Genomic DNA, 72,089 nt, shown 5'->3' on the forward strand with positions numbered 1-72,089 from the left:
AAATTTCAATTTGGGAAACTTTTTGATTCTGACATGTCAATTTTTTGAAACTTAGCCATGTTATACATGGACTAAAATTTTAGTGTTGTTTCCCGGCTCCTGAATTATTTGCGTGTGTTGATTTTCGGCTTTTCCCTCCAATTATGCAAAGCTTCTAATGTGAGTAGCTTCTCAGTGTTAATTGTTTGGTCTATAATCTCATTTTTTGTTAACTAGACATTTGTTGTAGTGCATTAGTTATATTTGTCACTCAACGCGTCTTTCAAGCTGGAACTCAAAACAAATGCAATAACTGATTTCGAGATCCACTTTTGTAGTGCAATAGTTTGCCTGGGACTCAGTGCATTGTTAAACCTGGAACTTATAACAGATGAAATTACTGATTATCAAGTCCCATTTGAAAAAGCAGTAATGAAGCTGGGACTAAAAATCAATGCTTTTTTGACATCTAGATATTTTTTGTAGTATGTTCTTTATATCTGGGACTCACGGCATTGTTAAATCTGGAACTCAAATTAAATGCAATTTATGATTCCGAGATCCACTTTTGCAGTGCAAAAAATATATCTGAGACTCAGTGCAATTTTAAAGCCGGAACCTATATCAAATGAGTTTACTGATTATTAAGACCAGCTCTAAAGTGCAGTCGTTAAAGCTGGGATTCCATGCATTGTTAAAGTTGGGACTCACAATCATTGTTTTTTCATAATTAGATTATTTTTTCAGTGCATTAGTTATATCTGTAGTTATAAGGTAGTACGCAAAAAAAATGAAAGTACTGATTTCGAGATTAAAATTTTTATTGATGTAATTATCTCTCTGACTCAATGCATTGTTGAAGCTGGGACTCAAATCAATGCATTTTTCGATTACTTTTTTTGGCAAAGTGAATCTGTGACTCAAATCTTTTTTAAAGCTGGAATTCAAAACAATTGCATTTACTAATTTTGAGATCCTTTTTGGTTGTGCAATAGTTTAATCTAGATTTCTATGCATTGTTAAAGTGGGAACTCAAAGTGAAGCATTTTTTAAAAATTAGACGCTTTTTGTATTACGTTACCTTCATCTGAGACGCAATGATTTGTGAAAGCAGGGACCCCTAATAATTGAAATTACCGATTACCAGATCCAGTTTTAAAGTTCAGTAGTTTAAGCGCTGATTGCTTACTTTGGTAAACTGGGATTTAAAATCAATAAATTTTTTGATAACTGGATAATTTGTCTAGTACATTACTTATATCTGTGACTTAATGCATTGTCCAAAATGGAGTTCAAATTAAAAGCAATTACTGATTTCCAGTTCCATTTTTGTAGTGCAATAGTTATTTCTGGAACGCAATGCATTGTTAAAGCTGGAACTCAAAATTAATGCAATTTTGAATTGTTAGATACCTTTTGTAGTGCATTAGTACTTTATGAAACCCAGTGGATTATTGAAGCTGGAACTCATTATAATTGAATTTAACGATTGTTAAATCGTGTTTTGAGGTGCAAAAATTAAGGCTAGGGCTCTTAAACCTGGCATTAATAAACCTGGGACTCAGTTTTGTGCACTAGTTAAACTTGTGAATCAAATTTTGTTACAAATAGATTTCAAACTAAATGATACAACGGATTTCATGGTGCCGTTTTCAATTCAATTTCATGGTGAGTACTTATCTCTGGGATTGAATGCTTTTTTAAGGCTGGAACTCAAAATCAATTCTTGTGCACTAGCTAAACTCGTGAATCAAATTTTGTTACAAATAGATTTCAAACTAAATGATAAAATGGATTTTATGGTGCAGTTTTTAATTCAATTTCATGGTGAGTACTTATCTCTGGGATTGAATGCTTTGTTAATGCTGGGACTCATCATAAATTCCTTTACTGATTTCGAGATCCATTTTCATAGTGCATTAGTTATTTCTGGGAGTCAGTAATTTGTTCAAGCTGGAATTCATAAGAAATTAAAATACTGATTACTAGATCCTTTTTTGAAATCTAGTAGTTTTAGCTGGAAACCGAAGCACTGATGAAGCTGGTACGCGAATCAAATAAAACTTTTCCTAACTCGATTCTTTTTGCAGTGCAACAGTTATATCTTTGACTCAAAGTTTTGTTAGAACTGAATCTGATTTCGAGTTTGAGCACTGACTGCTTACTTTGGTAACCTGGGACTTAAAATCAATGCATTTTTTGTAACAAGATACTTTTTCTAGTTCATTACTTATATCTGTGACTTAATGCAATGTCCAAGCTGGAGTTCAAATTAAAGGAAATACTGAATTCAAGTTCCACTTTTGTAGTGCAATAGTTATTTCTGGAACTCAATGCCTTTTTAAAGCTGGAACTCAAATTGAATGCATTTTTGAATAGTTAGATACCTTTTGTAGTGCATTAGTACTATTTGAGACCCAGGGATTAATTAAAGCTGGAACTCACAATAAATGAAATTACTGATTGTTTAATCGTGTTTTGAGGTGCAAAAATTAAAGCTGGGGCTCCACGCATTATTAAATTTTGGACTTAAACTCAATGCATTTTTTGACAATTAGATTTTTTGTCGTGCACTAGTTAAATCAATGAATCAAATGTGGTTACAAAGAGAACTGAAACTAAATGATACAACAAATTTTTCAGTGCAGTATTTATGGTGCATAATAGAATTCATTTTTATGGTGCAGTACTTATCTCTGGGATTGAAGGCTTTAATAAAGCTGGAACTCAAAATCAATTCTTTTTTGATAACTAGATACTTTTTAGTGCTTTATGTATATCTGTGATACAAAGTTTTTTAAAGCTGGAACTCAAAAACTGCGTTTGCTGACTTCAAGTTCCATTTTTAACTGCATAAATCAAAGTTATGATTCGTTGCATTTCTTAAGCTGGTTTCTAATATCAATCTCTTTTTTCTTAACAAAAACATTTATGTAGTGGATTACTGATATCTGTGAATCCAAGCCTTGGTGAGGCTTGAACTAAAATTAAACGCATTTACCGATTTTGAGATCCAATTTTGCAGTGAAACAATTATGTCTGGGATTCCATGCATTGTTAAAACTAGAGTTCAAAATGAATCCATTTTTTGATTTCTAGTTATCCTTTGTGGTGCATTACTTATAGCTCTGTCTCAAAGTGTTGATAATGCTGGGAGTCATCATAATTTCATTTACTGATTTCGAGATCCATTTTTTTAGTGCATTAGTTATTTTTGGGAGTCTGTAATTTGTTCAAGCTGGAACTCATAAGAAATTAATTTACTGATTACTAGATCCACATTTGAAGTCTAGTAGTTATAGCTGGAAACCGAAGCACTGATGAAGCTGGTACTCGAATCAAATAAAACTTTTCCTAACTCGATTCTTTTTGAAGTGCAATAGTTATATCTTTTACTCAAAGTTTTGTTAGAACTGAATCTGATTTCGAATTTGAGCACTGACTGCTTACTTTGGTAACCTGGGACTTAAAATCAATGCATTTTTTGATAACAAGATACTTTTCTAGTACATTACTTATATCTGTGACTTAATGCAATGTCCAAGCTGGAGTTCAAATTAAAGGAATTACTGAATTCGAGTTCCACTTTTGTAGTGCAATAGTTATTTCTGGAACTCAATGCCTTTTTAAAGCTGGAACTCAAATTGAATGCATTTTTGAATAGTTAGATACCTTTTGTAGGGCATTAGTACTATTTGAGACCCAGGGGTTAATTAAAGCTGGAACGCACAATAAATGAATTTTCTGATTGTTTAATCGTATTTTGAGGTTCAAAAGTTAAAGCTGGGGCTTCATGCATTATTAAATTTTGGACTCAAACTCAATGCATTTTTTGATAAATAAATTTTTTGTTGTGCACTAGTTAAATCAGTGAATCAAATTTTGTTACAAAGAGAACTGAAACTAAATGATACAACATATTTTATAGTGCAGTATATATGGTGCATTATACAATTCATTTTTATGGTGCAATACTTATCTCTGGGATTGAATGCTTTAATAAAGCTGGATCTCAAAATCAATTCTTTTTTGATAACTAGATATTTTAGTGCTTTATGTATATCTGTGATTCAAAGTTTTTTAAAGCTGGAACTCAAAAACTGCGTTTGCTGACACTAAGGTCCATTTTTAACTGCATAAATCAAAGTTATGATTCTTTGCATTTCTTAAGCTGGGTTCTAATATCAATCTCTTTTTTCTTAAATTTTTTTTTTATGTAGTGAAACAATTATGTCTGGGATTCCATGCATTGTTAAAACTAGAGTTCGAAATGAATCCATTTTTTGATTTCTAGTTATCCTTTGTGGTGCATTACTTATAGCTCTGTCTCAAAATTTTGGTAATGCTGGGACTCATCAGAATTTCATTTACTGATTTTGAGATCCATTTTCTCAGTGAATTACTTATTTCTGGGAGTCAGTAATTTGTTCAAGCTGGAACTCATACGAAATTAACTTACTGATTACTAGACCCACTTTTGAAGTCGAGTAGTTATAGCTGGAAACCGAAGCACTGATGAAGCTGGTACTCGAATCCAACAAACTTTTTTCTGACTCGAATCTTTTTGCAGTGCAATAAAAATTTCTTTGACCCAAAGTTTTGTTAGAACTGAATCTGATTTCACTCTCAGTCAGTGTTTCACGTATTGTGTCTTGAAATCGTGAAGCAAGAAAAATTTCTCGCTTCTTACTGTTGCGTATCGAGATGTTTGTCGTGGTTACACATAAAAAGTTTCATTCGTTTCTAATGTAAAACAATAACTATAATTGATAAAATTTTTTTATCATTTGTGAAGATTGAGTTGGCTGTTTGTGAGTTTCGAGGTCAAATTTGCTTAGTATAATCTGTAAAACAATTTCAGAAACCATCTTTTATATCATCTGTTTAAATTCGGCTTGGTGTTGATTTGATTTCATGATTGTGGTGGTTAGAATTTCAATAGTAAATATGCCGTAGTATAAAGTGATATTACTGTTGCCTGGTAGTAGTGATCATGTATTTGTCTTTTGATTTTTACTTGAGGACATTCTTGTTTACATTGGCTATTTCCTTTTTAAAATAAGTTTACAATTAGATTGTGGCGATTTGTATTTGTCCTTTAGCAGTATCTACTTGAAGATTTATGACAAAGAGAAGGATAGAGTCATCGTCAAAATTATTGTCGTATTGAATCACTTTTTTGTCCGTGGTTACAGTTAATGTGTATTTTTCAATATGTGCAATTGATTGATTCCAATTGTGGAAACTTAGTGGTTTGCGTGTATATGGGTTTTTTATTCTAAGTGTAACTTTTATAGATGATGTTAGTGTGGATTTTGTTTCTGAAGCTTTTTTTGATTGGCTACTGGTTTTAGTTTGCCGTGGAATAAATCTCGAAGATTTTGAAAATCTTGTTTTGTTGTTGATTCAGATTCCGAAACTGCGTTTCGTGTTCTGCAAAATTGCGACTCAATTATTTGTTTCTGTTTTGTGACTATTGCCTTCCTTTTTTTGCAATCTGATTTGTCGTATTTTTTGATTATGCGGTGTTATTACAATATTTTATCTTTCTTCTTCAGATAAACAATTATGAAGTATTTTTGTTTGTTTGTTTCCTAAACTATCGCTTGGCATAAGTGTTAGAGTGATGGGTGCAAAATCCAAAATTTAGAGTAATTATTTCCTAAGCGTTTAGTACCTACAACTTTCGCCAGGTTATCCTAATCAATGGGGATAGTTTGTCGTGTACAGACGGGCTGGAGAGAGTAAATCGATTCGCTAGAATGATTTTATTCTTTCTCGAGTGGTTAAGTTCTATGAGAAAACCTTATCTCTTTTATGGTCTCGATTTGTGATCAAGGGTTGGGGAAAAGTAAAACAAATCCACAAGATTCAGGTATAATTAGAACGCAAATAGATTGTTAGATATTATTTTAAGTCTTATTAATTTTAAGATATGTTTTAGCCTGGGTCGAGTAAGAGGAGGGGCTCAAGTGAAGGATTAGGAAAAATTTCGGTTAGTCCTGGGTAGTTTGTGAGGGCTGGAGAGTGAATCGACATTTGAGGTAGTTACACCCTAGTAATACGAATTTGGAGGAACAAAGTTGTTCTTATTGATCCAAGGAAAACCACAATGATCAAGTACTCAAAATGATTTCAAAATAGAATAAATTAAAATTTTATATATCCAAGTATAGCCTTAAAGATTGGGTTTGAAGAAGTAATTAGGTTGAACTAAAACAATATTAGGCCTTGACAACGTTTAATATTATAAGTTCAAGATTTAAGAAGAGGTTAGAATTTAAATTTCAAATGATATTAGTTTTTTGATTGGTTGTGTGCCATGCTTTAGATGGAAAAAAACAAAAGAAACAAGATTAAAGATGACTGAGAAGCAACAAACTTTTTATGGTTTTGATTTTTGAAAGAAATTACTAAATAGTTTTTGCATTTCTTACTCAACTAGTCTGAAAATGAAAAAAACTTTAAATTTACTGCAGATTTTTGAAAAAAAAAGATTGATCCTAAAACGGTTTGGAAATATAAAATTACAACTTATACATCACTGAGGGATATACATCTTGGAAATGAACCTTACTGCTCCAAGTTTTTTATTTCATTTTAAGGATTGAAAATGTACTGAATTGATAGCTTTTTAGAAAAATAATCGCTGCAGTCTGCTTTATCGTTTCACAACGTAGAAGCTCGGCCCGCTATTTGGGTTTTGGCCTGATGTTAGCTGGAATACTCTTTAGTTTTAAGTAGACTTATTGTCACGCTATCTGATTTTTGGCCGTTTACATTCGTGCAACTTCTTAGTCTAATACCAATCTTAATCTTACTCTTATATCTCTTAGTCTCAGTAGATCTAGTGTAAACCGGTATTTGCGAAGGACGATATCAGGAACTGTTCTGGAGAAAAGCAACTGTTTGCTAAGTTAAATATAAATTATTGTAAGTGTTAGTTATGGATCATGATTGATTAGTTCTATGTTTTTTAGAGAGATAGTTATCAAGAAAATGATAGGTTAAAAAAATACTTTTTTTGAACTGGTTCCAACCATCCGGGGTCTAGAGAGTTTTTAAATTTTAAGTTTGTTCTTGTGAAGGATGGATGAAAAAGTTTTTTTTTATTCTTTAGAATAGATTTTTTTGAAGCAGTGGTTGAATGAAGGAAGAGGGAGAAACAATTGCTCGGCTTGTAGAGTAGTTGTCTTCATAGAGAGAGAGAGAGAGAGAGAGAGAGAGAAAGAGTACAGTTGCTCGTATTAAAAAATTGGGTTTTGTGTATCAAGGTTGATTTGAAAGGTTGTGTCAAGACTGCAGAATTATAGAATGACGTGTCGATTTCGCTAAGTCAAGCGAGACTACGTGCATTATAGAGTTCAACGTCGAGTTGGCTATTGTTCTTGTTCGATGGGTACCTTTGCTGCGATGTTAGTTCCATACTTTAAATGTGTGAGGGTTGTGATTATGGCAACAAACTAATAGATTTATCATTTCAGATTTGGAATTTCATCGAGTTTCATCACTCTTTGCTGCTCGTTCCTTTTGCTCTAAGAAATCTCCTTACATTAAATTTTATATCTGTATCTTGTTAGTGAGATCAGCTTCAGTTGTGATTGCTATTAATTGTTTTCGCAAAAACGTTTTCATTAGTTTCGGTGATTTTAAAGAGTCGCTCACACTAGAGCTACTCTTGTCAAAAGTATGGAGTGTTTCGTGGGGAAAAAGCTTGGTTTAGTGCGGAGGATGAGTCTGGCTATAGAGCATGCTCAGGACGTCCTTCACTGCTGGGTTAGGGCAGTTGTGTGAGTATAATTAATTTACCGTTTTTTTGAGCAGCGTCTGTTTTCGTGTCCAACCTTTTGTTTTTTTTCATTAGGTGTTTTTCCCTTTTGTTTTTTAGTTGACTTTATTTCCAAAAACAGATGTTGTGTTTTGTGTGGTTCTATTGGTGTTTTTGTGTTTCAAGTGGCTTATTAAAACTGTAAAGCGATTTTAGAAGGAAATATTTATCAAATTTTATTCCGCGTTTAATCTGGTTCGGGTACCATGAGACTTTCTCACAGATCCAGTTGGTTTTGTGGCATTAGTAGGCTGCGTTGGTAATTTTAGGCTTATTTTTATTTCCTTTCAACCGGGTTAAAGGAAAATTTGAAACATGTGAAAGCAAATTAATGTTTTTATCATTTAGTTTGGAGACCTATAAAAACTTTTATTGAACAATTTTACTGTGGCGAATTATTTGATTTGGGTGAAAATAGTGCGTGAAATTTGTGCGACTGAATTGAGAAAATCGAAGTTTATAAAGAGAAGCAAAAAAAAAGAAAAGTTAGTAACAAAAACTATTTTCCATTATTTACTACAGCGTATATTGAATTCACAGCAATTCTATTAGTTTAATGCTGTGCTATTGAATTTTCTTCAATGATAGAAATTTTGACACATACTTAGATTATAAGTTTGAAAGTTGAATTAGAGCTTGGTTTTCATTTTTTTGAAATTAGTTCAATAGATGAATGATTGGTGAAATCAAAAGAAAGGTAAAACACACTCGTGTAAAATTGGTGAGTTTTTTGTTTATTTATTTTAGTGATAGTATATGATATTTATACATGGAAGAAGCTAGTTTTGATAGTGTCGGAGGTTATAAAAAGCTTGGCAAGCAAGCGGATTACGCTTTCAGTGCAAAGGAGTGGCCAAGGAAGTTCAAGCGCGTGGATGATATCAACTTCTTCAGTACATATGTACATATGTAGACTTTTGTATGAAGTTGTACAGTTTGAGATTAAATTTAAAATATGAACGTTTTCTTAAAAGGCAATTTCGACGGGTTGAATGTACTCATGCGGGATAATGAAGGGGCAGGAGTATTCAAGTTGTTAGTCAGGAGCAAAAAATGTATATTTGTCTTACAGGGTGGTAATTACGGAGGATTTTCTGGAAGTTACTGGAATTTATACAATAAGTGAATTTTAGGAAGTAGGGAGATGTACACTTGAAATTAATAAACATGAAGCGATGATGGGGGTCGCGTGAAGGTGAACTGTGAAGATAGTGTCGTTGTATGAGATTATATTAAGGTTACAAATGTTAATTTAGTTTTTAGCATAAATTCATGTAAATTGCTGGTATCTAGCTCTTTTGGTGTTCAAAAACTAAAAGTAGGTGGAAAGGGATCAAATTTGCAGAAAAATGTTTGGTAAGCTCTTTCATAACTGCGTGGTCGATTTTCTTATTTGTATTATCGAGGTGAAAATGTGTTTTGATTTGATGAAAACCTTTTCGCTTGGTTGTACCTTTATGTTAAGGTCAGTGTTATATGCTGAGTTTTCCATATATCCGATGATAGTATGATCATAGTGATTAATAGAAAAACGGTAAGCTTTTTGTGCAAGAAATCGGTTGAGTGTTTGTAAACTGATTTAGGTGAGTTAGTCAATTGGTGAATGATTGAGACGCAAAGCTCATCGTCGTCTGTATTTTTTTATAGAGTTACTTCTAGTGGGTTAGTGAAAGGATAAAATGATATCCATGAAAGGGTTTGGAGCAGGTAATGTTCATCAACATATTGCGCTTGTTGGGCTGAGTTTTCCCATTGTAATAAAAGTATTGCGGGAAAAATAGAAGGTTTTGTAATAAAAATGCGGGTGTACTAGTGTGACGTGGGTGATGGTAAAGGAGGCCAGATGATGATGAGTGGTTAATAAGGAATTTGAATGTGTATTTGGGTGTTAACAATTCATAAAGAAAGTGTTTGTACGCGTATGGGGGCAATGTGGACAGATGAGGTAGATGAGTCAGATTTTGAAGCAGAGTGGGTTAGTTGATGAACAGTTAGTAACTTTTTGATTTTATGAGTTCGTTTGTTAATTGTGGGTAAAAAATTTTTCTAAATCTTGCTCCAGCTGGTCATCTGTGATGGGTCGTGGTACATCGGGTGCATTACTTAAAAGAGTGAAAAGATAGGGGTAGCCTCAGAGTACGAGGAGGTGAAGGTAAAGTTTTCAGCAGGGTTAGGGGGAGTTATGGCTTCAAAAAGTGATTGAGAAAAATAAGTTTGACAGGGCTCGGATTCTAGAAGTTCATCGTTTGTTTCGACTTCTGAGTTATTAAATTTAGAGAAGGTATTAAAAACTGTTTGGTGGTAACTCAATGCGTGGTGTGTTAGAAGAAAAACTTGGTAGGGGCTAGAAGTGAGGTGTGAAGTTGAGATGAGAGAAACTTGGCGTTGGAGATTAGAAGGATAGGAAAAAAAAGTTGAGAGATCCAAATTCGCGGCTCGACGTAGAATAAGATGAATGTTTTGAGAGCAAAAATTTAAAATGTGCGGTTGTTTGAAGAATTTCCTGATCTATCATTGGAATAATATCTTATCCGGGGGTTTGAATATGAGCAATTCCTGTTATAGTTTGATTTGTTACTTCTATTGGTATTTAATCTTAGAGTAATTGTTTCCGTACGGATTGTTCTGATTGTTTGATCTACTATATCGGTTTTGTGGATAGTTTTGTGATTTTCGTCTATCTGGTGATCTCCACAAAAATTTTAGAATAAGGGGGTTGTGACCTGCTATTACTATAGCTAGGTGGCAGTGGTTTTCTTGAGCTATTATTGCTTTGAATGTTTTTGATTTAATCTTAGTTAATCTTTTGATAGTAAACTCTGGTCTTTTTTCTTGTAATGTTTTTGGTGGTCTATTTGATTTAGTTGTTTTTGTCTGCATTCAGGAATGCTATGTCCGTATCTGCGGCTATAGTTAGATCATTTTTGAAGTAAGGTATTTTCTTTAAAACTTTGGTTCTTTTCAGAGATGTTCAGGATTTCAGTGATTTTTTCTGCTGAATCGTTGTCGGAGTCTTGAATGTTATTTGTATGTGAAGTTGTTTGAACAATATTTACGTATTGAACTTTTAAATTTTTTGTTTCCTCTAGTTTCATTATGATTTTAGCTTGTTATAGTTTGTCGGCTAGATTTTGGAAGTCTATATTGGGTTCTTGAAATGATGATGGATGTGATGCTCTCTTTTTTGGTGCTATTTTTCATAATTGTTGTGTTTAAGTCATCATTAGAGTTTCGGTCATTTTTGTATTTTTGTAGTCCTGTGTATTGAGAGAATAAGCTTTTGGTACTAGAGTTTTGATTTTTTTCTGCGAGTTGTTTTATAGTTTCAATCGAAAATCTACGAATTTTGTTGCAAAAAACTCTTTTGATGATGTTTGTTTCGTTCAGAGTCAAACACTTTTGAAAATTCTTGAGTAAATCTCGTTTCCAATTGGATTTAATTTCTATAGGCAAAACTGAAATCCAATTTAGGGCTGCTCCGTCGAATATAGACTGCATCAGTGATGTGCGCCTATGAATCCAATTTTGATTAAGTGGTGTGTTTATAGGTTCTGGGCTTATATTCAAGGTTAGGTTAGGTGTAACAGCCTTTAACTAGTCTTCAGGATTTTTTTCTGTGAATACTATGAGCGATTTATTGGATATTACAAAGGATTCACCCACAAGGTATGGAATCCTTTTCATTTGAAGTGATTCTGCTGTATAAGGTATTTGTGTAAAATTTGTAAGTTGATTTTTTGTTATTTCTTGTTGTTTAAAGTAGTAGGTTAACGGAATTTTGTTTCTCATGGTTTTGGGTTGGTAAATTTGAGTATTTGTTTACTATCGTGATTGCATAATATTACCAGGTTGTTCAAAATTTTGTCTTTGAGAAGGTTGTTGTTGTATTTGTCTTGGTTGTAAGGAGTTCATGTAATCTTCGAAAATATCTGATAGAAAAATATCATCAGGTTGATATTTATAATTCTAGTGGTCCTTTTGATGATTTTTACTATAATGTTGTTCTTTTTGATAGGAATAAATTTCATCTTCAGTATAGTGCCGTTGGATTCTTATGAACTGTCTGTTTTTTGAGTTGTTTTTGTTTTGTTGAAAAAACAGATAAATTTCAGTGCAATCTCTCTGAGATTTTCTTTATCATTAAAATTTACGGATTTAGATATTGGTTTTGGTACCTGTTGGGCAGAACTATGTTCTTGAGATTGATTTCAAGTTATATATAGTGGTCGTGTTATTGAATTACTAATGTTATTAGTAGTTCTTAAAAATCATAGTTATGGTTTGCAAAGTTATTTCCAATTGGTTTCTTTGTTTATAAGCTGGTCGTTTTTTAGTAATTGGTCTTTTTGTTTGATAACCCATATGTAAATATAATGGAACAACTGATGGTTTGATTGATGGTTGTAATGTTTTTGGTAGAAAAAGGGGTATTGTTTTTTTGTGTGGTGTGGTAATTGTTGGATATATAGGAAAAAAATTTGTTTTGTCGTTATAGGTTGTCTTTCTATCAACAACCAGGTTGTGCCAAATTTTGTCTTTGAGAAAGTTGTTGTTTTTTTTTGTCTCAGTCGTTACAAATTTTGATGCGGTTTGGATATTTTGTTTTGTGAAGTTTTTTGTTCTATCAAAGATTTCTTGTGTGTTTATAAATGTTGAATTTAAATTAATGTTGCTTGTCCATTCATTAAACATTGCGTTAAAATTTAAAGGTGTGGTATCAGTAATGAGTAGAGTTACTCTTCAGTAGTCTCTAGTTACTGCAATGGTTGCAATTGCTGCACTTGAGATATCATGTTCAAAAATAATTCATGAGAGCATTCAGGGTCCCATACGTAATCTGTTTCGTCCGCCAATAATATTTTGTCGTTAGTTTGTAGTCTACAAATTTTTTTTCTTGTGAATTTAGGTCTGAGTTGTGTTGAAAAAAATCTATAATGAACCATCCTGGAATTCTTTGTAGATCAATTTAATTTTTTGTGATATTTCACTTTTAGTAAGTGTTTCACGAAATGAGTCTAAGAAACCTCAAAAAAGGTTTCTTACGCGTCTTACTTTTGCGTGTCGCGATGTCTTTGGCGGAGATACACAAAAATGTTTCACTTGTTTCTAATATAGAATTTTAAGTATAAATGATGGAGAAAATATCATTTGTGAAGGTTGAGTTTGCTCTTTGTAAGTTTTGATGTTGGATGTTTTCAATATATTCTCTAAAAATTTTTGAGAAATCCAATTCTACATTATCTGTTTGTTTTCCGTGAGATGGTTGATTTGATGGTTATGGTGGTAGAATCTCAATAGTAAAAATGGCGTAAAATGAAGCGATAATGCTGATGCCTGGTAGATAGTGATCGAGTAATGGTATTTTTGTTTTGTTTTCAGGAAATTCTCGTTCACATGTTTTTTTTCCTTTCTGAAACAAATTTACGACTAGGTTATGGCAAAGTTGCGATTGCCCTGTAGCGGTATCGCTTTGTGGATAAATAACAGGGGGCAGGATAGAGTCATTGTCAAAGTTATTGTCGTATTGAATCATTTGTTGTGCGGGATAGCAGTAAATGTGTAATTTTCAATACGTCGTATTGTTTGATTCCAATTGCAGAGTTTTACTGGCTTGCGATTATACGAGTTTTCATTCTGGTGTTACTTTTTATGGGAGATGCTGATGTGGAATCTGATTCTGAAAAGTGTCTTCGATTGTATACTGGTTTACTTTTGTCGTGGATAAAAACTGGAAGCTTTTCAAGTTGTTGTATTGTAGCTGTGCCAGGTTCCAAAACTGCATTCCGTGTTCTGGAAATTTTTCATTCAAGTTTTTTTTATTTTTGTTTTGTGACGATTGTTTTCTTTTTTTCTTATCTGATGTATCCTCTTTTTGTTTATGTGGTGTAATTACAAGATAGTATCTTCCTTTTTTAATTCAACAGTTATGAAGTAATATTGTTTGCTTGTTTCCTAATTATCTCTTGACATAAGTGTTAAAGTGATGGGTGCAAAATCCAGGGGTTAGGTTTTTCTTTCCCAAACTGTTAGTGCTTACAATTTTTATGAAGTTATCTTAATCTCGGGTTAAAGATTGTCGTGTGTAGACGGGTTGGACAGAGAGTATATCGATTCGTTAGAATGATTGTCTACTCTCTCGAGTGATTAAGTTGTATAAAAAAAACTGAATCTTACTTAGGGTGTCGATTTGTGATTAAGGGTTGGGGAATAGCTAATCAATCCACAAGGTTCAGTTATAATTTTAACACAAATAGATACTACTTTAAGTCCTACTAGTTTTAAGATGTTTTAGCTGAGGCCAATTAATAGGAGAGGCAAGTGAAGTATGAGAAAAAATTTCAATTACTTCTGGGTCGTTTGTAATGGTTGGAGAGTGAATCGGCGTTTGAGGTCGTTGGACACTAGTATTAAGAGACGTGGGGATCAAAAATATTCTAAATGGTCCAAGGAAAGCCTTGATGATCAAGTGTTTAAAATGATTTGAAATAGATTAAGATAAAATTAAACATGACGATTCAAACACAATTTGCTGAGAATTTTAGCTGAAATTTTCTGGTGCAATTTGTTTTTGTGATTTTCGGGCCCAAGATTTTACCCTACAAAGCTTCTTTTTTTTGGGCTTTTTTAGCCAATTAGAAGCTACCCTCACCAATGCGAGCTTCTTAAGCAACACAGAAAAGTTTAATAGGGGTGTAATCATCTCCACAAAACTGTATAAGATAATTTTTTTTATTTGATAAACAACGCAAAAATGTCTTTTTACCATATTAAAAATCAATTTTGAAGCAAGTGTTGACAGTTTTACGTAATTTTTTAAAAATTCAAAACAAAAGGTTTTTATGCTCAGTTTGTTCAAAACAAAAGGTTTTTAGGCTCACTTTGATAAATTTTTGGTACTATTTGACTGAGTAGTTTTGGCGTAGTTTCTGAGTGAAAAAATTTTGCCTCTATCTTTTATTTTGCCTCTATTTATTTTGCCTCTATATTTTTTCTTCATCTTTTATAGTCTAAAATCAACCCAATTTGAGAAAAAGCTGGTTTAATTCAAGTATATTGCATTGTGTTTTTATAACTGTAATCAACACTGCAGCGCAAAATAAATTGCGCTTCAATTGTTCCAAATTAGCCATATTGGCAACCTTTGAACCGAAATTTACAAAAAATCACCATAGGTGAAACATATTTTTATATTTGAGCTCAGAAAAACCATACATTTTGATGATAAAACAACATATAGGCAAGTTAAAAGTTCGAAATTTGTTCGGAGAAAAAAAAACCCGAACACAACTTTTCCGTCAATTACTTCGAAAGTCGGAACAAGAATAATTTGGTCAATTAACAGTTTAAAGGAGGCAGTTCGTGTCAAAAGTTTTCACAATCATAATAAAATGCCTCATTGTTTGAAGTGGGTACGCTGTCCAGTTTTCAATTTATAAAAGAGGGAGTTTTTCGGTTGGTCTCTAATGAGAGAAAATTGTACGTCTGATTACTTTTAAGTTTACCAATCTTCTTAAGAAGTCATGAGCCTTTAAGCTGTTGGTAAAATTCCTGCACATTAGGAAGCAGTTTGGCGTAAAAGACTTCGGACAAACTTCACGGTTTTTCTACAATGTTTCAAGTTGGAGCTGCAGATCAATTTTTATCCACATAAACTTAACTCGCTCGGTTGTTTAACATTTGCATGATTAACGTGTCCCGCAGAGTTCTATGAGTTTTACGCAATGATAGTTAATTTAGTTAATAATTACTTAAGAAAAAGAAAAAAATTCGATGATCTTACGTAAAACTCATTACGAGGCTAAACTCTTCATTTTGTGCATTGTAAGCCGATTCCGCAACAGAACAAATGAGATTTGTTGTGGAATCCGCATCATTACTACTTTTATTTATCTTCTTTGCTGTTTTGGATTCCACAAACAAAACCAATAACATTGTATCGCTCGAAATCTCTCCAAAGTAGGCAAGTTTGAGGAATCCGCAACTCTATTCGCGGAATCTTGAACTGTTTACTAAATTCACAAACAAATAATAAGACATGTTTATTGTGAAATTGAGCTGTTGCAGAATCCTCAACTGTAAGCGGAATCCGAAAACTGTAAGTGGAACCCGCAAAATGTAAGTAGAATCCGAATTTTGTTTGCGGATTCCATCAAATATATGTTTATTTGAAGTAAACGTGTGTGAACTAATTGTGTATAATATAGGAAGTGATTTTTGAGAATTAACCCTACACGGTCAAAATTGGTTTAAAGTTCATAGCTAGAGGATAAACTTCATAGCCAACTAAAGAGTCATTAACTGTTTTGATAATTTTGAAAGACGGCAACTGAAGAAGTCACTAAGAATTTCTTGAGTTTTTTTGCTGACTAACTGATTTTCTTGTGTTACAATTCATCATTCGTGATTATCATACGCTCCTAAATTGGCTAAATATGTTAATTGGAGGGGATAATAATTTTAACTACCCAGTTTAACTACCTAGTTTTTACCTGGCGAGTAGATATAAATATCAGAGGGTGCGGCGATAACTTGAAAACATGAAATGATACGGCTCTTGTTCTGTTATATGGCCCAACATATTGCTCACTAAATTTATCTTGAATTTAATCGTGTGATATGAAGACAAGTTTAAAGAATCTTATTATAACTTTTGTTATAAATCTTGTTATTAGGCTTAATTTAGTGTTTTTACCAATTTTTAACTATCCCCACACACACACACACACACAAATTAGAAGCCGAGACTCTGTTATAAACTATCACCCCATCCCGCAAAATATGTTTCCTGCTCTGAAATACTGATAATTTGTTTGAGAATTTGAATCACAATTTATAAAAAACGTTTCAGCTTAAATCTCAAAAGCTGACTGCAATCTGAAATAGATTCGCACATTTAATGGCGCCGTTTTTTCTATCGCCTATCCCAAAGACTGAAATAAATCGTTGCATTTTTGCAAACTCCAAAATACTAACAATAGTTTGTTGCAGTTCAAATCACTCTCAAATACTTACCAGTTCGATGCTATAACAGTACAATTGTTAAATCAATGAGAAAATCTCAATATAGTGACTGCTAACTTAAAAAAAACTTAAAACAGACGAACCTAAAATTCAAGCACATATAGGGAAAATCCCAAATATTGACAAAAGTTCGATGTAGTTCTGAAATTTATTAAATACTGAAAACAGTTCGTTGCAGTTTGAATCAATCTCATTGGAACCTAGAAATTTAAATACACATGGGGATCAACCGTACAATCCCCTCCCCCCAAGTCGTGTTAGGGGAGACAGAAACGCGCATTTTCAGAAATACTTAAAATCAATTTTCAGATTAAAAAAAAAAATTAGAGTTTTTAAAGTATATATATCAATAGTTAGTAAAGCAAAAGGTCCAAAAGCGGGGCTCTATGGTGAATCATTTGCGGTGAGAGATTTTACGGCGGTTGATCTTACTTTTGTTCGAAATAATTTCAATTTAATTTTAAATTAGAATTGAGATCTATTTTATTTTATTTTCGATTTGACTTTTATAAGGCCAAACGATGCGATATGACTGGATTTGAGTTCAAAAGTATGCTAAAAATATCCTCAATTATTTTTCAAGTTTTCAATTTTTTCATACTGTTTTCGGAAGATTTTTGGGATGGGGGAATAAATTACCAGTTGGAAGTTTTTCTGATAGAGTAAATCTTCGCAGAGCTTTAGCGGACCCCTTTCAGTTGGGATTTAATTTCAATTTTTGTTATGTTTGTCTAAGTCTGTTATTGGGTCTGTTAGTGTAGGGGTAACAAATATGGCTAAAAAACCACGGTTCGGCGCATTAAATCCTTGCCAACCCAATCTACTTTTCACACACAACGAAGTAAATGTGTCATTCGAAATATTCCTGGCCTGAAAAACATTCTTTTTTAAAACGTAAATCAAAACAAAATTAAGGATCATTTCAAAATCACCTCACAAAAAAATCGAAGAAAACAGGATTTTATTCAATAATAAGCCGATGTCGAACTTAAATACTTTTAATAATTTTTGTAAGATTTTGTTTGTCAGCAAAAGTATCTCAATGTTTAGTTCTAAGTGTTAGCCGGTTGCTCGACGAACGTTTCTAAACGAACAAACGGATGATTTGAAGCTTGTACTTTCCAGCCGAGGTCGAATAGTGTTGATTTTGTTGTCAACATTTCCAGTTTTTGTCGCCTTAGTCTAATCGTACTTAAAATCTTCAGAGGAGCCGCGCTTCTTAAATAAATGAGTAATCATGAAAGGGATCCAAAATCGTATAGCTAAACGTTTTGCGACCACCTTTACCGCGTCTTATTCTCTTAGAAAATTTTTCAACCACGTTCATTATTCCTTTGAGGCTAAATCTATGGCATCGAGCATAAACAAGAACTTGGTTCCAATATCTTTTGGACAAGTACTCTCGCGAGAACTCACATGCTTTGGAAAATGAATATGATGGTGCCTTTACAAGGATACGGTTGCTGGTCTTCCTGATGGTTCTGAGGTTGCTGGAAGAGCTAGTGTTTGTGCGGTTGCTGAAGCGCTTGATGTCGGGGTTCCATATGATCCTATACATGACCTAAATATAAGTTCCCAACTGTTTTGAGGGTGCCGATCTGTTCTGATTGTTTATAACACTAAAAAGTGCTTATTCGATTAGCATTGTTTCTGAAAAAAAAATTGACCAGTCTCCTCCTTTTTTTTGTTCCTTGAAGCATCGTAGAATTAACATCTGTATACTTCCTGCTCATACTGCAATGGAATGACTGCGTTGCCGTAGTGTTGTTATTTTTGTACACAATCGCCAAAAAACAATGTAGTTCTATCGCCCATTTTTGAAACTAGTCTTCGAGCTGTTCAAAATTAGTTTGCCAAAGTTTTTCCTGCAATTTTGTCAAGAATTTCGGCGTCTACAAGTTTTCGATCGTTAACTGATGCTGTTTAAAACCCATTCCACAATTGTTGCGCCATATTTTTCTGTGTCATCGAAGAGTCGTATGGTGGTTTTTGTCGACTCATAAATCGGTTTGTATGTCGATTCGTATGTCGGTTTGGAAATTGTTTAGTATGTCGGTTTGTATGTCGATTGGTATGTCGGTTATGTCGATTCCTACGTTGGTTTTGGTCGATTCTTATGTCGATTAATTTGTCTGTCGATTTGTGCCGATTCGTATGTCGGTTTTTACGTCGAGTAGTATGTCGGTTCGTGTATCGGTTTATATTTCGGATTGAATTAACGGGAGTCGTATTTGATCAAGATAATTTTACAGTAATTAATTTTTGTAAAAAAAATTTTGTCAGCGGAAGTGTCAGTAAGATTTGTTCTAAATGTAAACAACAAAATTGAGGTACGGGTTTCACATCCTAAAGGGGTTTTTTTCACAAACTTGAAATGGCAAGGTTCCAAGATTTGATACTGGATTCCAATGACAGTTCTTAAGAATTTGATCTTAAATTCCGCGGAACGTTCAATTTATTTTCAGTTTGGGAATTGATTGATTTGCGGATTCCACAAACATTTATTCAAGCTTTTTTATATTCTGGACTGATTTGTTTTTCGTTTCAGATTGCGACCTACAGTTTTTGCAAGGATGCAACATGGTCAGCCATTTGGCAGAAAAGCGATGCGAGATGAGGTAGGCGAGACTGAAGAAACTGAAGAAAATGTTCTTTCGCATGGATGGCTTCATCGGCTTGTAGATAACTGCAGAGCATGTGATGCCGCCTGCATGCTTAGATAGGATAAGAGCGAATTGAAGATCTGGGCTCGAACGAAAGCTGCTCTCTCCCACTAGAAATTTTTTTGCTTCGAGCAGGTCACGTATAAGGGGTACCAGGCACCATTCAAATCGAAGGAGAGTGGGCGCTTTCCACCAGGCTCCACTCCGCCACTTTATCTGGTGGACACGGATGCGCTGACAGATCAACATCTTCCTCTGGTACGGATGCCAAAAACAGAAGCTCTCGGGAAAAACAGCAGGGTTTTGCCGGCTGTGGTTTCAGGTAGCTCCTGTAGCATGAGTGTGAGTGCCAGTCAATTCGACAAGTTTCCTCCAAGTGACAATGGCGAACTGAGAGAGAGAGAGAGTAGAGAGAGAGAGAGATTTTTGCCAGCCACTATGCATCTGATTCTAAAATTAGCTCAAAGTCGTTATGAGTGTTTTTCGATCATCTTTTTTTTGTATTTTGTTAGACTATGCCTGCTTTAAAACTAATACAGTGCTTCCGTCTGGTTGATCTTGTCAACTAGATCCAGTTCTAGAACCAATTGGAACTTGGAACTGAGCGCTAGTTGGTACAGCTTAAAGGAAAGGGTAATCAGTTTGTTGAGTGTTTGGAATCCATGTAGTCACCGAGTCCACTTCTCAAACGAGTTTAACCTCGACATTTTTGTTCAATTTTTAGGAACACATACAATCAGATGAGCCAGCTGATGGTCAGACCTTGTTACCAAAAATGCCGCCATTGTCCTAGATCATCATTGAAGCTGATGCTTCCTCGTTGGCCGCCACGAACTTCTCTGTCCCAAAAACAGCAATGATGTGTCGTTCAAAAAGAAATGGGAGAAAACAGAATTACCTACAAAAAGTCAAGCTAGCTTCTGCTATCGCAAGCTGGTTCAGTAACACCATTAGAACATGCTTTCTCAATCTGTGATGTACATTTTAGTGAATTGTAAAACAAACTTTTAATTCAATTTTCTTAACGAAATATGGAATATTATTTTACTGATTTTTTTCTTTCAAGCTGCAAGACATTTCATTTGATGACCTCGTCCATCAACAACAAGCAGATTTTCAAGGAGTATCTGATGCAGCATTCTTTGTGTTGAAAACCGACGTTTCCCGGGATGAGCTTCACTCTTATGCTGGAGGGTGTCAGAAAGTTGTTCTGACGGAGCGCCAGGCTCTCTTTATGCCAGCAGGCATGATTCACATGGTAGAAGCACACTCACAAACAGTGGCTCTGGGTGTCATTTTCATCCACCTTGAACACCTGCTGCTGACGGCTGCCAGAGTTTTCTGACACAAGCGAAAAGACAAATAGTCCTCCAGCAGCTGATACCCTGAATTTCCGCTGTTGGCTCTAAATGAGCTTATGATTCAACTGTGATTAGCATCAAGGTTAAATTCAGACAATTTTTTCAAAAAAAAGTAAGATAATTTATAGCACCAGAGACTTGATACCGCCTCAACAAATAAAAGAACTGGAGGAGGTCCTGAAAATGCTGAAGACGCCAGACAAAGCCTTAGAAAACCACCTTGCCAGGATGATTTGCGTAAGTACCTCATGATATTTGCGTAGGCCGAATATCATCCCGGATACTAAAATACTCACTTACGTAACCCGAAAACTGCACCCAGCTCAATCCCATGACTGAAAAACTCATTTTATTCCAAAAAACTAGTTTCTCCATCCCTTATACTGAAATACCGAAGTACTGAAAGACATGATCTAGAGTCATTTTACAGTCCTTTTACTTACCGGTAACTATTGCTTCTGGCCTTGTAAATGTTAAATCAACTAAGACTGGGGTCATATAAACAACCCCTCCTTTTGACCTTTCCAAAACGTTGAACCTTTCAAAAAAAAAACACAAAAGAACATCCAAAACTGTTCCTTCATATCAATCATGTTTAACCTTTGTTTAGAAGTTTCTCTGATAATGAAAACGTCGATAATTTATTTGAATTTTAGTCCCGGTGACATTCGATGGCGCTCTTGTACACGAAACGGGAGTGCAGAACTTCACACCGTACCATGGCTCGGATGGCAATGAGGAGCCGGCAGTGGCCGAGATGCGGTCGGAAGGAGACGTCATCGTTTTCATACCCGACATTGTTTCCTTTGCTGCAGAAAGTTGGGTGAGCGGGCACAGACGCGGGTGGGAGGTGGAAGATGGTCTTTGATTTTATTGGATGACGACGATGCCGAATCCGACATCGCAGAAATTTGGGCGAGCGGGTGCGGGTGAGAACAAAATAACTTAGCAAAAACAGACTCAGTGGGCGGGAACAGACTATTTTAGTTCAGCGCCGTCTTTCTACAAGGTCTTAAAAGACGCTACAAAAAACGCTGCCATATCACAACTTGATGTCGGTCACGCTTTCTAAATGTTCAAAATCTCAGAATATCAATGAAAACTACTCTATTTATTTTTACCTAAATTTTTAGAAAACTGCTTTTTCTAGAGCAAAATCAGTTATCCACGATTAAGAGTTCAAAGTGTGCTTTTCGTGAAGACCTCTTTTTCTGATCTGACCTTCTCTTCTGTTTTGGCGCTGATGTGACCGCCTCTTCTGTTCTGGCGCTCGTCCACATACTCTTTTCTTAAAATTTTATGATAAACTAGTCATAAAATAATTTAGTCCTATAATTTTGAGTTTTGAACCTCTAGGAAAACAGTATGTGGACGAGCGCTAAAACAGAAAAAGAGGTCAGATCAGAACAGGAAGTCTCCAAAAAAAGCACACTTTGAGATCCTAATCGTGGATAATTGACTTTGCACTACAAAAAGTAGTTTTCTAATGAAGTAGTCAAAAAAAAATTGGTAAAATTAATAGAGATTCTGAGATTTTGAATCTTTAGAAAGTGTAATTGTAGCTGATTGAAATTGCACCAAAAAGATAGTTTTATAATAAAGTATTCATAGAATAAATTAGTAAAATTAATTTGGGATTTTGAGATTTGGAACCTACCCCTTCTGGTGCAAATGTCAATCAGTTACAGTTAAAGACTGATCTACCTCCTCTTGTCAATCATCTACAGCCTCTTCTTATTTGGCGCTCTTAATCGGATCGTGCAATCAGCTGCAGTTATCAGCTACATGTCAATCAGCTACGGTTATAGAATCATCTACCTCCTCCTGTCAACCCTCTACCACCTCTTTGGTTTTGGCGTTCTTAATCGGATCTTTTGTTCATGTCTTTTCTGTATCTTCCAATATCTTTTTCTTCCAGTAATTTTTTTAGTCTCAGGATCTCAGTCTCCTTCACTCTCAGGAATTAGAATTGTAGTATTAGTTATGAATTCTATATTAGTTGCAAATTTTCATTAGTGCCTTAGCCAAATGCCTTTTTGCAAGAATTCTTTCCTGAATCATTTTTCTCTCTGTCATTTTTCTTAAAATATTAGCATTTGAATTAACTTGCTCAGTTTTTTACCGATTGTGTAGGGAGTTGATACTGGGAATTCTTGTATTAGATTCCAGTAGAAATAAAGTTTTAAATATTTTTTTTCCTATTTTAGAAAATTGGCTCAAAGTAAACCTAATTGATTTTTTTTGTTTCTCGGATCCAGTGTCGTTAATCATGTGCCCAAATGTCCAAATATATTTTGGCCGTAACTTAACCTAAAATAATTTTTTGCACTCAAAGCGGGCTCGTGATGACCAAAAAATGGAGGTCTTCTCTGTTCTCAAAAATTATACAAACGTATCTTCAATCCTCACTTTAGTTCCTCATTGTTTACCTCACTTTTCTTTCTATAAATATGTCAGAATTTGCCGGTCAAAATCAAATTTCCTGGGCTCTCAATTGATTGCTTGAATGGTGAAAACCTCAAGTCTACGGTTTGACTTGTTTGCACTGTCATAGCGATCACATGGGGGGCCTTATTGAGCCGAGCTCTTCGAAAGATTGAAACACAACAACTTTTTAATTTATATTCATAAAACTCGGCTAATTTGTTGAGTGCCTTGCTACGGCTATAAATTTTTGATATAAGAGCTTGCGTTTAGATTCAAGGCTATAGTTCACTTTTCGTTATGTCAGTGTCAACTGTTCAAGTTGGTTCCGTCAATTGAAAAATGGCTCATTGTGGGCATCTTAAGTCCAGGAGTGCTTATACTCCTTCCAACCGCAACGTTTTTAGCTAAAATTGAGATAGTGTCTGAGAAATTGGTTATAGCTGTGTCTAAGCGAACCATTCGGTGCTGTTATTCTTCGCACTCTTCAACTGACGAAATAAATGATTTCATTTCGATTCTGCAGTTCAATTATATTACAAATTTCGTTTGTCCGGATAAAATCACCTCGTTAGCCAGCTTTCATTTTAATTACGCTTTCATTTTAATAACCCAAACACATCAAACATTGAGGGTACAAAGCTATGGGACGAGAAAAAAAATTTCATTGAAACATTTTGTCTGCAGAATATTTCAAAAAACAAATCAAAATACGAACAATAGAAGTATGCACAGGAACATGTGCAGTCATTGAAACAGCCCCGGCGCGCTTTTGAGGCTGAAAATATTGAGGGAAGGGATGCTGTAACCAATGGAAACGAAACAGCTGAGAAGAAAGAAGCAATGAGATCCAAAAAAACTGAGCAAATTGCTCAAAATCATTTGAAAAGAATAATGTTTTTTTCTGTCCATTTTTTAAATTAAATTGGTCAAAATAATCAACAATATTTAAAAAATTTTATTTACTTAATTTTCGTTTAGAATTTTTTTCACTTGCTTAAATTTTTTTTAATGTTATGAAAAAGAGGATATTTTAATCCAGTGTTTCAAAGGATGTTATAGATCAGCTTTCAAAAACACAATCAAGCAGTCTCTTATACCAAAAAACATCGGAAGGATCTCATCTCATATACTGATGAGTGATGATGATTTCTGGACCAATTACTGAACCATCTCATCTCAAACACTGATGAATGGTGAAGATTTCTAAATTAAATAATGAACCATTCCGTCTCAAACACTGATAATTGATTATGATTTCTGAACCAACTGAACTAAAAACTGAACCATTATAAACACTGATGATGATTTCTGAGTTAATTACTGGACAATTTTCTCTGAACCTTAAATATTTGATATTCGCTGTTGGTGTTTTCCGATCCCAAAAAATCATCTGATCCCTCTTTCATCGAGTGGTTGATGATTGACAACCTCCTATCTAGTTAACCAAAGATTTAGGAATAGTTTGTGGGTTTCACTTACAATGGATTAGTCCTGGATGGCGAGATCCACTTACAAATTGCGGAATCCGCCTACAAATTTTGCAGATCATAAGCTCAAATTTCTATGTGTCTCTAGCACACTTGGTCTGGAGCTGATGAAAACAACTGGAATGGCAAAAGTTCTGCGTTCCAATCTGACATGATTTTTTTTCAAAAAAATATTGACTTATTATATATCTGCTGATGTTTTGTCTAATTAGATGCCACATCTTTGAAGTGTTTTTTTTTGCTGTACGCATTTCAAATGGTGAATATTAGTTTTTTGTTTAACTTCTGCAGTTTGCTTATTTAATAGTTGCTTTTAGTTTTTAAAATAATTTCTGCAGTTTGTTATTTCACTAACCTTGCTTATGTTTTCTTCTTTTTTTTCGCTTAAAATTTTATTCGCCCAAAACTAGTTCTTTTTTATTGGCTTAGTGACATAACATTGAGACCTTTCAAGGGGAAAGTGATTCAAATGCTCTCGTCTGGATTGCATAAAAAGCTAAGAACTATAATGGAGCTAAGAACTATAAAGCTAAGAAGTATAATTTACTTATCTGGATCCGATTTCTAATTAAAAGACTCACTTTTGTAGCGCAGTAAATATAGCTATTTTTCAATGCATTGTTAACGCTGGTACTCAAAATCAAGGCTTTTTCTGTTATTTAGACATTTTTTTAGTGCATTAGTTATATTTGTGGCTTAATGCAATTTTAAAGCTGGAATTCAAAACAATTGCATTAACTGATTTCCAGATTCACTTTTGTGGAGCAATAATTTTACCTTACTCGGTCCAATGTTAAACTACAGTAATTAAAGCTCGAATTCCATAGATAAAAAAGCTGGCAATCAAAATCGATGGGTTTTTTGATATCGAAAAGTTTTTGCTAATGCATTATTTATTTCCGTCACTCGATACTCGAAAACTGGAATTTATTTCAAATGAATTTACTGATTTCTGTCTGCAGTTTTTAGTTTCAAAATATGAAGCTGGGGTTCAAAATCATTGCTTTTTTCTGATAACTACATTTTTTTATAGTGCGTTTGTTATATCTGTAACTCTTTTTTAAATATAGAACGCAAAGTAATTTAAAAAACTAATTTCGAGATTTAGTTTTATGCTGATGCAGTTATCTCTCAAAATCAATGCATTAAAAAAGCTGAGACTCAAAATCAATGCATTTTTGCATAATGTGTACTTATTTTATTACAATAGTTATATCTGTGAATAAAGCTTTTTTTTAAAAGCTGAAACTGAAAAATGCATTTTCTGACTTCCAAATCCTTCTTTGCAGTGCATATTTATATCTGGAACTTAATGCATTGTTACAACAGCAGGGCTTAACATAAATGCATTTCTTACTAACTTAGATTTTTTTGTGGCGCTTTAGTTGTAACCTAGACCCAGTTCATTGTGAAAGCTACCCAAAAAAAATTCATTTACTGATTACTGGATCCAACTGTTTAAGCTGTGATTGTTTCCATTTGTGAAACCGGGACTCAGAATCAATGCATTTTTTGATAACTGGTTACTTTTCGTAGTAAATAAGTTATATCTGTGACTTATTGCAGTATCAAATCTAGAACAAAAAAGTGCAGTTACTAATTTCGAGATCCACTTTTGTAGAACAATAACTATATCTAGAACCCATGAATGAAGTTTGAGTATTTTGTAGTGTATTTGAAAATTGAGTAACTTTTGTAGTGCATTAGTTGTATCTGAGACCTAGTGCATTGTTGCAGCTGGAGCTCATAATTAACTATTTTACTGGATGCTTTTTGCAGCACATTTTTAAATATGTGTGACTCCATGTTGTTGAAGCTGGAAATCAAACAAATGTTTTTAATGATTTCGAAGTCAGCTTTTGTAGTGCAGCAGTATTCTCTGGGACTCAAGGCATTGCTGAAGCTGGAATTCAAATTGAATGACCTTATCGAAATCTAGAACCAGTTTTGTAGTGCAGCAGTTTTCTCTGGGCCCCAAGGAAATTTTAAGGCGGGAAAAAATGAACGCATTGCTCGATAACTGGATACCTTTTGCAGTGCATTTTTATTATTTTTGACTCCATTTTTTTTCAAGCTGGAAATCAAACAAACGTTTTTAGTGATTTCGAACTCTACTTTCGTAGTGCAACAGTATTATTTGGGACTCACTGCTTTTTTGAAAGCTAGAGTTAAAATAATTGCTTTCTCTGATTTTGAAATCCACTTTTGAAATGCAACAAAAAAACTCTTGGACTGAAGTTGTTGTTAAATTTTGAATTTAATTTATAAGAATATACATCTTTCAAGATCCATTTTGCAGTGCAGCAGTAATCTCTGGATTTCAAGGTAATTGCAAATCTGGAAATCAAATTAAACTTATTAATGATTTCGAACTCTTTTTGTAGTGCAGCAGTATTCTGTGGGACTCAAGGCAATGTTGAAGCTCGAATTCAATTTAAATGAATTTATTGAAAAGAAAATCTAGTTTTGCAGTGAAGCAGTAATCCCTGGGACTCAAGGCAACGTTAAACCTTGAGTTCAAATTGATTGCAGGGTTCAATAACAAAATACTTTTTGTAGGGCACTAGTTATCACTGTGAATTGAATGTTTGATAAAAAAAAACGATCTCAATTTAAAGAAAAATTTTGATTTCGAGATTATCTTTTGTATTGCAGCAGTAATCTCTGGGACTCAAGGTATTGTTAAAGCTGGAAGATAATGAATGAATTTTGAATGTTTTGTAGTGCATTTGAATATTGAGTAATTTTTGTAGTGCATTAGTTGTATCTGAGACCTAATGCATTGTTGTAGCTGGAGTTCATAATTAACAAATTTACTGGATACTTTTGCAATACATTTCACATTTGTGTGACTCCATGTTTTTGAAGCTGGAATTCAAACAAATGTTTTCAATGATTTAGAACTCAACTTTTGTAGTGCAGAAGTATTCTCCGGGACTCAAGGCATTGCTGAAGCTGGAATTTAAATTGAAGAACCTTATCGATATCAAGATCCAGTTTTGTTGTGCAGCAGTTTTCTCTGAACTTCAAGGCAATTGTGAAGCTGGAAATCAAAATGAACGCATTGCTCGATAACTGGATACTTTTTACAGTGCGTTTTTATTATTTGTGGTTCCATGTTGTTTAATGTTAGAAATTAAACAAACGCTTTTAAGGATTTCGAACTCTTCTTTTGTAAGGCAACAGTATTATTTGGGACTCAATGCTTTTTTTTAAAGCTGAAGATAAAATAAATGCTTTCACTGATTTTGAAATCCACTTTTGAAATTCAACAGTAAACTCTGGGATTCAAGGTATTGTTAAATTTTGAAATTAATTTAAAAACATATACAAATTTCACGATCCGTTTTGCAGTGCAGCAGTAATCTCTGGATTTCAAGGTAATTTTAAAGCTGGAAATCATATAAAAGTTTTTCTTGATTTCGACCTCTTTTTGAAGTGCTGCAGTTTTCTCTGGGACTCAAGGCATTTTTAAAGCTCGAATTCAAATTGAATCAAATTAACGAAAAGAAAACCTAGTTTTGCAGTGCAGCAGTAATCTCTGGGACTCAAGGCAACCTTAAACCTTGAGTTCAAATTGATTGCAGGGTTCGATATGAAAATACTTTTCGTAGTGCACTAGCTATCACTGTTAATTAAATGTTTGCTAAAAATAGATCCAGATTAAATAAAAATTTTGATTTCGAGATTATCTTTTGTATTGCAGCAGTAATCTCTGGGACTCAAGGTATTGTTAAAGCTGAAGGATAATGAATGAATTTTGAATGTTTTGTAGTGCATTTGAATATTGAGTAACTTTTGTAGTGCATTAGTTGTATCTGAGACCTAGTGCATTGTTGCAGCTGGAGCTCATAATTACTAATTTACTGGATACTTTTTGCAGTAGATTTTTATTATGTGTGACTCCATGTTTTTGAAGCTGGAAATCAAACAAAGGTTTTTAATGATTTCGAACTATACTTTTGTAGTGCAGCAGTATTCTCTGGGACTCAAGGCAACTTTGAAGCTGGAAATCAAAATGAACGCATTGCGCGATAACTGGATACTTTTGCAGTGCATTTTTATTATTTGTGACTCCATGTTTTTTGAAGCTGGAAATCAAACAAATGTTTTTAATGACTTCGATTTCTACTCTTGTAGTGCAACAGTGTTATCTGGGACTCAAGGCATTGTTAAAGCTCGAATTCAAATTGAATGAACTTAACGAAATGAAAATCTAGTTTTGCAGGGCAGCAGTAATCTCTGGGACTCAAGGCAACGTTAAACCTTGAGTTCAAATTGATTGCAGGGTTCCATAACAAAATTTTTTTGTAGTGCACTAGTTATCACTGTGAATTGAATGTTTGCTAAAAAATAGATCTCAAATTGAAGAAAAATTTTGATTTCGAGATTATCTTTTGAATCGCAGCAGTAATCTCGGGGACTCGAAGTATTGTTGAAGCTTGAAATGAAATTAATTGAGTTTACTGATTTCAAGATCCAATTCTGCAGTGCAGCAGTAGTCTCTTGAACTCAAGGCAGTTTTGATGATGGAAAACGAAATAAACCAATTATTCGATAACTGGACGCTTTTTACAGACATCAGTTATATGTGTGACCAATTACTGAACCATCTCATCTCAAACACTGATGAGTGGTGAAGATTTTTAAATTAAATGAGCCAAATACTGAACAATTTCATCTCAAACACTGATAATTGATTTTGATTTCTGAACCAACTGAACCAAACACTGAACCATTTTAAACACTGATGATGATTTCTGAGTTATTTACTGGTCATTTTTTTCTCAACCTTGAATAATTGATTTTCGCTGTTGGTGTTTTCCGATCTCAAAAAATCATCTGATCCCCCACTCATAACAACTCTTCTCTAGTTAACCAAAAGTTTTAAGATTAGTTTGTGAATTCCACTGACAAGGGATTAGTCCTGGATGGCGGGATCGACTTACAAATTGCGGAATCCGCCTACACGTAAGAGCCTACGAAACAGCCTACACTAAAGAAGAACTTTGATTTCGAGATTATCTTTTGTATTGCAGCAGTAATCTCTAGGACTCGAGGTATTGCTGAAAATTGAATTGAAATTAAATGAGTTTACTGATTTCAAGATCCAATTCTGCAGTGCAGCAGTAGTCTCTTGAACTCAAGGCATTTTTGATGCTGGAAATCGAAATAAACCAATTGTTCGATAACTGGACGCTTTTTACAGTGCATCAGTTATATGTGTGACTCAATGTTTTCATTGAACTTGTAAGCCAAACAAATGCATTTATTATTTTCAAAATCTAGTTTTCTAGTGAAACAGTAATCACTGGGTCTCAAGGTACTGTGAAAGCTTGAATTTAAATTAAATGAATTAACTGATTTCAAAATTCTTTTTTTTTGCAGTGCAGCAGTAATTCTTGGGACTAAAGGCAATTTTAAAGCTGAAAGTAAAATGAAAGCTTCGCTCGATAACAAGATACTCTATAATATAGTTTTTTTGAAGCTGGAAATCGAACAAACGTTTTTACTGATTTCGAAATCCACGTTTGAAGAGCAGCGGAATTCTTTGGGACTTAAGGTATTGTTAAAATTGGAATTCAAAAAGAATGAACTTACTAAATTCAAGATCCAAGTTTGCAGTGCAGCAGCTATCATTGAATCATGGAAAAGCTAAAGTTGTAGTTCTAAATGATTGCTTGGATCAATAACTAGATGCTTATTGAATCTACAGCCTCTTCTTATTTGGCGCTCTCAATCAGATCGTGCAACCAGCTACAGTTATCAGCTACATGTCAATCAGCTACGGTTATAGAATTATCTACCTCCTCCTGTCAATCCTCTACCTCCTCTTTGGATTTTGCGCTCTTAATCGGATCTTTTGTTCATGTTTTTTCTGTATATTCCAATTTTTTTTCTTCCAGTCATTTCTAGTTTCAGGATCTTAGTCTCATTCACTCTCAGGAATTAGAATTGTAGTGTTAGTTTTGAATTCTATATTAGTTCCAAAATTTCATTAGTGCCTTAGCCAAACGCCTTTTTGCAAGAATTCTTTCCTGAATTTTTTTTCTCTCTGTCATTTTTCTTAAATTATTACCATTTCAATTAAGTTGCTCAATTTTCTACCGATTGTGCAGGGATTTGATACTGTGAATTGTTGTATTAGTTTCCGGCGGAAATAAAAAACTAGGTTTTTTTCCGATTTTAGAAAATTGGCTCAAAGTAAAATTAATTGTTTTTTTTTTGCTTCCCGGATCCAGTGTCGTTAATCATGCGCCCAATTGTCTAAATCCATTTTGGCCGTAAATTAATTTAATAATTGTTTGAAAAATGGCTCCTTGTGGGCATCTTAAGTCCAGGAGTGCTTACACTCCTTCCAACCGCAACGTGTTTAGCTAAAAAGTAGAAAAGAGATAGTATCTGAGAAGTTGGTTATAGCTGTGTCTAAGTGAACCAATTGGTGCTGTTATTCTTCGCACACTCCAATTGACGAAACAATTGATTTCGTTTCGATTCTGCAGTTCAAGTGTATAAAAACTTTCATTTGTCCGGATAAAATCACCTCGCTTGCCAGCTTTCATTTTAATTACGCTTGAAGGCCAGAACTCAAACACGTTAAACATTGCGGGTACAAAGTTATGGGACGAGAAAAAAAATTTCATTGAAAAACTCTATCTGCAGAATATTTCAAAAAATAAACCAAAATGCGAACAACAGAAGTATGCACCGGAAAACATGCAGTCAATGAAACAGCCGCGACGCGCTTTTGAGGCTGAAAAAATTGAGGGGAAGGGATGTTGTAACCAATGATACGAAACAGCTGAGGAGCAAAAAGCAAATAGAATAAAAAACATTTGAAAACAATAATTTTTTTCTGTCCATATTTTTTTTATAAAATTGGTCAGAATAATTAACAATATTTAAAAACTTTATTTACTGAGTTTTCGTTCTGAATTTTTTTCCACTTGCTCATGTTTTTTTTAGTTTTAAGAAAAAGAGATTATTGATTATTTTCAGTGTTTCAGAGGATGTTTTAGATCAGCTTTTAAAAAATACAGTCAAGCAGTCTCTTATACCAAAAAACATCGGAAGGATCTCATCTCAAATACTGATGAGTGATAATGATTTCTGGACCAACTACTGAACCATCTCATCTCAAACACTGATGAGTGGTGAAGATTTTTAAATTAAATGAGCCAAATACTGAACCATTTCATCTCAAACACTGATAATTGATTTTGATTTCTGAACCAACTGAACCAAATACTGAACCATTTTAAACACTGATGATGATTTCTGAGTTAATTACTGGTCAATTTTTTCTCAACCTGAATAATTGATTTTCGCTGTTGGTGTTTTCCGATCTCAAAAAATCATCTGATCTACCGTTCATGACAACCCCTTCTCTAGTTAACCAAAGTTTTAAGATTAGTCTGTGGATTCCACTGACAAGGGATTAGTCCTGGATGGCGGGATGGACTTACAAATTGCGGAATCAGCCTACACGTTTTGCAGATTATAAGTTCAAAATTCTATGTGTCTCTGACACACTTGGTCTGGAGCTGACAAAAACGACTGGAATGGCAAAAATTCTGTGTTCCAATCTGACATAATTTTTTTTTTCCAAAAAATATCGACTTATTATAAATCTGCTTGTGCTTTGTCTGCTTAGATGACACATCTTTGAAGTGTTTTTTTTGCTGTACGCATTTCAAATGGTTAATATTAGTTTTTTGTTTAACTTCTGCAGTTTTTTACTTTAAAGGTTGCTTTTAATTTTTAAAAATTTTTTCTGCAGTTTGTTATTTCACTAACCTTGCCTTGCCTATGTTTTCTTCTTTTTTTCGCTTAAAAATTTATCTGCCCAAAACTTGTTCTATTTTATTGTCTTAGTGACATAACGTTGAGTCCTTTCAAGGGGAAAACAATTCAAATGCTCTCGTCGGATTGCACAAAAAGCTAAGAACTATAATGGAGCTAAGAACTATAAACTAAGACTTAAAAATTGCTTGTCTGGATCCGATTTCTTATTAAAACTCTCACTTTTGTAGCGCAGTAAATTTGGCTATTTTTCAATGCATTGTTAACGCTGGTACTCAAAGTCAATGCATTTTCTGTTAACTAGACATTTTTTTAGTGCATTAGTTTTATTTGTGGCTTAATGCAATTTTAAAGCTGGAACTCAAAACAAATGCATTAACTGATTTCCAGATTCGCTTTTGTGGATCAATAATTTTACCTTACTCAGTGCAATGTTAAACTGCAGTAATTAAAGCTGGAATTCCATAGATATTAAAGCTGGCAATCAAAATCAATGGGTTTTTTTGATATCCAAATGTTTTTGGTAATACATTATTTATTTCCGTCACTCGATACTCGAAAACTGGAACTTATTTCAATTGAATTTAGTGATTTCTGTCTCCAGTTTTTAGTTTCAAAAATTGAAGCTGGGGTTCAAAATCATTGCTTTTTTCTGATAACTAGAAAATTTTATAGTGCGTTTGTTATATCTGTGACTATTTTTTAATGTTAGAACGCAAACTTTCAAAACCAACGCATTAAAAAAGCTGAGGCTCAAAATCAATGCACTTTCGAATTATGTGTACTTGTTCTAGTGCAATAGTTATATCTGTGAATCAAAGCTTTTTTTTAAAGCTGAAACTCAAAAATGCACTTTCTGACTTCCAGATCCTTCTTTGTAGTGCAATATTTATATCCGGAACCTCAATGCATTGTTACAACAGCAGGGCTCAACATAAATGCATTTTTAACTAACTAGATTTATTTTGTGGCGCTTTGGTTGTAACCTAGACCCAGTGCATTGTGTAAGCTACCCAAAACAAATTCATTTACTGATTACTGGATCCAACTGTTTAAGCTGTGATTGTTTCCATTTGTGAAACCGGGACTCAGAATCAATGCATTTTTTGATAACTGGTTACTTTTTGTAGTAAATTAGTTATATCTGTGACTTATTGCAGTATCAAATCTAGAACAAAAAAGTGCAGTTACTAATTTCGAGATCCATTTTTGTAGAACAATAACTATATCTAGAACCCAAGGTATTGTTAAAGCTGGAAGATAATGAACAAATTTTGATTATTTTGTAGTGCATTAGAATATTGGGTAACTTTTGTAGTGCATTGGTTGTATCTGAGACCTAGTGCATTGTTGCAGCTGGAGCTCATAATTAACTATTTTCCTGGATACTTTTTGCAGTACATTTTTATTATGTGTGACTCCATATTTTTGAAGCTGGAAATCAAACAAATGTTTTTATTGATTTCGAACTCTACTTTTGAAGTGCAGCAGTATTCTCTGGGACTGAAGGCATTGCTGAAGCTGGAACTCAAATTGAATGACCTTATCGAAATCAAGATCAAGTTTTGTAGTGCAGCAATATTCTCTGGGACTCAAGGCAATTTTAAAGCTGGAAATCAAAATGAACGCATTGCTCGATAACTGGATACTTTTATCGCATTTTTATTATTTGTGACTCCATGTTATTTGTGACTCCATTTTTTTTGAAGCTGGAAATCAAACAAAAGTTTATAATGATTTCGAACTCTACTTTTGTAGTGCAACAGTATTATCTGTGACTCGATGCTTTTTAAAAGTTGGAGTTAAAATAAATGCTTTCACTGATATTGAAATTCATTTTTGAAATGCAACATTAAGCTCTGGGACTCAAGGTATTGTTAAATTTTGAACTTAATTTAAAAGAATATACATATTTCAAGATCCATTTTGCAGTGCAGCAGTAATCTCTGGATTTCCAAGTAATTTTAAAGCTGGAAATCAAACAACGTTTTTTTTATCGATTTCGAACTCTTTTTGTAGTGCAGCAGTATTCTCTGGGACTCAAGGCATTGTTAAATCTCAAATTCAAATTGAATGAACTTAGCGAAATGAAAATCTAGTTTTGCAGTGCAGCAGTAATCTCTGGTACTCAAGGCAACGTTAAACCTTGAGTTCAAATTGATTGCAGGGTTCCATAACAAAATACTTTTTGTAGTTCACTATTTATCACTGTGAATGAATGTTTGCAAAAAATAGATCTCAATTTAAAGAAAAGTTTTGATTTCGAGATTCACTTTTGTATTGCAGCAGTAATCTCTGGGACTCGAGGTATTGTTGAAGCTTGAATTTAATTTAAATGAGTTTGCTGATTTCAAGATCCAATTCTGCAGAGCAGCAGTAGTCTCTCGAACTCAAGGCAATTTTAAAGCTGGAAATCGAAATAAACGCATTGTTCGATGGCTGCGTTTTTGCAGTGCATCAGTTATATGTGTGACTCAATGCTTTTTTTGAGCATCGAAACCAAACAAATGCATTTACTATTTTCAAACTCCATTATTGTAGTGCAGCAGTAATCACTGGTACTCAAGTTATTGTGAAAGCTTGAATTTGAATTAATTGAATTTACTGATTTCAAAATTCCTTTTTTGCAGTGCAGCACTAATTTTTGGGACTCAAGGTAATTTTAAAGCTGGAAACTAAAATGAATGCTTCGTTCGATAACAAGATACTCTATAATATGTGTGACTCCTAGCTTTTTTGAAGCTGGAAATCGAACAAACTGTTTTACTGATTTCGAAATCCACGTTTGAAGAGCAGCGGAATTCTTTGGGACTTAAGGTATTGTTAAAATTGCAATTCAAAATGAATGAACTTACTAAAATCAAGATCCAAGTTTGGAGTGCAGCAGCAATCATTGAATCATGGTAATGCTAAAGTTGTAAATCTAAATGATTGCTTAGATCGATAACCAGATGCTTATTGTAGTGCATCAGTGATAACTGTGATTCGATTTTGTGTTAAAAATAGATCTCAAACTAAATTAAACTTTTGATTTCGAGATTTGATTTATTTTTGTATTACAAGTGTTACTTTTGGTTTTCAAATCATTGATAAAGCTGGGATCAAAATCAATGCAATTTTGATAACAAGATACTCTGTGTAGGGCTTTATTTATATCTGTGACTCAATGCTGTTTTCAAAGCTGAAACCCAAAAAATGCGTTTACTGATTTCGGGATCTACTATTGTAGTGCAAAAAAAGCTGTGATTTCATGCATTTTAAATGCTGGGATTCAAAATTGATACCTTCTTTGTTAACAAAAATTTTTTGCAGAGCAAAAGTTATATCTGGATCTCAAGGTATTGTTAAAGCTGGAACCCGATACGATAGCACTTTTGAATAATTAGTAGCTTTTGTAGTGCAATAGTTGTATCTGAGACCCAAAGCATTTTTAAATATGGAACTCATACTAAATGATTTTACTGATTAATAAGTCCAGTTTTGCAATGCAGTAGTTAAAGCTGGGATTCCATATATTGCTAAAACTAGTACTCAAAATCAATGCTTTTTGATAATTTTTTTCTTTTGCAGTTCATCAGTTGTCTGTGTGACCCCGTGCTTTTTTAAAGCTAGAAACCAAACAAATTATTTTACTGATTTTGAAATCCACTTTTTTAGTGCAGTAGTAATCTTTGGCATTGAAGGCGTTGCTAGAGCTAGAAAATAATTTGCATGAATTTTTTTATTTCAAGATCCACTTTTGCAGTGTAGCAGTAACTCTGGAACTCAAGGCAATTTTAAAGCTGGATTGCAAAGTGAGTGCATTCTTCAATAACTGGAAATTTTTTGTAGTGCATTAGATATATGTGTGACTCAACCTTTTTTTGAAGCTGTAAATCAAACAAATTATTTACTAATTTCGAATTTACCTTTTAAAGTGCAGCAGTATTCTCTGGGACTCATGGTATCGTTAAAGCAGGAAATCAAATTAAATGATTTTACTGATTTCCTAGTCTTTATCGCAAGGCAGCAGCAATCCTTACAGCTAAAATTCAAAATGAAAGCATTGTTAGATAACTAGATACTTTTTGAAGTGCATTATATAAAACTGTTATTCGAAAAATTTGTTAAAAAATTATCTGAAATTGAATGGCACCATTGATTTTGGAATTCACTTTTGTATTGCAGTAGTCACTTTTGAGGTTCAATGCCTTGATAAAACTGGGACTCAAAATCAATGCATTTTTAATAACTAGATCTTTTTAGTGCTTTATTTATATCTGTGACTCAATGTTTTGTAAAGCTGGAACTCGAAAAACGCGTTTCTTGACATCAAAGTCCATTTTTATAGAGCAAAAAATAATGCTGTGAATCTATGCATTTCTTAAGCTGGGATTCAAAATGAAAGCATTGTTGGATAAGTAGATACTTTTTGAAGTGCATTATATAAAACTGTGATTCAAAAAATTTGTTAAAAGTTTAACTCAAATTAAATGAAATCATTGATTTCGGGATTCATTTTTGTATTGCAGTAGTTACCTATGGGTTTCAATGCATTGATGAAGCTGGGACTCAAAATCAATGCATTTTTGATAACTAGATACATTTTAGTGCTTTTTTATATCTGTGACTCAATGTTTTTTAAAGCTGGAACTCAAAAATGCGTTCTTGACTTCAAGGTCCACATTTCACTCCAAAAAATACAGCTGTGATTCTATGCATTTCTTAAGCTGGAATTCGAAATCAATCTTATTTTCTTAACAAAAATCTTTTTGTTGTGCAATAATTATTTCTGGAGCTCAAGATATTGTTGAAGTTGGAACTCAAAATGATTGCGTTTTGGAATCACAAGTAACTTTTGTCGTGCATCAGTGGTATCTGACACACAGTGGATTGTTAAAGCTGGAACTCATATTTTTTGATTCAATTGATTACTAGGTCCAGTCTTAAATTGCAGTAGTTAATGCTGGGATTCCATGCATTTCTAGAGCTGATACTCAAGATCAGTGCTTTTTTTTGATAAATATACTTTTTCGCAGTGCATTACTTATATGTGACTCAATGCTTTTTTGAAGTTGGAAATCAAACAAAATCTTTTACTGATTTCGAAATCCACTTTTGTAGTGCAGCAGTAATCTTTGGGACTCAAGGCATTGGTACAGCTGGAATTCAAAATGAACGCATGGCTCGATAAGTAGATACTCTTTGTAGTGCATCTTTTGTAACTGTGATGCGAAGCTTTGCTAAAAATAGAACTCAAATTAGTTGAAATTTTGATTTCGAGATTCCTTTTTTATTGCAGTAGTTATATCTGGGACTCAATGCATGGTTAAAGCCGGGACTCAAGTTCGAAACAATTTTCTTAATTAGATTTTTTTCCAGTGCATTAGTTTTAACTGTGACTCAATTTTGCTTTGAAGTTGAAACTCAAAATAAATAAGTCTAATGGTTTCCATGCCCACTTTCGGACTTGGAGATGCACTTCTAGTAGACATCTCTGGGAATCAATGAATTGTTAGATTGGAACTCAAAATGATTGCATTCAATGATTTCGAGATCCACTTTTGCAGTGAAAAAGTTTTTCATCGGATTCCTTGAATTGTTCCAGCTGAAAGATCCAAGTAAGTGAATTTTTTTTATATAAATTTGATACTTTTCGTAGTGCATTATTTATATATGCTCAATGCTATGTTAAAGCTGGAACTGAAAATAACTGATAATATTGATTTCGGGGTCCACTTTTGTAACGCAGTAGTTATCTCTGAGACATAAGGAATTGATAACGCTGGAACTCAAAAATATTGCATTTAATGATATCGAGATCCATTTTTCTTGTGATTTAGTTTTTATCTCGGACTTCTTGCATTGTTAAAGCTGGAACCTCAAATTAACTGAGTTTTTTATTAACTTGATACTTTTCATAGTGCATTATTTATATCAGTGACTCAAAGCTTTGTTAACACTGAAACTCTAAATAATTGATAATACAAATTTGGTGGTCCATTTTCTAGTGCAGTAGTTATCTCTGGGACTCAGGGAATTGTTAAAGCTAGAACTCAAATTGAACGTATCTACTGATTTTACATCCACTTTTATAGTGCATTTATAAATGAAAACTTAATGTAGAGATGAAGTCGCACTTCGCATACACAATCAAAAGTATAACAGATAATCTTACTGGGAAGAACTGAATGAATAGTACTTGAGTCAACAAAATATCTTTAGTGACGCACATCAATTATGAGTCTACATAATTGCTAAGGAACGCAGGCCGATTTTGACGCATTAGCAGTAACAGTCAAATTGAAACAAAAAGAAATTTAGTAACTAACTTGTCTCCATTTATAGAACAGACGCATTTTAGCTATCATAGGAAAAAATTCATTTATATTATCCCTGCCTGAATTCGAACTCTTTTTTTGGTGCAATTCTCCTTCCTACCTCCACGCTACAGATCTATGATACTTGATGCTAAAGTGCTATTTGTAATATAATAGTCTGTGTTAATATCCTTTGTATTGGCTGTACTTAATAGCTGGTTATTGATCAAAATGAGCACTTTCAAAATGAACACTTTTTGTTGCACTTTATTTGCGTCGCAAAAATATTTGCACTTAGGTTGGAAAAAAGAGAGTTCATACAATAACACAAGCTTTGCTTGTGTAAAAAAGAACGCATTTTAAGTGAAATGAGTTTATTCTGTCATTTTTTACTCAAAATTTAAAAAAATGTAAAAATTGGTAATTTTCCGATTAATCAAAATATTTCACTGTAGAAAAACCAGATCGAATTTAAAAACCCCTTAGGGCTGAGAAATTTTTGATAAGTTAGTCTTGTTTCGAGCTGTTTTTCTCAATTAGAGATTTTGGGAAAAAGCATTGTTAAAACAACCAAAATCTTTTCACCGAAATGAAAACTTTCAATGGATATCAAGGTGAGCCGTTTTTGAAACTTGACCGAAACTTGACTGCTTCATTTCTAAACTACGTTTATCGGCTCTTAAAAAAACAGTAATTAACAAAGTTTATTCTAAGCAAGGTATGAAATTTTTTTTTGATTATAGAGGAACCTACCCCAATATTTGGGGGCTTCTCCTCCCATATTATATGTTACATTTTTTCTTTTCTCTTTTTTTCCAGCGCATGCAACCTCGTTTTTCATTTTTTGTTGTGACTGGCTGAGTACATTTATCGTTTTTTGTTATCAATAAAAACATGAAAAGCGTCGCGTAATTATTCTTTTTGTCTCTTTTTAGTGTATTAAGATTTGTCCAATTCTGTTTGTGTAATAAATTGCACGCGCAGTTTTTCTATCACGCATACTAGAAATACGGCACTAACTTTTCTTGGTCATAAGGAGTGGTTTAATTTTTGCTCTCGGCTAGTTGCTTGATAATTTAATCGATGGATTAAGTCTATCTTTGGTTTTTTCCTGTATAATGTGAAAAAGTTCGAATTGGTTTCGCTCAATGTTACCCTGAAAAATTAAGAGCAAATTCGTTCAAATTTGAGCTAAATCGTTACTGGTGTACCGCGTTAATATTTTCAAATTTCAATCAATTTCAGCGCAAAACTCCTAAACATCTTTATTTTTATAGGTAATCTTCTCTTGTTACTTTAAACTTTCGAAGGAAGAAAATACGGTCACTTTGGATGCCCCTCATCAATTTTTCCAAATTCTGTTGCTTCGAGGGAACAAATTGAATAGTTGAATTTTTTCGTTTTATGAGTAAACTGCAGTGAATAGGAATTAAGTGAATTTTATCAGCTGAAATTATTGGAAGATTTCGAAGGCTATTTAAAACGGTTTTGTAATTAAACTTAGCCAACTGACAGTTGGAAACGAGTATTGAATGCAAAGAAACTGAAAAAAAATTGACTTGTTTTTTCGAAAACCTTCAACTTCAGAATTTTGAAAAATAAATGGTCTTAAAGCTCTTCGCATTTGTAGAACAATATATGATGGACATTTCTTTGTTAAAATTAACCGAATTTTAAAAAATTGGATAAATAGGCAAAATTTTTATCTCTAAAAAAGATCAGCAAAACCTATGAAAGAGTACTCACTACGTTCATTACTATTAAAACGGAATGTTTTCTTTCAAAACAGTTGGTAGTATATTTATTCCGCTGAGAAATTCAAAAATAAATTAAAAATATAATTCGCTCATGTTTTGCGACGTTGACATTATTGTTGTTCGGAAGTGGAGTTAGCCTTTCTTAAAATGGGAAATGAATTGAACAAGAAATCAAAAGTCAAGGAAAAAGCAAATTTGAGAGAACTTTTTCCTAAAAAAATTTGCCCAAAAATTGCTTATTTGATACCTGTTTGAAACATTTGAATGTCTAGCATTTTCATAACTTTTACATATTTGAAGTATTTGGACCCCAGGCACTTCCGAATTGCGAATTATAGATGCCCAATTCCTGGCAATATCCTCTTGGGTCACCGAATTTGAACCTTCTGATCATTTTGAAATTTCTTTGCATTTTTTAAAATTTCCTCGCCGATTTCGAGACAAAACATTTCCAAAAAATAAACAGCCAAGCAAAGATTGGAAGAGAGGAATGAACACTATGTACATAAAAAAAACAGATTTTCTTGAAAAAAATTCAACACTTTCAAATTTGCAAGAAAAAAATAAATGCTCTTTAAGCTCTGAATTTCTAGAACAGTTAGTGATTGGAGCTTTTTTGATAACACGAACCCAACTGGAGAAACTGGATCAATAAGTTTGTATTCCGCTTTCGAAACTTGAAAACTTTCGTTTTTCGCGCCATTTCCACGTTCTTATTTGGAGAATGCTATTTACGTCACTTTAAGCAGATTAATTTCAATTGAACTCAAAAAATGCATAGATATAGATATCTAAATGTATTCATAAATGCATCAATATCTATGAATGCACATGTGTGGTTATTACAGACTTCTCCTGAAAAACAAAAAAATCAGCAACACCTATAAAAGAGTCTTTACTACGTTCATTAGTCTTAATAAACCTTAAATTCTTCAGCTTTTAAATACTTAAATCGCTCCGGATCACCAATATTGTCAACACTTGAATTAGCTTAACAAATTCATTTCTCGATACTTTCAGGACCAACTGTCCAAATTCATAGGTCTCTTCCTATTTAGACGTTTTGCTACTTTGGACTAGTCAGTGCTAGGGATTTTAGCAGACCGCTTTTTCAGCAGACCAATCTTTTAGCAGACTCAGAACAATTATAGAGTCACAAAGCTAACTTCAAATGCGACATTGGCGATTAGCGACCGCTTGCTCCACTGCGCTTCAATTCGGCACGAGTGTTATTGTGCGCGTAAATCTTCGTTTTGCCGTTAATTTAGACTGCTGTGCTTTCGAATTTCATAGTATTGTTGACAAATTGTGAGATAATTGTCTTGGAGAAGCTTGACCCAAGACTGAGCGTCTCTTTGAGTCTGTCAATCAATCATGCATCACTTCATTACGCTGGTCTGCTAAAAGACTCAATTTTCACTTTTTATGCTATGATTGGTCTGCTAAACGATCGGCCCCAGACCAGTCCTACTTTTGTCTCAACTCAACTCTTTATCAGCTGAAAACAAGAGTATATACTTTTTTTTTGAACAAGCGTCGAACGTGATTAAGATACTTTAAAGCAACTCAAACGATTGAACAGCTTTTTTTAAGGATCCTTGGTTTTTAATATCCAATCCAAAGACAAGCTTTTAGCTACATAAACAACGATGGCTCTCGAAAAGACTTTTAACACAAAGCGAAAGGAGCACTCATATAAGAGGCAGATCCCAAGCATTAACATTAGAGAATAAGTCAAAAGTTTCATCGATTCTGACTATTGCAGCTTATTTATATCTCACATAAGTAATTTTGAATTTGCACTATCAGAATCGATATCTGGATATAGGAAAACAAAAATGAGCAAGTCCTTGTCTTTTCTTTAGAGTCTGTTATTATAAGGTAGCCAGCAAGTCTTCGTGTTCGAGCATTTAGAGAACTGAATTTTGTTTTTTTTATTGTGGCTGTACACGACACAAAGGAGCTGTCAAGATAGTCCGAGTTCCAGAGTAATCGAAATTTTTGGTGATGAATGAATGATCTACTTGTTTTTGCTGCGCTGATTCGTGTTCCTTGCCATAGCTTGACTGATTTTTAGGTCTCCATGGCTTGGCGAGTCACAGAAGTGACTGCTTCACGTGCGGCATGTGCTTTGATGACAGCAACAGCCTCGTCCACCTTTTTCTTTAACTCTTCTCCTCCTTCGTCATGTGCCCCCAGCATGTCCATCAAGTCAGAGTTATCCAACTCAAGCAACATGCCAGTTATTCGACCTGCAAGATCCACACCCTGCATTTCCGCGATGATCGGGTAGAGATACTCACCAAGTGTTTGCTTTTGCTGCTGCGGAGTGCAACCTGCCAACTGTTGAGAATCAATTGCCAGCTTCTTTCCTCCCCCTTTGCCATTTTGCATCATCCCTGCAGAGGAATTGGGTGCTCCCGCCTGAGGTTGCACACCTGGATTCCTCAAATTTACTCCAGTGGCTCCACCGTATTTCATGTGCCTCTGTGGTTGAGGTTGCATCGCCGCCTAAAACATTAAACTCGTAACAGATGGCAAAAAAAAAGAAAAATGGAAGCGTTAATCAACTCAAGGATAACCAAAGATCACAGCCAACAGGCAGTTGGAAAATATTCAAATGGAAAAGATTCAGATTGAAAAATTGAATTTCCAAGAGAAAAACTAGCCTTAAAGCTCTCTGAATTTCTGGAAAACTCATGAATGACATTTTTTTTTATTAAATAAACCTAATTTGAGAAGACTGGATCAAGGAGTAAGCTTTTCGATTCGCTAGAATATCTGAAAATTAAATTCCACTTTCGAAACTAGAATCACTCACATTTCGCGGTCTTAGAAATCAAGTCAAACTTCGAACTTTTTCCTAAAACAATTCAAAAAACCACGAAGTCCTAAAATTGAACAAAATATTTGTCTTCTCCTGAAAAAAATTCATCACTACCTATATAAGTCTGAACTACGGCCATCGCTTCTTAAAAAACAGCCCGTAAAATCGGCTTAAAGATCGTTCTGATATTCTTGATTTGACAAAAAAGCTAGCACAATTAGAGAACATACTATGAGATAATTGAAAGTGTCAATGAACCCAAGGAGCCAGCAAAAAATCACTTACTTTCGAAATTTTTTTTCAAGGATCTTTGAATATTTTATTCTCGAAGCTTTCTTGAAAAATTAGATGAAAACAAAACAATTTCATGATAACTGGGAAAAATGGATCAAAAAGAACCTTTTATTTCCTTGGAAAAGCAAAATACTAAAATCTATTTTCGAAACCAATAGTGGCTCTTTCACCATCTGCAAAGCTTTAATCGAAATACTTTATTTACATTGTCCGATTATTATGGAAAATTAAAATTGTCATGCAGACTAATTAAGCTTAACAAACATTTTATACCTTCATACAATACCTTATAGAACCACTTAACACTAAAATTGTTTGTTCATAGTTTCGATTTTCGATGCGATATCAAGGGGGAGGCAAAAGTCAACCACGTGCACTCTTTATTTCTCGTCATTAGAGCAAACTGGCTCTTTTCCACTTCCCCCACATTTAAATTTCAACGTTGTCATAATGTAACGAAATTATGCATAGTGAACTGGAGATACCTGTTTGATAATTTTTGAATTTGTTGTACTGATGCGAGATGAAGAAGGTAATTTCAAAAAGTTAAGAATTGCGCTTCTCTCAAAACCTTAGTTGTTCTTTTAAAAATGAGAAAAAACTGTTGATTTTGGAATTTTCTCAAACAAATTTTTTGTTCAATTTTTAAGGCGTAGCATCTTACGCACAGAGGCTTCTCACAGCCTGTTACCTTGATTAAACACTTGATATCAGATTGAGCTGTTTTCGAGAAGCCAAAAAACTAAGAAAACAGACAAGAATTCAAAACATTGACTTTTCCGAGGGTCATAACTTTTAAATTTTTGGGCGTAACCGCTTAAACAGGGGAGCTTCCCACAACCCGTTCTACACAACGATACTGAAAACTCAGATTTGGAAGGGTAGTTTTCGAGAAGTCTTGAAGTTTCAAAAAAAGGTCATAAAATCGAAACTTCTTAATTTTCTGAAGGCCATGACTTGTTGTGCAGAAAAAAACTTGGGCTTCACCGCTATTGGAGGGGAGTTTTCACAACTATTTCGATCCGTTGAACCCACAATCCCAGATTTAGGAGGGTAGTTTGAGAAAAACCTGTTTAAAAAGGTCAAAAAACCGACTTTTACGAGGATCGTTTTTTGTTTAAAAAAAAACTCGGGCGTAACCGCTTATGCAGGGGAGCTTCTCACAGCCCGTCCTTTCGACTGAAATTAAAATCTCAAAATTGGTTAAGTAGTTTTTGATAAACGGTCAAAAATCAAAAATTTGACTTTTCAGAGAACCATAACTTTTTGTGTAAAAAAATTGGGCGTAGCCGCTTATTCGTTGAGCCCATAATCTCATTTGGGAGGGTAGTTTTTGGGAAAACGTATTAAAAAAACAAAGACTTGGGTCAGAAATTCCCCCACACGCTTTTTCGAAGGCTGTAGAAAGTGGGGTTAAGTAAAAAGAGAGACTAGAGAATTGAGCAGGCACAAAAGAGAGTGGGCCGACTTTTCAAAATTAGATAAAAAACCCAATCCTTAACATTTTCTTAATACCTGTTTTAATCAAAAAGGAACAAACTTACTATTGTGAACAATTTTTTTCTTCATATTTTATATCGTATCATCAAGCAATATTCAATTAACATTTAAAATGCAGAATACCAAACCATAGTCAACAGATAGTTAGAAAACACCCAATGAATGCTGTCACAAAAAATCATTTGTTTAACTTTCAAAATTCAAACAAAAAATATATTGCCTTCAAAGCTCTTTGAATTTCAAGAGCAATTTATAATTGGAACTTTATAACCCAATTTGAGAAAACTGGTTATTTAGGAAAAATTACTATTGCGCTGGGACATCTTAAAACTGAATTCCACTTTCGCAACTAAGTCATCAACAATTTTTGGCTCTTTTCCGGTTCCCCCTTTTTAAAATACCGAGTTTTATTTTTGCTTTACGTGTTTTTACGGCTAACTGCGAAATTTTACACTGTAAAGTATGAAAAACAAAATCTGTTCACAGTTGTCGATTTGTTCACCACGCTAAATTTCATTGCATTACGTTAAAAAAGCTTTTCAAAATTGCATTTGTAAGGGTAGAACTGGAAAAGAGCCCAATTTTTTGCGCCAATTCAGCTTTCATAATTGCATAGTGTATTTTACCTAGCGCCTAGCAAATGAACCTGAATTGAGCTCAAAAAATGCCTATAAACCTAAAGACAATAAATTGTGCACTCATAAGTTTGAAACTACTTCTTTTGTTATTAGATATATCACGACCTATATAAGAAAATGAATTACGTTCGACTCTTACTCAAGTAAATAAGATGAGAAACAAAAAACGTAGCCAATCGAAGATTAAAAAAGAGTAACGAACGCAAAAAACATAAAATCTCACCTTTCGAATTTCAAAGAAAAAAAATCGATGCCCTTTAAGCTCTTCGAATTTCTTGAACAATTTTTATGATTGGCGCTTTCTTGATAACATGAACCCAACTTGAGAAAACTGGATCAATAGGCAAGTTTTTATTCCGCTGGGAGATCTTAACAATATTTCCACTTTCGAAACTAGAAATCGTTCACATTTAGTGAAAATTCGGCTACGTCTCGGATTCAACCCTGCGACCTGGAGATTATGGGTTTCACGCACCAACCACGGACGCTCGACAATTTTCAAGCATCAGCCACAAATAAAACAGAAGATGCTATGAAATTTCCAATGCTACAGATCGTGATAATAATTAACGGAATATTTAAGCGGGTTAAATTTGAAGAACTTGGGCTTCACCGCTATTGGAGGGTAGTTTTCACAACTATTTCTATCCGTTGAACCCAAAATCCCAAATTTAGGAGGGTAGTTTGAGAAAAATCTGTTTAAAAAAAGGTCAAAAAACCGACTTTTACGAGGATCGTTTTTTTGTTAAAAAAACTCGGGCGTAACCGCTTATGCAGGGGAGCTTCTCACAGCCCGTCCTTTCGACTGAAATTAAAATCTCAAATTTGGTTAAGTAGTTTTTGATAAAAGGTCAAAAATCAAAAATTTGACTTTTCAGAGGACCATAACTTTGTGTAAAAAAATTGGGCGTAGCCGCTTATTCGTTGAGCCCATAATCTGATTTGGGAAGGTAGTTTTTGGGAAAACGTATTAAAAAAACCAATGACTTGGGTCAGAAATTCCCCCACACGCTTTTTGGAGGCTGTCGAAAGTGGGGTTAAGTAAAAAAGAGAGACTAAAGAATTGAGCAGGCACAAAAGAGAGTGGGCCGACTTTTCATTGGTTTTTCAAAAATTAGATAAAAAACCCAATCCTTAACAATTTCTTAATACCTGTTTTAATCAAAAAGGAACATACTAACTATTGTTATTAATTTTTTTCTTCATACTTTACATCGTATCATCAAGCAATATTCAATTAACATTTAAAATGCAGAATACCAAACCATAGCCAACAGATAGTTGGAAAACACATAATGAATGCTGTCACAAAATCATTTGTTTAACTTTCAAAATTCAAACAAAAAATAAATTGCCTTCAAGCTCTGTGAATTTCAAGAGCAATTTAAAATTGGAACTTTATAACCCAATTTGAGAAAACTGGTTAATTAAGAAAAATTACTATTGCGCTGGGACATCTTTAAACTGAATTCCACTTTCGCAACTAAGTCATCAACAATTTTTGGCTCTTTTCCAGTTCCCCCTTTTTAAAATACCGAGTTTTATGTTTGCTTTACGTGTTATTACGGCTAACTGCGAAATTTTACACTGTAAAGTATGAAAAACAAATCTGTTCACAGTTGTCGATTTATTCACCCCGCTAAATTTCATTGCATTACGTTAAAAAAGCTTTTCAAAATTGAATTTGTAAGGGGAGAACTGGAAAAGAGCCCAATTTTTTGCGCCAATTCAGCTTTCATAATTGCAGAGTGTATTTTGCCTAGCTCCTAGCAAATGAGCCTGAATTGAGCTCAAAAATGCATATAAACCTAAAGACAATAAATTGTGCACTCATAAGTATGAAACTACTTCTTTTGTTATTAGATATATCACGACCTATATAAGAAAATGATTTAAGTTCGACTCTTACTCAAGTAAATAAGATGAGAAACAAAAAACATAGCCAATCGAAGATTGGAAAAGAGTAATGAACGCAAGAAACATAAAATCTCACCTTTCGGATTTCAAAGAAAAAAAATCGATGCCCTTTAAGCTCTTCGAATTTCTTGAACAATTTTTATGATTGGCGCTTTCTTGATAACATGAACCCAACTTGAGAAAACTGGATCAATAGGCAATTTTTATTCCGCTGGGAGATCTCAACAATATTTCCACTTTCGAAACTAGAAATCGTTCACATTTAGTGAAAATTCGGCTACGTCTCGGATTCAACCCTGCGACCTGGAGATTATGCGTTTCACGCACCAACCACGGACGCTCAACAATTTTCAAGCATGAGCCACAAATAGAACAGAAGATGCTATGAAATTTCCAATGCTACAGATCGTGATAATAATTAACGGAACATTTAAGCGGGTTAAATTTCATTACTATTCATTACGCTTGCTAGTGTAAATAAGGAGTTGAACTATAAAATTCAGAAAACAAACCTTGAAAAAATCAAATTTGAGTCTTAACAAATTTTAAGACTTTGCCAGAAAACATGATCACGGCCTCTATAGGAGTCTTCACTAAGTTCATCAACTCTTAATAACTCAAGAAGGTGAGGTGAAGTGGGTAGGAAAAGAGGTAAAATTATATACGACTGTTCATACTAGGGTTATGCAAGTAGATTTTCGATAATTTTTTGCCTAGACTGTCTCCTAGTAACCGTGTATAAGTCTATAAGTCTCCTTGCCTTCCATTTGAATGAATCAAAAGCGAAAATTCCGTATTGACCTTTTTTAAGTACAAATGAATCGTTTTTCTTTTACCCTCCTAAGTTTTTCCAATAATTCAGCTTTCTCACCTGCTGAGCTTGAGCGGCAGCCATTTGAGCTGCAATAGCTTGTTGAGCAGCAGGAAGTCTCATCATTGACGACATAGGCATCCTAGATGCATTTTGTTGTAGCGATGGATTGGGCTGTCCACGTGGCATATTCGGCTGCTGCACACTAGCCCTAGGCGGGTTTCCTCTGTACATACCTTGCCCAGGAATTCCCATTCCTCCAACCCCTGGCTGTGGGCCTAAAATTAGAAACACACCACCATAAGAAAACATTATCCAGTTTTATATAGTCATCGAAAATAATACATTTGTTGCGAAGAACATAGGAAAATTGACACTAAATCAAGGATAACTTACACTAATTTAATTAGTTTCAATGTTAATTTCGAATTGCCATAAATCAACATAAATCTTACGGAGGAAATAGGTCAAATTGGAAACGTGCGAACCAGACAATGTGAACAAAAATTACTGATAAAAATCAAAGGTTGGGACTTTTCACTCATTATTGAGCCTTTCACTCGATAATGAACCCTTTTGATATAACCATCCAAAAACAAGTCAGAATATTGATAACACTGATATTACCTGGTCGCATAGCAGCGGCCGAAGCAGGCCACCTTGGCGACGGCCCTCGGACACCAGATGCAGCCATTGCGGGGAAAAAATTTCCTCGTGGGGCTGCCATTCCAGCTGGGCCAGCTGCCATGAAGTATGCATTTTGGGCGGCACCACCCTGGGGGAACACTGGTATTTGATGAGCAGCAGGCCCAACGCGCAGACCTGGCATTTGCCTTTGGTTGTACATTTGATTCAACTGCGCTTGTCTCTCATCTCTACGTTGAGCCAGAGCAACATAGAGGGGCTTCGACTTGAGAATACGACCATTCATTTCAGTCACAGCTTTAGTAGCTTCCTCGGGAGAACTAAAGCAGACAAATCCGAAACCTCGTGAAATTTCGTTCTCAGTCATCATTACTTTTGCTGATGTTACAGTTCCAAACTGTTCGAACGCTTTGCGCAAATCAGCATCGTCAATATCGTCCTCCAGGTTTTTGATATACAGGTTCACGCCCTGGTACCGGTTTGCCCTCTCTTGCTTGATGCGCTCAAACTTCTCTCGCAGTTCTTGCTGTCTTTCAGCCTTCTTCTTAGCGGGTGCGATGTATAGTTTTTTGCCCTCTTGTACTTCGGGGATATCATCCTTCCCTTGCATTTCAGTCATAGCAGCATTTGCGGATTCAGGATCTTCGAAACTCACAAATCCAAATTTTTTACTTCGCCCATCCATGTCCTTTTGGAGATAGACACTTGAAATACTTCCGAACTTTGAAAAAAGTTCCTTCAACTGATCGTCTGAGACATCATCACGAATATGCTTGATGTACAAGTTCGTGAACTTCCTTTTGCCCTCCGTCGCTCTGTCCCGCTCTTTTTTAGGAATAAATGGCCCTACGAACCTAAAATAAGACCTCTTGCTGACCAAATAGCAACTTCTGCAATTTAATTAACTAAGCTAACTGACATAAATGAGTAATGAACGCTAGGAAAAAAAATGACCTTAAAGCTCTTTGTATAACTTAGATTGGCAGTTTTATGAACAACTGGTATGCATCACTGAGAATAACTTGAGACCACTCCACGAAACGGTTGCGAGCTACAAATTTCACTTTTTTTTGAACCTAAGTTTTCCAAAACCTAAGTCTTAAAAAACGTCACATCTCGTAAACTAACATCATTTGAGCAGTCACATTTGGACGCACGATTTGCAACTCCTGAGGGTACCTTCACAATACCCAAACAAAGGGCTGGGAATTTTCTAAGTTTTGAAAAATTATGAAAAACGTCATTTTTCGAATACTACAAGGATTTGAGCCGTCAAATTTGGAGACAAGATTCGCAACACATGAGAGTACCTTGAAAGCCCCAAGCAATTTAAGATTGTTGCTTTTTTGGTAAAATTAACCAAGTTTGAGAACATTGGATCAAAATTTTTACAGAGGCGAAGCTTTTGTGAGAACACGAAAAGCAGCTCTATAAAGTGCAATAAAAATTAGAAATAATCCTCAAATTAGTTTTTAAAAAAATCGGCTACGTCTGCTATTCGAACCGGTTAGGTAGAGATTTACATTCCCACGTTCGTATCTAGAGAGTGCTATTTACGTCACTTTCAGCAGGTAAATTTCAATTGAACTCAAAAAGTGCATTATAACTTAGTGCATCAATATTTATCGACTTTTTCCTGAGAAAAAAAAATCAACAAAACCTATATGAGAGTCTTCACTACGTTCATTACTCTTAAACAGATGCTATGCAACTTCTACTGCTACAGTGAAATTTCCACATAAGCGAACAAATTTTTTTGCGTGTTAGGTTATTAAAAAAAGAAGGTTCGTTATAATACACTAAGCTGATCTCACAAGTGATCATAAATCAATCCACTAAAATGACAATTGAGCGTAAACAATTTTATGATTTTCCTGAAAAAAATTATCAATTTAAGAGAAAAACATAGCCAACTGAGTTGGAAAAGAGCAATGAACCCAAAGAAACTGAAAAAAAAACTGACCTGTTTTTTCAAAAACTTTTTTGAGTTTCGTAGATGCCCTTAAAGCCCATTGAGCTTGTAGAACAATTTATGATGGACTCTTTTTTGTAAAAATTAACCCAATTTGAGAAAACTGGATCGGTAGTCAAAACTTTTAATTCGCTGGGAAATCTGCTAATTAATTTCCAATTTCGAAATTAAAAGTCGATCACAAATTTCGTGACCTTTACACTTTTGCTGTTCGATATTGACGTTTGTCTTCCTTCTAATAATGTCAATGCACTGAACTTAGAAAAATATCATAAGTCAAACCGCGAAAATCAAAATTGAGCGTGAACAAATTTAATATTTTTCCTGAAAAAAGAACAAAAAATTCAGCAAGACCTATATAAGAGTCTTCCTTACGCTCATACCTCAATTACGCTCATAACTCATTCCGCTCAATTTCGTCCGTTTACACTTCAAAATGTATCATTTTGAAGCTCTCTAAATTTAAAATATATTTCATTATTTCATATTTTTTGTTATAAAACTAGCCCAATTAATAAAACTGGATCAGAGAGCAATTTGTTATTCCGCAGGGACCTAAAATATAAAATCCCCTGAAAGGTTTACTAATTAGTGTTCTCCGTTTTTGTTATTGGAGAGCGTAAATTTTCTTTATTTCAACAACTGAGTTTGAATTGAACTCAAAAAGTGCATACATTACATAGTTAATTCGAAAATCAAACTAAGTTCAATCAAATTACTTTTTCCCGATAAAACGAAAAAAATCATCACGACCTATATAAGTGTTTTCACTACTAAGCTCAATGACACTTAATTAAGTAAGCTGAAGATTCTTCCAAGAGTTTTGAGAAAATATGGTACCCGGTGGCAGCATTCTTGCTAACCGCAAGGGTAAATTAAAATACCTTATGTTTGGATATTGGTTCAATCTCAGAAACTTTTAGGAAACTGAACTCACACTTGTTTGTCATTCAGCAGTTTGCCATTCAATTGTCCAATTGAAGCATCTGCAGACTCTTGCTTCTCGTAGTGCACAAACCCATATCCCAACGATTTGCCTTTGTCGTCCAGGGCAATCTACAGGTAATAGAGATTGCAACATCTATTTCGCACAACAATTGTTAGCTAATTAATTCAAGACACTTGCTCTCGCAAGAGTAAAAACAAAAAGAAACAAACAACAGAAGTCATTGGGAAATGTGTAAATTAAATCATATTTTTGAGAGTACATTTTTTGACCCGAAATGAATCAACCGTACAATCTTGCCCTTAAGTGACCTACCGTAGAATGTCCTCCCAAATTATTGACCCGAAATGGATCAACCGTACAATCTTGGCCCTAAGTGACCTACCGTAGAATGTCCTCCCAAATTATGTATTACTTCTGATAATAAATTCCGTTTAGAATCTGCATTTCATATTAACTCGGAAAATGTAATTATTTAGAAACTTTTCATTCAATTTGTTTTGCTGGGCTACAAATTAGTAAAATCAGATTAACAAATTAAAAGATTTATTTATCGAATTATGTTTCGATTCGAAGTCATCTTATCGCACGTCTTTCCCCATCATATTTTGAGATAAGTCTCTTTACCACTTCCCACGCATTTCATTTTTCTTTGTTGTTTAACGTGTGATTATGGCTAAGAGTGTGATAATACGATGCAAAGTATGAAGAACAAAACTGTTCAAAATAGTTGAGTTGTTCACCATGCGAAAATTCATTACATTACGACACAGTTTAAGTAGGTTTTCCAAACTGAAATTTAAGGTGAAGAAAGTAGAAAAGAGCCAGAGAAACAACTAGATTTATCACCTAATTGATTTTTTTCTCTAAATCTGATAGTCGCTAAATCGATTGCGGGGTCAGGGAATTGTACAGTTGACTCCCGGAATAAACTCGTTCAACTCATTAAAACGAAATACTATCTTTCTTCAAAAAAAAAAGAAAAAATTCATCAAATAGAATGTCATTGAAGAAGTTGAAATCTGAATTTGAGTTTGCATTTTGTCAACTACTGTACTTTGCATAATTACTGTACTAATTAGTCTACCCTGTTCCAAATTTGTATCCACTTTTAACTGTAAATTAATATTTGAAATTGTTCATTTGCAATTCGCATGGAAACGTTGAGTTCACTTTTTCACGCTGACACGTTTTAATGCAGTTTGGAACACCAAAAAACTTTTATCAACTTTTTTTGCTTATCAAAACCAACTAAATTCAAAAGGATTATGCTGTATTCCACTGCTGACTCTAATCAGTGCAAAGCACATAGACAATTAGAAAGGAGCTATTGAAATTGTAAAAACTACAATTGAGAAAGTAGGAAACATTTAGTAAAAAGTATTTACATGATTTCAGATAGAAAAAATCTTTAAGGCAAGTTAAACTGTTTTCGCTGCATGCAGTATATTTATGGAACGAAGTGAATTTGTAAGACAGCAAATTTAAGGAAAGTTAACCCACGAACTGCAGAGCATATCTTGCTGAAATTTCAGACCCATAATAATAATATAAATGATGATAATGGGTTTCTCCATTTAATGGAAGGTCTTAAAAGGCAAACAGAAGTTTTCTAGTCTGTTTCGTTATATCTCCAATAAGTTCCAACTTTGTATGTTGAACTAGTTGAAACAAGATTTGAAGTAGTTCTTGTAAAATTCGGATAATTCTTTCTTGCCGCTTTCTCCACAAATTTTCACTTGACTGCCAGTTTGTTTGTGTAAAAAAAAATCGGTGCTAAAAATTTTATTTGCTGGATGACAGTCGAACTTTTTGTAGTACGAACGATTCTTTTTGTTCAAATACTGCTCTGGTTTGTTTGAGATTTTGTTGATGTCACCATATGCACTCCATGGAACGTTATACTTTCCTTGAAACGTTATACTTTCGTTCTATTTCACTAAATAGAAGAATATCATGCATCTCTGTAGAGCGATAAAGGAAGTATTCTCAGGTGCATGAGACGGTCTTTGCACTCGGTGTTTGGGTATATCCTTGTTGTAACGCGTTTTTGAATTAGCTCAATAGAACGAAATGCACCTTTACTCGGATACCACACCGGCAATTTATATAGTAAGATTGGTATCAAAATTCCTCCAAGTAAGTGTAGTTTGGTATATTGGTAGGTAAGTAGAGAAATGTTAGTCTCGCCATGTGCAATGAGGCATACGCCTTTTAACACCTCGTGTTTAATATGTACATCCCAATTTAGATTATCTGAAAGTTCTGTCTAGATCTTTTTTCCAAAGCTTTTCTGTTCAAACACGTGTGGGTCAAAGCAGAACTCTGTTGTCGTTACCTTAAAAATCCGCATTTTTAATATTTACGCTTATTGAATTGTCTTTGCACCTTTTCGATAGCGTATCCAGAGCGCACAGAAGACTGTCTTTCACTATTACAAGCCTTCAGAATATCCGCAAATAGTTTACAAGTAGCACCAGAGACGGTAGATCATTTACGTAAATACCGAACAAAAGAGGTCGTAGTAAAGATCCCTGTGGCACTCCGCTGGTGACTTGTAAAAATATGGAGACTAACATTGACCTTTACACGCTGTTTCCTGTTGGATAGATAGCTAGACAATAAAACGACGTTGAAGAAAGGAAGGGTTCAAAAAGTTCGTAGATGTACATGAGCATCTCCAAGACTTCCGATGTTGCATTCAGTAAGGAAATTGGTCGGTAATGTTCTATTTTTGATTTATCACCTTTTTTGATTACTTGGACAAAAACTGATTCCTTCCATTGAGTGGCAAACTCTCCTTTATCAACCGTACAACCTGTCCACTGAAAAACCTACCTTAGAATGTCCTCACCAATTATGTATTATTTCTGAAAAAATTCAGTTTAGAATCTGCATTTCATATAAACTCGGAAAACGTAATTTCTTTTAACTTTTCATGCAATTTTTGTTTTGTTGGGCTACAATCTGCTATTTAGGTGATGAAATTTTCTCTTCGAAGTTATCTTAATCGCGTCTTTTCCCATCATATTTAGAGAAATGACTCTTTCGCACTTCCCCAAATTTGATTTTCATTTTTCTTAGTTGTTTTACGTGTGATTATAGTTAATTGATTTTTTCTCTAAACATGATGCTCCCTAAAGCGATTTGGGGGATCCGGGAATTGTGCAGTTGATTCCGGGAACTAAACTCCCGGAACCCATGGATACCAAATACAATCTTATCTTCAAACAAAACCTAAAAACACATTAGTCATTTTGAAGAGTTAAAATCTGAATTTGCGTTTGAATTTTGTGAACTACTGTACTACTTAGCCTACCCTACTCCCCTATAAACTATCCCCTATAAACTCATGGATCGCATGGAAATTTTGAAAACATCTGTTCACTTTTTCACGCTGACTCGTTTTATTGCAGTTTAGAACAGCCAAAAACCCTTCAAATCAACTTTAGTAAATCGAAATCCGTAAAACTCAAAAGCAGACTTGATAAGAGCTGATTCGATTTTAAAATTTCTCAACTTTTATGCTAATGAATCAAAACCACTTAAATTCAAAATGATCTATTTTATTCCACTGCTGAGTCTAAGCTGAGCAACACACATAGACAATTAAAAAAATGCTATTGAACTTTGAAAAACTACAATTGTGAAAGAAGGAAACATTTAGTTGAAACATTTTTAAGATTTTAGATCATTTATTTCAATTAAATATCTCGGCTCTTTTTCCGTTTCCCCCCAACCTGCAAATTTTGATATTTGAATCTTTTGTTCACTATGTCCGATTGTCGTGAAACTCGACATGCAGACTGATTAGGCCATCACAAACATATTTGGTCTTCATATAATTAACCTTAAACCACTCGCTAGACCACTAACTTCATGTTTGAGTGAGGTGGGGGAAAAGGAAAAAGTCAATATCTCTTCAATTTCAATAGCTCTGTTCCCATTGTCTTTGGAAAAACTACTATTAGGAAACAAGTCTGTCTTGGGCTCTTTTTCCTCCCCTCCCCCTTATGGGGGGAGGTTATGGGGGGGGGGAGCCTTATTTTGTTTCTCTGGTGTGCAGAAACTCCCTGTGGATCTCAATTATTTTTACCTTGCAAGACAAAATTTTTCCAAAGGCTCCGAATGTATCGCAAAGAGCCTTATTGTCGATGCTTTTGTCCAAGTTCTTGATGAAAATGTTTCCGACACCTGATTTCCTGAGACTAGGATCCCTTTGCGTCCACATTATACGCATGGGTTTATCGCCTTTAATAGGCTCGAAATTCAACTGATCGATGGCTTTCTCCGCTAAAACAAATGAACCATTGAGGTAAAATAAAAACTATGTTTGAAAGGTTGGTACTACTATGATAGAGTGGTCCCTCGAAAAAGCAACTATGATAGACAGGTCCCGCATGCATTTCGCATGTTATAATTTTCAAAACTAATTTGTGTATAAATTATTCATTTCAAAAATCTTGCAAAATATGTTCAGCCAGAATTTTTTCAGATTGAAAATTGTAATCACTATTGTTTATGAAATTTGCTCGCTTTACTTTATTTTACGGTTTAACAACCATATAATTGGGTTGACTTATTTGTCATCAAAACCCACCATTGGCGGTTTTTTTTTAATTTTCAACCTTAAAATGGAGGGGGAGGTTTTAAGAGGTAACAAAACATGAAATTTGTTTGAAAATATACTGCGACATCTTTCTGAGAGATGTAATCATAGTTATTAAACGATTTGAGAGCTCTAGGCGTCTTTCTCTCATGGGACCTGGTTACTTTCAAGGGACCACTCTATCATAGTAGTACCGAAAGGTTTCACTTCAATCAAGGATGCCAAAAACGACAATTTTTTTTTGAAGGTCTAATAGCTTTAAGGTCACCTAAATAGAGAAAATTGGATCAATGCAGTAGGTCTACTTTAGAGGACAAAATTAAGCGCAATGTCAGGTTTCTACTCTCTAAAATTCCTGTTTCCAATGTCCTTTTGGACATTATTTACTTTGATTTCCAGCAGAAATTTCACATAGATCAAGAGGAAATCACCAGAGCTACCATCTATCTATGATCAGTGTGACGACTTTCCTAAACTTGGCTGTTTCTTAGAACTTCACGCATTTAAACAAATTAAGTGCGGATGATGAAAACTGCCCTTTTCTGTCGCGGAAAAACTTAAGTGCTTAAAATTAAAAATTGAGACTTTAACAGACAGTAGTTCAATCATTTGCTGTCGGTCAAGGTTAAAATTTTGTTAAAATAAAGTAAATATTGTCCGACATAGTCCTTAATAATAGGCTTTTAGAGAGTAAAAACCTCTGAATTTGCCTTTGATTTTGTCCACTGGTGTAGCATGCCAATTCTCTTTTTTTATTAATCAGATTCAAAAGCATCATAGTAACCGAGGCTACAGTCAGGAGTCCCTTCGTCACATATTACCTTCAAAACCCTTGGAATTTTCTAGACTTTGAATTGATGATAAAAGGGAGTTGATTAGTGTTGATGTGTTTAAAATTAAACTCTTACCATCAGTAGGATTTTGGAAGTTGACATATGCATATCCAAGCGATCTTCTAGTAACCACATCTCTGCACACGCGAATAGACAGAACGGGTCCTATTTGAGAGAACTTCTCGAAAAGCATTGCCTCGGTGACATCCGGTGAGAGGTCTCCCACATACAGGGAAGCAATCGGCAAACTGCTCGAGGAGAGAGGAGGATTTCCAACAGCAGGATTAGACATTTCGCACTAGATAACAAAAAACTTTAGGAATTCCCAATAATTTTGAAAGACTCTGAAGCGGCCATTATTAATTGAAAGCTTTATAATCGCCAGTATGAAACACATTACAACAATTTTCACTTAACTAGATAAGTTAAACACTGACTCACCAGCTCTTTGTTTGTTGTCGACTAACCACGGATAGACTATTTTTTTGGGTTTTCGGGGGGATTTTGTAATTTTTTTGAATTTTTTTAAAAGGATATCCTTAAAATTTTTGAATTTTATAACAAAAGTTGTGAACCGTATCCCTAAACGAATCTAGGGATGCAAAGCACATGCAGTGAAAGGTTTTTCACACGTGAGAAAAACAAATCAAATATCAAATAAAGACACGTAACAATAAAACGACATATTTTTATAGTCGCACGAATAAACACTCAATGCTTTGAGACTGACCTTTTTTCAAAAATAAAACAAACAATCGAAATTCTCATATTTTGTTTTCAGTCATAGTTTTGCCATTTCAAAACCAAACATTTTGCTTAAACAGGAAAAAAAAGATTTTCAGAAATTCGATGTCACCAATTGCACTTCATAAAATATAATCCATGGATTAAATGTGAAGAAAACACGCTTGTGCAAAATATTTCTATAGTTTGAAATAAAAACACTATTTTTGCTCCAAATATATCCGGGTGCAGGCTTTTTTGCCTCCAGGATTCAAACTGAGAGCATGAGTCAACAACAAATGACGGAAACTCCGCTGCCAATTAAACATGAAGTCCTGATAGAAACGGAGAAAAAATTCCGAAATAGGCTAACTGCAAACAAACTGACAGAAGAAACAAAACAGATCCAAAAAACCAAAATCAACCCCCCCCCCCCCCCCCCAATTTGGTTCACTTGCGACATGAGACTACAATCCGTGTTACAGCGTAAAGGCTACTACCAAAAAACTCCCCACTCTAGAAATAAGAACGCCCCCATGCTCAGGTCTCAAAGTATCCAAAACACACGAACGCCGTTAAAAACAGGGTCGGAACCTTTCGTATAACGTTAGTTTTTGTTGGACAGTGGACCTTTGATCAGTTTCAGATGGATCAAACTAAAAACTCTCCCTAACTCAACATAACAAAATAAAACACACTCATGAAATTTAAATTGGGTACTTAGATACCGACACGACCTGTAGATTTGAGTAACTAAACTGTAAAGCAACTCTGGAATTGATTTGGTAATTAGGTATAACTCAGTAGGTTTGAAAAAGGAAGTATTTAGCTCAAGAGACAAGTTTTCCAATTGAACCATTGTGCAGCTTCAGCTGTCCATCTTTCCACTCAAGGTTCACTCCGGTACAAGTGATTGTTTTTCTTCTCTTCCAGAAATTTCGTGTTCCTATCAGGAACAAGATAGCTCTACTATCGTCGCACAATTCCTGTAAAATTGACGGTAAAAGTGACTTCGAGCAGAGAATAAAGCTAATAAGTAGTAAGCTGTATGAAAGAAAAATAGAGGGAGGGATAAGGCTTGCTGCTTCGAATGACAAAATTGCTCCTTTTTCTACTGTTAACTCTCAAAAGTTGTTGCCTAAGTACCCTCAGCGAGCCAAATTTTCAGCTTCAAATCTCGACGGTTCAGATTGTTTTTTGTAACCGAATTTGACATATACAAAGCGATAATGTCCTTTTCGAACGGATCAGCAGCAGGTCCGTATAAAGTAGTTCCTCAAATTTTTAAAAATTTTGTTAGTAATTCGAATGCAGTCTAGGAATTAATTTTCAGAAATCGCATACTAAACTGATAAACCTCATTGGAGATGGCCAAATAACCGAACCCCTAAGACCTTTCTTCTTTGGCGCAAAGCCTATCGCCCTCATAAAGATAGACGGATGCTTGAGACCGATTGCCATAGGCAACACGCTGAGACGTGTCGCGTCTAAATGCGCTGGAAGCAAGGCCCTCTCCAAGCGCAATCTACTTTCGGAAACATACAGGAAGGATGCGGTACTAAACGAGGAGCAAAATTAGTTGCACGCTCGTTTCGAAAACGGATTGGACGCGACGACAATCCAAAACGCACTGTTCTTTTAAAACTAGATTTTAAGAATGCCTTCAACTCTCTAAATAGAGAAACAATGCTGAATCATGTTTTTTCAAATCGCCCCGAAAGTACAAATACATCCGTTGCGCGTATAGTAAACCTTGTTACCTTTCTTACGCAAGCTCTATCATAATGTCAGAAGACGGAATTTAGCAAGGCGATCCTGAAGCCACACCTTTTTTTGCGGAAACAATTCAGACTCTAGTCCAACAGTGTGAGTCGAAAATTCACATCTGGTGTTTAGATGATGGAAATTTAGCCAACTACTATAAGTTAGTACTCCGGACACATAAAAAGTACTCTGAAATTGGGACAAATTTACGGCCTGAGCTTGAACACTGAGAAGAGCGAACTTTGTTTTATGGGGTTGACTACGAGTTCACAGTATAATTCAATTTCGAAAAATACGCCCAAAAAAAATAAAAACAAAGATGAACTCTCCCTTATAGAATCTGCATTTGGTTGATTTAGCCGAAAAGAAATACTCGACAAAAAAATTAGTGAGCTTGAAAAAATCTCGGATGTTATTGACAAACTAGACGCCCATTATGGTTTTTACCCCCTGAGAAGATGCTTTAGCATGCCACAACTCCTATACTTTTTGCGTACGAGCCCGTATGTTTTGCAAAATGATTTTTTGGAACGCTACGACAAATTAATAGGAAATTCGTTTTGCAAGGTCACTAATGCAAAAATAGATAAGCACTTTTTAAAAGCAGTTCTCCCGGCAGCTAAAAGAAGGCTTGGGAGTTTCTTTCGCTCGTCTTCTAGCTTTCCCCGCTTTGCTAGCCTCATCAGTTAGAGCGAAAAATGCCTTAAGCGAAATTTTTGGTTTGGAGCATTTGGATAGAACTTATGATGATTCGTTTAAACGGTGGTTTGAACTTGGAAAAATTTGTTTGGCTCCGGAAAACGAAATCCAAAAAAAATGGACAGTGGAATTGTAGACTTGATTTTACGACTCAAACGAACGGACTTGAAAAGATTCAACGCGTTCCAAGATAGATTTTGCTCCTAATGGTTGAATGTCATCCCGTGCAAAAATTTAGGTTAAAACTGTCAAACAAACAACTCAGAATTGCAATAGGACTTCGATTAGGCTCCAAAAATTGCGAACGGCATAAGTGCGTGTGTGGAAAAGACGTTATCGACGATAGTTGGCATGGTCTTTCTTGCCTCAAATGTGCAGGGAGATTATCTAGGCATTCGAACCAAAATGCTCTTATAAAGCAGAATTTATCATCTACTCACATTCCGTCTGTTTTAGAACCACGACATCTCCACAGGACAGATCAGAAGCGACCAGACGGTTTGAAGCTCGTTCCATGGGCTGTTGGTAAGCAGCTCTTGTCGGATGCAACGGTAGTAGACTCCTTAGCTCCTAGTAGCATTAGTGCCGGGTTTGTTTGTAACCCTGATACGGCTGCCGCTGAAGCGAAAGAGCAAAAAAATGACAAGTATAAAGACTTAGTAAATGATTGGTATGTTTTGCAACCGCTAGCTTGTGAGATTCAGGGCGCGGCCAGCCCCAGCACAGAATTTGATTTGAGGAAGATTTGTAAGAATCTAAGCATATGCATTGAGGAACCCAGAGCAGGCAGCTTTTCAAATCGGAGAATCTCCCTGGCAAAACAGATTGCGAACTTTTGCACGAAATTTTGTTTTTTGTACCTTAATTAGATTTGTAAATTGTTTTTTTCTCGTGTTGAGTTGCGTTTAGTTATTGAAGAAACGTATCCCGAATCGATTTCAATTATAGGGACAGCAACACTTGTCATCTTCTTTTATCATTATCATTTCCATACCTGGAAAAACCCAAGGATCTCGACTGTAATTTGTGATGAAGGGACTCCTGACTGTAACCTCGTTTACTATGATACTTTCGATTCTACTTAACAAGGTGGTGTTTCCGATGGATGCTTTCCAAGATCTGAGAGACCCTTGTACGTAGTTGAAAATAAGAGACAGTTTTTTTTTACAGAAATGAAAATCTATGACAAATTGGAGTTTCTTCTATTGGAAAATTAATCATTTGATTGAGAAACATGGTATACCTTTCTTTTTACAAAACACTGCTTTTGATCATATGTCTACCAAAATTCAAATAATTTACTTAGTGCCTTTCAAGCTCCTTTTGTTATTAACATTCAATGTTTGACTTATTGGTTTTATCTTTCTCATCATCACTAAAAACCGTCATAACTATTGCGTGGCTAAAAACAGACTCTTTCGCTCCGGAGACGTTCATCCAAAACCAGGTCCGAACATGGGTCTCAGAAAAATATCGAAAAAAACTCGAAGACTACAGAGACAACATCGAAGTCTTATATCTAAACTGCAGAAGTCTAAACATGAAAAAAAACTATCTTGATGAACTAATGCGCGAGCGCGGATATAACATAATTTATGGACTTTCCGAGACTTGGTTCAAAAACTCAAATGACTATATGCTATGGACACTGAGCAACAAACAAGTTACCGCAATTGGCTGCGACAGATCCACGGAGGGCAGTGAGATAAACAGAGGCGGTGGTGTTATGATTTTCAATCCAAAAAACCTAAAACCTAAGCTTCGTTAAGATTTAATTGTATTCAATGACAAATATGAGAGCAGCTGGGTAGAGTTCAAGACATCCCAAAAAAAGATAAAAATCTCCTTTGATAAACATTACCTATAACCCAAAGAAGTCTAACAAAATTGATTTCCTTAATGAACTTACTAGATCTATTGATTATGCTTAAGCTTATCAAAACAAATTTGATACTAATGGGAGATTACTAATGGGATATTACAAAATTAATGATAGCCACCTTTTTGCAAAAAGTTTTCTCGGCAGTCAAAAGTAGCTTGGGTGTAATTTCTGCTCGCCTGATGGCTTCACCCGCTTATTTAGCCTCAGCAAAAGGAGCGAAAGCTACCTTAAAAGAGATTTTTGGTTAGGAGAACGGATATAGAACATATAAAGATGCATTAAAATTCTGGTTTGATTCAGCAAAACGTGAAGTAGATCCGGAAAACGAAAACCAAAAAAAATTGGATGGAGCGCTTTTTTGATAAAGAAGTGTGAATGAAATTAGAACCTACTGATGTGAAAAAAAAGTTTCAATGCTTGCCAGGATAAGTTCAGACCGCAATGGTTGAATGTCTTACCGTGTAAAAAACTAAGATGGTAAATGTCAAATCAGGAGCTTAGAATTGCAACTGGACTCCACCTGGGTTAAAAGTTTCTGAAAAAAACCGTAATGCATTTGCGGAAAAGATTTAACCGAAGTTGGTTCGCATAACCTATCTTGGCTCAAAAGGCAGGGAGAGTCTCTAGACACTCAAATGAGAACGCATTATAAGCGAAGTTCCGCCTCCACTTATATTCCTTCTGTTTCAGAACCACGACACTCAACATGACAGGTCAGAAACGACCAGACGGTTTGACGCTCGTGTCATGGGCTGTTGGTAGGCAGCTCCTGTGAGATGCAACGGTAGTTGACTCCATAGCCCCTAGAAGATTAAGCGCAGGCTCGGTTTGTTATCCCGAAAAGGCCGCGGCCAAGGCTAAACATCGAAAATCTGACAGTTATAGAGATTTGATTATTGGTGGATATATTTTTCATGCAATAGTTTTTGAACTTCAGGATGCCGCCGGCCCTAGCACTTAGATCTTTCTGAATAATCTTTGTAAGAAACTGTGCACGAGTATAGTAACGAGAATCTCAGCGCAGGTAGTTCTCCTAATCGGAGAATTTCCTTCGCAATACAAGTTGCGAACACTGATAGTGTGCTCGGCTTTATTACTGATGAAACATTTGTCGAATAAATGTTATTTATAGAGCCAAGGGAGCAAAAGCGCAGCTTTATATAAATCAATGATAGACCCGTAAACTCATATCAGGTCAGTCTTTTTGAGTCATTTTCAACTAAGGTTTATTCTGTGAGGAAGTTGATTTTTTCAATTTCGTTGGCTTGATTCCCAACCATCTGACACTCGCAAGTTCTATCCACATTATGTTTTAATCTTCCATATCTTCAAAATTCCGAGGATTTTGACTAGAAAATATGATGATGGGAGTCCTGACTGTAACCTCGGTTACCATGATATTTTCGACCTTCTGATCAATCGAATGATTATTAACAAAAGATTGTTTTTGGATTGAGAATCATAAATTCACCGCCTCTGCTTTTCTCACTGCCCTCCGCGGATCTGCCACAGCGAAATGCGGTAACTAGTTATTTGTTCAGTGTCCATAATTTATAGTCGTTTGAATTTTTGAACCATGTCTCGGAGAGTCCATATATTGTGTTATATCCGCGCTCGCGCATTAGTTCATCAAGATAGTCTTTTTTCCTGTTTAGAATTCTGCAGTTTAGATGTAAGACTTCGATGTTGCCTCTGTAGTCTTCGAGTTTTTTCCGATATTTTTCAGAGACTCATGTTCAAACCTGGATTTGGATGAACGTCTCCGGAAGGAAAGAGTCTGTTTTCGAGCCACGCAGTAGTTATAACGGTTTATAGTGATGATGAGAATGATAAAACCAATAGATCAAATAATGATCATGTTAATAACAAAGTGAGCTTAAATGGCATTAGGTTTTTTGTTTGAAATTTGGTAGACATATGAGCAAAAGCTATTTTGTAAAAAGAAAAGTATACCATGTTTCTCAATCAAGTGATTAATTTTCCAATAGAAGAAACTCCAATTTGTCATAGATTTTCATCTCTGTAAAAAAAACTGTCTCTTTTTTTCAATTACGTACAAGGGTCTCTCAGATCTTGGAAAGCATCCATCGGAAACACCATCTTGTTAAGTAGAATCGAAATTATCATAGTAAACGAGGTTACAGTCAGGTGTCCCTTCATCACAAATTACAGTCAAAATCCTTGGGTTTCTCCAGATATGGAAGTGTTAATGATGAAAGAAGATAAAAAAATTGATACGGGTTACGTTTCTTCAATAAATACACACATTTCAACACGAGAAAAACTATTATACAATTCCAATTAGGGTACAATAAAAAAAATTTGTCGAAGGTTTTTTTTTCATTTTTTGTTCCGAGTACGCAAGCGGCGTTCGCAATATGTTTTGCCAGGCATTAAAAAGAGATTACAAACTAAACTATCTTGATTGTGACAAAAAAGAATCTTTGGACACATTTCCAACGCCATATAACTTAAAAGTTGCAACAAACCACTCAGCTACGGTAATTTTAAAAACAAAGCTGAAAAAAGGCGAAAAAAAATTTACCTTTGATACGCACAATCAATGCAAATCAAACTTTTCAGAAGAAATTTTGAGCAACAAAAAAGAAATCAAAAAAATCTGCAAATAAAAACCACTTATATAAAACCTGTTTGGAGACTCAAAAACAAACTTTTTGAAAATGGCGAAATTTTCAAAAAATTCAAAGGATAAAAGCCAAACTGCTCTCACGTTTAATCTACTGATCAACACAAACCACTCAGCTACCATAATTTTAATTATAGAGCTGAAAAAAAGGCGAAAAAAATTATACCTTTTATACACCCAATCTTCGACAAATCAAACTTTTCAGTAGAAAATTTCAAGATGAATCTATCAAAAAATAATTGGGAGCTTTTTTATCAGCAATATTTTCCAGAAATGTTTCAAATTTTCAACTCAAAAGTAGTTGATTGCAAAAAAAATCGCCACCAAAAACAATTAATATACGTAATGATGAGCCAAAAATTAATCTCTAAGACGAAATTTCTAATTAACAAATATTCATATCAAAACCCACTGGGCAACAAAAATGAAATACCGAACAAAATAATAGAAAATCAAAAAAATCTGCAAAACAAATCACTAATATAAAATCTGTTCGGAGAATCAAAAAAAAAGTTTTTGGAAAAGGGCAAATTTTTTTAACTACAATTGTTCAAAATTAGGCTATTTCATTGACACAAAAAACAAGAATAGCTTACCCGCACAAATTGAAGCAAAAAAAATTAAGAAGAACACTTTGTTACCCAAAAAAAAGGAAAAACATTTTTTTTTCTAATAATAAATGAATTTGAATGCAAAAAGAAAATAACCAATCCTAATGCAAGAAAGCCGCCAGTTCCGTCCGATCTTCTGGCATGGTTGTGATAGAAACTCAAGAGAGACCTTGTAAGGCCGATTTGAAAAAGATTACATAGAGTTAGCATAAAATTTCGAGACAGATATTCTAGACAATATCAATAACAGATGCATTATAAAGATTATTCGAAAAACTGTTGCATAAGCAAATAAATGAATTTCTTTTAGGCAATAACTTACTAAACAAAACACAATGCGGATTTAAATCATCATATTCTACTATGGATGCAACATTTTACTGTACTGAATTCTTCCGAAATTGTATGGACAGAATAAAAAGCGTCATGTTATCCTTATTAAATCTTTCAAAAGCTTTTGAGTCAATTGATCATAGTTTTCCTAATATTAAATTAAGTAGTTAACGTTTCTCAGAATCGGCTATTGAAGAAACAAAAGACTAGAGAAAATTAAATCGAAACGGACTGAATATCACTCAACCATGTTGTGCCTCCACATTTAATTTGAAACCTCTATGTAAAAGATCTAAGCGAAAAAAACTACCCGAAAATTGCAAAGTAGTGCAATATGCAGATGATACCCTAATTTTCATCAATCTTCAGAACATTAACACTACTCTTCACGAACTTCACAAAGCATTACTTAAAACTAATCACTCACAAAACTGAGCTGACTGATTTCGGCAAGAAGCAAAGCAGAAGGGGCCAAAATAAACACAGCATATAGCTAGATGATTGTATTTTTGAAGAAGTTATCCTTGATCAATATCTCTCGTTTCAAGGCGAAGTGAAAAAAAAACTTGAGAAAAAAGGCTGGTGGTATTAAAACACTGCAATCAATTAAAAAACCACTATCATTCAAGACTCAAAATTTATTAATGAACCCCTTGGTATGTAGTCATCCACATTACCCATCCATACTCTTAAGCTGAATAACAAAACATTCAGCCATATCACTCGAAATTCAGCTTAGCTGGGCAATTAAAAATGCTACAAAAGAAAGCAACTCGATTTTTTATCAAATTTGAAACTGAATCACCAAGTTCTATTAGTATCAAGGTTCCTCGTTTGGAATTGATTATGTCATCTCTGGAAAAATAACTTAACCAGCAAGCACAAAAACAAATAAAAAACAGTTGCAGGGAAGAAAACAAAATAAACAAAAATTTATAAATCCAGGAACGATTTGAAGGTTATTACATTGAAAATTGCTTCTTCGGAAATTCAGCTTGACTCTAGAATCAAATTCACGACCATGACACTAAGTTGGTTTTCAAATGTATATTTTTCAGACATCAAAATTTATATTGAAAAACTATTTCTTATCTATTTCAAGGAAGATCCATCAGTGGCAACCTTTTTTTTTTACATTTACCAGAAAACATCAATCAAAGCCCCTTAGTTCAACTCGAGACCTGGATCGTGACTGAACCAAATTAAAATGCTTATGCAGACAGAGCAATTTCGCAAGATAGAATTTCAAATAAGGACACAGAAGAAAAGCTGACTGGTCATATGAATCGAAAATGGACAATTTGAAACTTTGCGATGGTGGCAAAATCTCAATTTACATACCTTCACTATCAAAATGCCAAAAAAAACACGAACTCTGGACGCCAAAAAAGAAAATCATCTCAAAAATTGTTGGGTCATGAGAGAACAACAAATAAATAATCAGTCTCCAAGAAGCCAAGCGTCGAAAATTGTACAGGAAATATAAATTTCAGCAACAAGAAAGCCGATGAAACTACAACTGTCATGTCTTGTCTCGGTAGCAAGTTCATCGAAGGATTAAAACTTGGAACGGTAAAATCTAAATTTTTGTTGAATGACAGATTAAATAAAATAGACAGTTAAATTGCAAAATGAAATTAGTTTCAAATGTGCAAGCGTATGTCAGATATTAATGAAAATTAGGTGAAAATAAATTTACATTACTAAACGTGTTTGATTTATTCATGCATATCAAAGATCAAAAATATGACAAATTGAGTTTTTTCCCTAATTGAACCTAAAAACTTTCCATGATAATTTACCATAGATTGCCACCAATGGGTTCTTGTTAAAAAATCAAAGAAGTTTGTTTAATTGATCTTCGCTCGTTTGGAGTTTGGATGATGGTATAAACCATAAAAAAACTTTGTCATCTATAAACCTTTCCATATCATTGCTGTTGACTTAAAAAACGGTTTTTCTACAATTTGTCTGTTATATCTTTCTACGAAGCATAAATTTATGATTCTCATACTTGTGTCATTTCGGTATTTTTTGGTTTGAGTTTTTGTTTAGCCAGGTAACAGTTGCATAAAATTTTTTCAACAAGAATTATTGGTATAGGAATTATATTTTACTTCAATTTGAATTCAGACAATGACTGAAACTTAGCACGACCGCAAAATTTTTTTTTATGGCCTAGTTCTGTTGCTTTTTAATGAAATCAGTAGATTTGCTGATATTCCGCTCAAAATTACGTTCGGGTAAGGATGATGAATTGCAACTGGTGCGTTCATAATTAATAGGCAGTTTTTGATTGATTGCAGTGTTTTAAATCCGCAAACCGTTTTCTTAGAATTGCTCTAGTTTCCTCTTGAAACGATAGAAATTGATCTAATATCACTCCGAGGTGTTAGATCTTGCTTTTTAAGGATGATTTGGTCTAATGTAATTGAAAGCTTTTGTGTTCAAATTTTTTTTGCGGAAGATGAGAAGTTCCTTTTTTAAAGTTCACTTGTAATGAAATTTGATAAATATTGGCAAATTTTTTCTGGTTTTTTTATTACTAGATCAGCCTTTCGATTTTCACAAAAAAAGGGTCATCTGCATACTGTACTATTTTCTCACGATTTAGGTATTTTTTTGATTAAGTGGTTGATATATAGATTACAGATCAGGGATCCCAAAACGGTGCCCTGAGGGACACTTTGGTGCAATGAAATCCAATCTGAATCAATGTTGTTGACAATCATTTTCTGTTGTCGGTGCTGATGAAAGAAATTATCATTTCAATTGCAGTTTTGAAAAACTATAGTGATTCAAATTTTTGTAAGAGAAACTTATATTCAAAAGATCCGAATGCTTTGGAAAAGTCAATTAAAGAGCAAGCAACAAATTTGTTTCAATTGCTTAGTTTTCTGAAAAATTCGCTGCAGAAAATAATTGCATCTAATGATGAAGACGAGGTTCTGAATCGAATTGGTTGTTTTTAAGCATGTTTTGGGATGAAAAATATTCTTTTATTTCTTTGTATAAAACTTTCAATTATTTTTGATAATACACCTGTTATTGAGATAGGTTTGTAGTTTTTTTTAGTTTTGAATCATTTTTTCTTGTTTATTGGTGACAATGGCTTTTTAAAGGTTAATCGAGAAAATTTTTAGATCTTCATTGAAAAGGAAAGTAAGGTGTGCGTATACTCCCTTGCAACCGTCTTCCAGTCTCCATGTTGAAAAGACTCCGGTGGCTTTTTCAAATTAATTTTTAAAAGTTCTATTTGGCTATCAGCGCTGTTAGAACATCTGAACAAAAACTAACTGAATGAAAGAGGTCCGGAACGTTGCAACGTTATCATAAAACCATCCAAGTTGAAAACTTAAAGTAAAGCTGGTTTGTCGTTTTGAAATTATTTATAAATAATTCAACTACGGAGTTTTTCAGAAGAGAAACATGATTTGCTGATTTGTTTGAGTTTCTAATATCATTGATAAAGTTCCAATTTTCACCCTCCTTTTCTGAGCAGAAAAGTTACGATATGAATTGTTCATCCTTGAAATTCACACTTTTTGTCGCTGCGGATAAAAAATGATTTGGGGCACATTTTTTAATAAGAAACACAATGTTGCTGGTGGAACTGTACATTGACTCAACATCATTTTGCTTGTAAAAACTTTCCCAGTTGAATCTAGTAGTTTTTGATTTCTTTTCTTCTTCAGAGTAAAAATTTGTATCCTAGATTCTGCGTTTAAATGGTATAGTTTTAGCAGGAAGCTTTGGTTCAGCAATAGGAATTGTGCCTAAAGGCTCTGTTTTGAAGAAAAGCCTGAATAACCTTGTTTTATTTGGTTGATCTTCAAGGAAAGATCGCTTATAACATAGTCATTTAGGATTTTAGAATGAGTGGATACAGTTTTTTTAGTAACATTAAGGATGCAAGGAACAAGAGTTGTATCAAGAGACTCTTTTTTGTCCGCGTTAAGGTAATTCCGCTTTTAATCACCCATTAAGATTAAATTGAATTAGTAGGATTGCGCATTGTCAACTTAATTGGCAGGTTCATCGAAGAACTCAACGTTATTTGTTTTGCACGGATTGTAGAAAATATTCAATAGCGTTTAACTATCGTTTTTTAAAAAAGTTGTTTTGATTTCAATCCAGATGCTGTCGTATTTTTTATGAAGATGGTTTAGTTGTTGCCGTGGTTTTGGGTTAATTTTTCAGGTATTAGGAGCATCACTTTACCTTTTTTTGTTTTTTTGCTGGCTTTCAAAAATCTATTGCATCAAAAAGCAACGTATTGTGTACTATCAAGAGTCCAAAGGAGTTGATCATTTGACCCATTGACCAAGTTTCCAAAAAGCCAAAAATTGTGTTTTCCCCGCTTCTTTTCAGATCTGAAGGATTCCTTGCTAAGCTTCTATAGTTTAAATAAAAGACTTTAAATTTGCTTATGTGGTTCATCAATTTGTTTATGATGCTACATATAGTGATGTTAGATATATATGTTGTTTTTGTGCTTATAGCACACTCGAGAGGCACTAGTTCACAAAAAAAGTGCGCTTGAGAAGCACATAAAAATTTTTATTTGAAAAAATTATGACAACCCATGGAAAAACTTTCTCTTAGAATTTTATTCAATATTTGGTAGGTTATTTGTTGTTCTGTTCCACATGGAATGATTTTAAAAATACTAGATAAAATTATGAACCGGTTCATTCCAGTAAAAACTTTTTGCCAGTCTTATTTAAAGAATTCATCTTAACCAGAATCGATATCGGCGCAGCACTCGATTATGTGGCAATTTTTTTTGCCCGCTAAAGTTTTGATGACAAAATCGGGTCCGAGTGACGTAGTATAAAGATCATAAGAACTTTGTAAAGGGCTTATTTGCTTAGCTTATTGAACTCGTTAGAAATTATTTTTGGCTAGACATTTTAATTTCAACTGAAGTATGATTCAAATCGATGAATAATTTATTCTAGGTGAATTTAGCATTAGGCGCATTTGATTTGATTAGCCAAATCTGTTTTTTTTTTTTTAGGGGTCAATTTTTTTTTATAATTTGGGGTATGTTCAATCGAGGAATGATTTAACTAATTTGATGATAGTTTGTAAACGGCCTCATTCTCCATTCTCTCTTTACAACACAAATACTTTTTAACGCGGGTTAATTTTTTTCACCAAGGCAGTTTCGGCTGAATTGAAAGTGCACCTTTCTATTTGAGAGTGCAATTTCTTGATACAACTCAATATTTTGATGCAATTTTGATATGAGCACTCGAAATACTTTTTTAAAAAATTAACTAGGGTAATTTAGGGTAAATTGAAAAATCGAGCAAACTTTTTTTTAGCTAAGGTAATTTCAGGTAGTTTCAATTGAGGATTGAAATACATTTTAGACGCGTTCAATTTCTTTTTACATTTAAATATCTTTTTAAATAACTTTTCTAATTCAAAAAAATTTTTTTCATTTTTACAAGCTTTTCCATTTGAATAGATTAACTTTTACTAAGTTTTGACTGTTATCGTGATGTGTTTTGAATTACGAAAGTCTTTATCAATAAGCTGGCTTTTTTTATAAATACGAGTTTTTCCATCAAGGTTAGGACACGAAAAAAATTCAGAAAACGAATATTTCTTATGACAACTTTTTTATCAAAAAATTGACTGATTTCTAGCAATGACCTGTTTTCTGAAAAAGAAACTGTTCAATTTCTAGCACGGACAACAAACAGTGCAGCGACTGCTAGCAGAAAAAAAAACAATTGGATGATGCTCTCAACAATCAATTCGTAGCTTCTCAATCTTACTATGCGGAGGTAAACAAGGGCAAT

The 72,089-nt window shown here is 34.3% G+C and overlaps 1 protein-coding gene across 1 annotated transcript; it reads right to left on the reverse strand.

Annotated features, from left to right (window-relative positions):
* Window positions 1-42,130: 42,130 nt before the first annotated feature.
* LOC134846491 (polyadenylate-binding protein 4-like) lies at window positions 42,131-58,252 on the reverse strand. Its single transcript, XM_063863870.1, has 7 exons — window positions 58,059-58,252; window positions 57,693-57,915; window positions 56,272-56,468; window positions 52,167-52,285; window positions 49,240-50,111; window positions 48,673-48,890; window positions 42,131-43,136 (listed from the first exon to the last, which is right to left on the reverse strand). The coding sequence occupies exons 2-7, from the start codon at window positions 57,907-57,909 to the stop codon at window positions 42,699-42,701; spliced, it is 2,061 nt and encodes a 686-aa protein (XP_063719940.1). The 5' UTR covers window positions 57,910-57,915; window positions 58,059-58,252; the 3' UTR covers window positions 42,131-42,698.
* Window positions 58,253-72,089: the final 13,837 nt, after the last annotated feature.

Source organism: Symsagittifera roscoffensis, chromosome 1 (genome assembly GCF_963678635.1).
Source record: "Symsagittifera roscoffensis chromosome 1, txSymRosc1.1, whole genome shotgun sequence".
NCBI lineage: Eukaryota > Metazoa > Xenacoelomorpha > Acoela > Convolutidae > Symsagittifera > Symsagittifera roscoffensis.

Excerpts from the sequence above, each read along its gene's own strand:
- LOC134846491 (XM_063863870.1), bottom strand. The coding sequence starts at position 57,909 with ATGTCTAATCCTGCTGTTGGAAATCCTCCTCTCTCCTCGAGCAGTTTG. Across the intron at positions 56,469-57,692 it reads CTTCCAAAATCCTACTGATG|CGGAGAAAGCCATCGATCAG; the intron begins GTAAGAGTTTAA and ends CATTTGTTTTAG. Across the intron at positions 50,112-52,166 it reads CTGCTGAATGACAAACAAGT|GTTCGTAGGGCCATTTATTC; the intron begins GTGAGTTCAGTT and ends GTCTTATTTTAG.